Consider the following 72,089-nt stretch of genomic DNA (forward strand, 5'->3'; position numbering starts at 1 on the left):
TTATGCATGTCCTTGTTCTAGATATGGAGATCTTGGGGTTGCGCAATTTGCGCACATGTGGTATCAGAGCCTCCATAACCCTAGAACTCGAACGCATAGTATTTTGCCCTAATTTTGTGATTTCCGAGATTTTTAAGTACAGTAAAAATAAAATTAAATCACAAATTCGGACTGGGCTTGACGAGGTGAGCAAAACTGTGGGAGGCACGTCACCGGGCATCGAAGACGCGTGCCCACGCGTGTCCATGCGCCATCACGCGCTCCCACGCACCAGGCTTTGCTCGCGCGTGCGGCACACACGGGCGCTAACGTCACAATGACATTAGCGACCCGGACTCGGATTCGATCCAATTGGACCCGACCTGACCCGTTGACCCGACTCGAATCGGTCACCTGTTGACCGGATCGATCAATCGGTCGGACTGGGCGGTTGGACCGAAAGGTCGGACCGGGAGCTAGTCAGATCGGTTTTGACCGGCCTTTGATGCCCGCGGGTGGGATCCGTGCGCCGCGCATTCAGGCGATGCGTGCGGGAGCGTGGAGGCTCCGATTCGCGCGTGGCCGGTAGTGATGGACTCGTATGATTATCCCCTACATCATGATATATTTATTTTACGTTTTTGATGATCTTATGGATGTAAAAATACATACGGAATCCTAAATACGTGCTTTTTAGTGTATTTTTAGTGTATTTTTTCTTGTATTTTTCTGTGATTTTGAAAATACAGGTGCCGGGATACAGGTATGTTATCACATGAACTTTAGGAGTGTTATTCATTAATAATATATGATAAATTTTATTTTTATTAATGAATAAAGCAATGTAATTAGCATGCTATGTGATTTTAATGATTCACTGCCCCTATCACTAAAGTTAAAATCACATATGTATGGTTTATGTGAGAAGTAAATTTTATATCTTTGGTATGAGAGAGTTTCAATAATTCAATTGAGTTGTGACTGCTAAAGTGGCATACTTAATTAGGTTTGAGAAATTTCGGTCTCGTATATTGATTGTGATGTCTCTTGGTCTAATGCATAGTCATACTCCTAAAGGAGGTGATTATGTATTAGTTCATGGAGTGATACATGATAATTTGGTGGAAGAGTGACCGACCATAATGGTTCATATGCCCAAAGGTGATGAATTCACGAAGATTTGAACATATTCACATAATCGTTATCATGTGGGGAGTGTACAATTGCATATCATGTATTCTGCCCAAAGGTGATTATGTGATTTTGCATATAACTCTCTAAATGTGTACTTGTACGTCAAGTTACACAATGCTCACATGATGCTAATTATATCCATTACTTGTTTTTTCAGTCACCTTTTATGTAAATGGTAACTCTGTCACCATTGAGGTTCTTGCTGGTTCGAATTTTAAGAGATGGAGAGAGGATTTTCTGTTTGCTATGGAGATGGCAGATGTTTATATGGCTCTTACTACTGATCGGCCAGCAGATTTGACTGCCGAGAGTACAGAGGCTCAAAAAGCAAATTTTGCTGCATAGGAAAAGAGCAATAGAATTTGCTTGCTGTCCATGAAGCGTTCCATTCAGGAACTCTTGAAAAGTGGTTTGCTTGCAGACTGCAATGCTAGGCAAATGATGGAAGCTTTGATGGCTAGAAACCGTGTGTCGCCTAATGCTGAGATAGGGACACATCTACAAACACATTTTACTATGAAGTATGATGGTTCTGATGGAGTTAGAGATTATGTTATGAGGATGGTTGATTTGCAGACAAAGCTTCAGGCTCTCAATGTTGAAATTCCTATTGCTTGCATTATCCATCAAGCTCTAAATACTCTTCCTCCTGATTTTGGGATTATCAAGACCAATTATAGTTTCCAAGATGAAACCTGGTCTGTTAATGACCTGATTGCAAGGTTGGTGGCAGAGGAAAAGAAATTGAAGAAAGATAAAGGACATATTGCTCTTTATACTTCTAGTTCTGCTACTGACAAGGGTAAGAAGTTGAAGAACTATACCCACAAAGGTAATTCAGAAGCTGCTAGTCCTTCCAAAACAAAGGAAATTCTGAAGGTGCAGGTCCTTCTAATACACTGGGTCCTAAGAAAGTATTCACCAAGAAGGATGATGTCCTTTGCTACTTTTGTGGGGAGAGAGGACACGTGAAGAAACGTTGCAGCAAGTTTAAGGCTTGGTTGTCTAAGAGACCCAAGAGTGAGCCTAAATGTAATGATTCTTTGGCATTTGTTTATGAATCCAATCTATCTGAAGTCATGACCAATTCCTGGTGGCTAGATAGTGGTGCAACTAATCATGTTGCATTTACCATTCAATGGTTCATAAACCGAAGGACGCCAAATCAGGATGAATCAAAGCTCACTGTTGGAAACAACGTTGGAGTTGACGTTGAGTTCGTGGGAGATGTTATTTTGATTTTAGATTCTAGTTTTTGGATGGTGTTAAGAAACACTTTTTACATACCTTCTTTTAGGCAGAATTTAGTTTTTATGTCTTGTTTGGACATGTGTGGATACTCTTTTGAAATAAAGAGTAATACTATTTCCATGTTTTATGATTCAAATAAGATTGGGTGTTGCAATTTATCTGATGAATTATATCGATTGACTTTATCTCCCAACAACATGTACGTTGCTTATTCAGCTGAAAAAGTTGTTTCCAAGAGGCCTCTACCTAAGGAAGAGTCTTATGTATTGTGGCATAAACGTCTTGGTCACATCTCTAAAGAAAGAGTTGAAAGGCTTATAAAGGCTGATATATTGCCTACTCTTAAACGTGATTAAGAGACTTGCGTAGACTGTTGCAGAGGTAAAATGACTAAGATAAAGAAGAAATCCACCGTATGAAGTTCAGACTTGTTGGAGGTTATTTACACTGATATTAGTAAACCATACACAGCTACTTTGTGCATAAATTTTTATTTCATCACATGTATTGACGACTATTCCCGATATGGATACTTATACTTGATTAAAGAAAAGTCCGAGTCTCTTGACAAATTCAACATTTTTCGGACCGAAGTGGAGAAACAATTAGGAAAAGTTATTAAGATTGTCAAATCTGATTGTGGTGGTGAGTATTTTGGTAGGCACGGAGATGCTGGACAACTTAAAGGGTCGTTTGCTAAATACTTAGAGGATTTTGGGATTATAGATTAGTTTACTATGCCCGGAAGTCCTGAACAAAATGGTGTAGCTGAAAGGCACAATGGTACTCTTAGGGACATGATGAGAAGTATGATTAGTAGAACCAATTTACCTAATTTTATATGGGGTGAAGCTTTGAAAACAACTCTTTATGTTCTAAATCGCGTTCCTACTAAAGCGGTTCCATTGACTCCTTTGAGTTGTGGACTGGACATAAACCTAACTTAAATCATCTTAAAGTTTGGGGATGTCCAGTAGAAGTGAAGTTATATAATTCAACATTGAGTAAGTTGGATTCCAAAACTACTCGGTGTTATTTCGTGTCTTACCCAGATCACTCAAAGGGGTATCGGTTTTATAACCCTAATGGAGGTACAAGAATTGTGGAATCTCAGGCTGCAAAATTTCTAGAATTTGATGTAGCCGAAAAGGGTAGCTACTCATAACTCGAAGGTAATAGTATGGTGGGAATTACTGGATCACTGTCTCATTCTGTGCAAACAATTATGGAGCCTCCTATGCCACAAATTGAGCCTATTGTGGCCCAGGATCCTATTGTTGAGATAATTCCTGAAGAAATTCCACAAGCTCATCAGATTCAAAATGAGGATGAAGTAGCTCCACTCAGAAGATTAACTAGGGAAAGACGTTCGGCTATACCACCGGACTATCTAGTTTACCTGGGAGAGCATGATTATGATATAGGCTGTGTTGTTGATCCCGTGACTTATACTGATACCATCTTAGTCCTCAATCAGATTTGTGGTTAGATGCGATGAAAGATGAGATGCAATCTATGAAACACAATGGTTTTTGGGAGCTTGTTGAATTGCCTGAAGGTTGTAAACCTATTGGCTGCAAATGGGTATTCAAGACTAAAAGGGATTCCAAAGGAAAGATTGAAAAGTTTAAAGCCAGATTGGTAGCTAAGGATTTCACTCAAAGAGAAGGAATAGATTATGAAGCAACATTTTCTCCAATTTCATCTGAAGATTCATTTAGAGTGATCTTGGCATTGGTAGCTCATTTCGATATGGAGTTACACCAGATGGATGTTAAGACTGCTTTTCTAAATGGAGACCTTGATGAGGAGGTTTATATGGTGCAGCCTGAAGGTTTTGTAGCAGATGACTCAAGTAAGCTTGTTTGTAAATTGAAAAATTCTATTTATGGCCTTAAACAAGCTTTTAGACAGTGGTATTTGAAGTTTCATAGCATTGTTACTTCATTCGGATTTATTGAGAACAAAGTAGATCAGTGTATATACACCAAGGTCAGTGGGAGGAAATATATTTTTCTCATACTTTATGTAGATGATATCTTGCTTGCTAGTAGTGACATTGGTTTACTATATGAGACGAAGCGGATGTTATCGAAAATTTTTGACATGAAAGACCTTGGTGATGCGTCTTTTGTTCTTGGCATTGAGATCCATAGGGATCGCTCATGCCATTCATTGGGTTTGTCTTAGAGGGCATATATTGATCGCATTTTAGAAAGATTCAGTATGTAAGATTGCAAACCAAGAATTGCTCCCGTTGTTAAGGGTGATAAATTGAGTCTTTCACAATGCCCCAATTCAGATTTTGAGAAAGCTCAAACGAAGAATGTACCTTATGCTAGTGCGCTTGAAAGTATCATGTATGCTCAAGTTTGCACTAGGCAAGATATTGCTTTCGCAACAGGGCTTCTAGGCAGATATCAGTCTAATCTAGGACGCGATCACTGGGTTGTTGCCAAGAAGGTTTTAAGGTACTTAAAGAGAACAAAAGATTATATGCTGATTTATAGACATGTTCCAGACTTGCAACTAGCAGGGTATTCAGATGCAGATTTTGCTGGTTGTCAAGATGATAAGAAATCAACGACTGGATACATATTTATGTTGGCAAGAGGTGCAGTATCATGGAAGAGCGAGAAATAGAAATCCATATCTTCTTCAACCATGCAAGCGGAGTTTGTAGCATGTTTTTCAGCTACTACTCAAGTTATTTAGCTCCGAAACCTCATTAGAGAGTTATCAGTTTATGATTTTGTGAATAGGCCCATACAGCTGCATTGTGACAATAACTCTGTAGTGTTGTTTATTAATAACAACAGAAGTCTCAAAGGGTCTAAACACATGGAGGTCAAGTTTTTTACTATAAAGGAATCAGTGCAGAATGGTGACGTTGCAATAGATTATGTTCCTACAGATGATATGGTTGTAGATCCACTAACTAAAGGCCTACGGCCAGGTGTTTTTTATTGACATGTTATTAGCATGGGCCTAGGAACATTTTGGGATTCTGTTATTTAGTGGGAGCTGTGTTTTATTTTTCTTTGAATAAAGTTTACATCTGTTTTATTACAATTTAGTAACACTTTGATATATATGTCAACTTTTGCATTCAATAAAATATTTTTGAATGGATTGTTATTATGTTGATATATATTGTTAAAAGTCTCAGGGTATTGCTTAAACCTTGAGTGAAGGCTAGGGGCATCCGGACATCCGGTTATTAGTCTTGTGCATATGTCTTGTGATACATCAAGAAAGATTAACCGTAAGGACAAGACATATGTGGGTTCATTGGAATCATAAAGCATTTTCTAGTGGCACAAGTTTTTTGTGCTGCCTAAGGTAAGATAATGGTGACTAACAAATGAGATCTCTCTATGAGAGATGTTATCCATTTGCCACACTACCATATTGAATCCATATCAATAAAGTCGAGAGCACTCGTGACCATGGAAGGCTCTGTGTGTATACATACAGTTATCGCCATGATTCGGTGTTTGAGACTTTATGAGATAGGATTGACTATTAAGAATTATCTCTGGACCAATGTGTGCACATAAGGTACGATTTCATTAATATAGTCCAAGTGGGAGAATGTAAGAGTTTTCTTAATGTGAACTACATTAATTGATATTGTAATTTACTGTTTTTACGACTAACATAAAACAAGGTTGGTCTAAGGTGAGATAGAATGTTTCTTAATTAGTCTAATATGGGGCTGGCTAGTGTGGGCCGAGTTGAGCCTGGCCCGTAATGAGGAGGCTTGGCTGAAAACTTTATAAATAGTGCTCAAGTCTCTCCTCTAACCCTAATTTCTCACATTATCCTCACTTAAGGGGCGTTTACCTAACGCTACACGTGAGGGGGCCACCTCATTGAGCCAGTGATACGGAGGGCTATAGAGGAGAAGGATTTGCACATAGAACATTGTGTTTCCACTTCCGCTTCAAGAACGATGGATCCCAAAATAGGTGTGTTAATCTTTCTACTCAATTATGCATGTCCTTGTTCTAGATATGGAGATCTTGGGGTCGCGCAATTTGCGCACAACAATAGGACCTTAGTTTTAAACCTTGAACTCACGTCTTTTATTTTCGTTAGATTTAGATGATTAAGATGAATTAGGTAAGGGTTAACAATTGCTCAGGGGTGGTCAGAATTGATGGTGGGTATTGCAGGCAATTAGAACAAAACTCAATGTTAACAAAATTGCAAGTCAATGTTCACATCCATAACTATAATTCTTTGACATTAAACAATGATTATTTTTATTTTTTGCGATACAAATAATTAATTAATTCTGTCATATATTTTTTCCCATTACATTCTACCTTTTTCATTAATTACGTCCACAGAGGAATTATAGTAAGAACCAAGCGTAACCCAAATTTTATATGAATTAATGTTGAACCTTGAACTCACGTCTTTTATTTTCGTCAAATATAGGCGATAAAGATGATTGAGGTAAAGGTTAGCAAATCACTTGGGGTGGTTAGAATTGAAAGTGTGTATTGCATGCAGTTAGAACAAACAAAACTCCATTCAGCATTGCAAGTTAATGTTCACATCCATAGACATCATTGAACTACAACTATTTTAAATTCTTGTCATATGGATAATTGATTAATTTCGTCATATATTTTTTTCCCATTATATTCTACCTTTTTCCATTAATTATGTCCACAGAGGAATTAAAGCAAGAACCAAGCGTAGCCCAAATTTTATGTGAATTAGTGTTGAACTATGAATTCACGTCTTTTATTTTCTTCAAATTTAGACGATAAAGATGAATGAGGTGTAAAGATTAGCAATCACTTGGCGTGGTTAGAATTGAAAGTGGGTGTTGCAAGCAATTAGAACAAACAAAACCCCAATGTGAACAGCATTGCTAGTCAATGTCCTCATTCATAACTATAATTCTTTGACATCATTGAACGACAGCTATTTTGAATTCTTGTGATAAAGAAAACCAATCAATTGATTAAAGCCAAATCATCCCAACTTCCGCCCCGAATATTCTTAGGAAGGACGCTGGCCTAGATTTGCTGTAAATGCGAGGACTTCGTCGACTCTTCAGCCCAAAAGGAAATTACAACGAAAAGAACTCATTGACTGCAAACCGCATCTCTTATAGTCAGACAACTTTGTTTTTCTAAGTTATTGTATAGACAAAGAACCAACTGATGTGTGGAATTACAAATCCACATTTTATCGCATTTTGCAATGATTGGTATGATACATTGTCTAAGACACAAGGACACTAGAAGTGTCAAAATTTGGCACAAATGGACACTTAAATGGCAAAACTTACAAAAGTGACACTTAAGTGCCAAAATCTAAGCAAAATGGATCAATTAAGTACCGACGGCGAGAAAATCCAGCCAATATGTTGACATGGCAATTTTCCAATAAGCTTAGTGCAAAACGACATCATTTCGCAAGCTGATATGGCTAAACAGTGCCAAAACGAAGTCGTTTTGGTGCTAACGTGGTAAATAGTTAATATAATAATTAATTAAATTAAATTTAAAACAAATTAATTAATTAATTTTTTTTTTAAAAAAGAGGGGGAAGAGGAGGAGGATCTAGGTGAGGGCACGCAGGCCCTCGCTGCCGATTGGCTAGGGTCGTCGGCCCCGGTCAAGGCTCGGCGGCCTCAGCCAACCCTCCCCCACCTTTCTAGCAACGAGAGGGGAGGTGGCGGCAGCGGGGTGAGCCCTCGCCCGCTGGTTGCCTCCCTTCTCCTTGCCCCCTCCTGCTTTCTTTTTAAAAATTAATTAATTTGTTTTAAATTTAATTTAATTAATTTTTATATTAAAATTCGAATTATACCAAAACAATGTCGTTTTTGTGTGTGTTTTGCTGAGTCAGCCTTCCGGTGAGCCACATAAGCAAGAAAATTAATAAAAAATTGCTGCATAGGATTTCCAGTGGGGTTCATTAGATGTGGCATTCAAGTGTTCCATTTTTTTATAAAAAGTAGCACTTAGAGGTCACTTTCATAAATTTTGACACTTAAATGTCCCTTTGTGTCAAGTTTTCGTACTTGGGGTGTTCTTTTGCCTATCGTCTAACGTCATAAATCGGAAAAAAAAAAAAAATGTGTTTTTCAGTATTGCATCCAGTTACATCGTAATGTTGTAAGCAAAGTAAAAGATGTTGAGATTCTATTTTATTTTATCATTTGAAGAGATTTGTTGTAACAAAATGGGAAATAATGTATATATGAATTTTTTTCTTATTTTATAATATTTCATTGTAATTGAATACTATGCATCATAGATTGTAATTTCATTTTATCGTACTATCTTTTTTCTATAACGAAATGTAATACGTCCTAAAAGAAAAACAAAGCTTACTTAGATGATATACTGTTGTACTTTGGAAATATGACATACTTCTTTGATAGATTGAAAGTCCTAATGCATGCATTAAATTTTTTAACAAAATTCACGTACTTTCGAGTTGTCGCTCTCACTAGCTCATCAAGCTTTTTTCTGGGGTAAGTACATTAAAAGTGCCAAAAGTCGTATATGGCATTCATTTTCGTGTCAAAAAATTATTTTGGATCACTTAAATGTCAAAAATTTTGAAAAATGATCATTTCCGTGTTAACACTAATTTGGTTTGTCGGAAATCTGACGTGACAGTTTTTTATTAATTTTGAAGCCAACATGGCTCTTTGGATAATACAATCAGCATGCAAACAACAAAAACGACGATGTTTGGCGTTTTTTTTTCCTTAAGTAAGAATCCTAAATCCTAAAATTGAAAGAGAACTAAAAATTCAAAACCCTGAATTCCCAATTTAAGTGTATACTTTGATTTTCTCTCAAAAGTATCAGCTCATTCTTGCAAATGGAGGGTAGAAGCTTCAGTAGCTACTCACATTCGTGCGAAAAAAGCGAATTAGATGGTGAGTGTTATTGTTATTGTGGGTTACCGAGTTTGAGAAGAATATCTTGGATTACGTTGAATCTCGAGAAAAGATTCCATGGGTATGGCAAATATAGAGAAGGCTCGAAGTGTAAATATTTCAAATAAATTGATGCGAAATTCTTCGAGCGAGCAACAAGGGTGATCTTGGAGCTACTTGAAGGCTAACATCAACCTCCACCTACATTAACGGACGGGTTGGAGGATGTCGACTTAATGCAAGCTCAAATAAATGGTTTAACATCTCTAATCGACCATTTGAATGGGGAGCTTTCAAGGTTGAATATTGAAAGAAACTTTTATCGAGCATTGATTGTGTTATCATTCTCTTGTATAGTCTATTCAAATGTGAAGTGAGTAATGAAAAGAAGTTTGTATGTCTTCCATAGTTGAAGACATGGGATATGTACTTATATTGGTTTATTTAGAAGTAACATGTGTTTTTGTTTTGCTGCAATTTTTGTATGGAGCAAAAGATTTTATTGCAATTTATGGTAGAGATGAAAAGTTAGAGTTTGAATGTTTTAGTTGTGAACACTTAAAATTTTTCTTGCTTAGTTGTGTATTGTTAATGTTTGTTTTGCTTATTTTTTGCTTCAGATGTAATGGTTTGCTGCATTTCTTGTTCAGTAATGGTTTATTAGTTTGCTAGTTTGTTGCAACTATTACTACAAACTATGGCAAAATTAATGAATAATGATAAATTTACGATTGACTATTTCAATGCCATAAGTTGTAAATAGTGATCACTTGAATGTCAAATTTTTATAAAAATAACCATTTAAGTGTCAATCACGATTATAAAGTGATCACTTGTGTTGCATAATTTTTTTAAAGAAGAATATGTTAGTTTCAAACATCACTTGACTTGAACCAGTCTTGGTGCATCTTGTTGTACCAGTTGGGTTGCTAGTGCATTTTGTTCTTGCACCATCTCATACAAGTGTTGATGCAACAAGATGCACCAACACCCAAAATTGTTCATGCAAGAAGATGCAACACCTACAACTGCACCATGGTAGTTGGTGCATTTTGTTCTTGCATTAGCACATATAACCAGAACTCAAAAATTCATTAGCACCTACAACTTCAATCAGCAACAATATATGCACACATCACTTTTAAAAACATTAGCCTCATAAGAACTTTGCACCAGTAGCAAAAAATTTATACAATATAATTGTCTTGCCAGCATTATTAATCGAAACCAACACAAGAGAAAATAACAAAAATAACCATTACCATGGATATTGATTGATTCTTTACAAAAGAGAAACATGTTTGACTTCACTTCCCAATCATTGAAAATTCAGCACCCTCTAAAAAAACAATGGCAATATGCACAATTCTCAAAAAACAATGGTAACAATTGCCATCAATAAAGATACAATATCCAACACCCTCTTAAAAAAAGAAAACATAAAAAGATACAATGTCTAGTACCCTCTCATTAGTCAATATGCACAATACCCCCACCTCATTTTTTCTTTTAAACTTTTAAATCGATTCATAATCACGAGCACTCTTTCGAATTGGATGTGTAAGTTTTTTAACTAGCCCTTTTGTCACCTCCTTTTCCTTGTTCTTGATAGTGGTTTTTTTTTTTTTTTTAGCATGTGTCATATGTTGGTCATAAAATCACTATTGCTCCTATGATCAGTTGGTTGATATGCAATTGGTGTTGGGTTCTTTTTTTAAGGCTATTTTGGAGCTGTACCTGCTATCTTCTTATTTGGAATACTCTTTTTTAGCTATGCCCTTGATTCTTGAGTTGGCCTACCTTGAGAGATAAGTAACTGTGAAGTTCTCCAGGCTACAAAAACATAGTTATATTGTCAACTAAATAAATTAAAGTACAACAAATTAAATACATGGGACCTACAATTCTTACATTCAAAATAGTCATTCTAGTACGTTCATATGTGTAAATATCATAATCATATTGTCTTAATCTTTTTCCAAAAGCCTATCTTATTCGTAGTGGTGCATCATTTTCAGTAGTAATAAATGAGGGAGCAACCTGTGCAATTTGTGCAGTTGTTCGTCTTATCGCCTAAGAAACACATAACAATATTAAATTTCGGACCATAAAAGACAAACACAACGATATATAACTTATGTGATATTTTTTCTTCATTTGCTCAATAGTGGACTTAGTTATTGTTATTGCTATCATGCTTATATCGTCCCTATCCCTACACTTGGGCCTTTCAGTAGGCCTTACAATAACGTACCGTATTAGAATTATGGCCAATTAGAATAAATAATTGGACATCTACTCATTTTCATGGTGGAAACAAATGGAGAAAAATTTTCAAATTAATTACAAGTACGCATGACAGAGGAAAATGACAAGAGAAGCCAGTGCATGGTCAACCATCAAATTCTATTAAATATGAATTGAAAAGTTACTGAGGCAAAGTTGATACTTACCTTAGAGTAGGGTTTTCTATTTGCCCTTCAGTAGGCATATTATAGCAGGGCATTCTGTCCTCCCTTCAGTAGGCTTAACAACAAGCTCTTCAGTCGGTCATGTTCCTAGCCTTAAATCAGCCATTGCATCTTGTTATTGATGTTGCTTTTTCAACTTACAACCTTTCTTATTATGACATTTCTTATGACAATAAGAGCATTTCATCTTTACCCTGGTCCTACTCATTCTCTAACTTAATGTCTCTTCTTGTTGCATTATTTGTCTCCTTTTTGGCTTTCCTATTTGCTTTCTCAATGGCAAAGGTAGAGGGCCTTTACGATTTGTTGGCTCCCAAAATTTGCTATTTTTGATAGGCTGCATCATGAATTGGTATGAAGTAAGATATGAGTTTTTTTTTTTTTTATACCAATCATCTAGGCAATCCTCTAGATTTTGTTGCTTCATCTAAATGGCACAAATGGCATGGGCATAGGAAATTCCATTTAGTTACTAAGCTCAACATAAACACTTTTTTCTATCTAGGTTAATAATGTACTTACCATAATTCTCAATGATCTCATATCTATTATTTCCATTTCAAATTGGATGGCAGAACCTACTAGTAACAACGTTTGCATCCAATCTCTTCAAGATCCTAAGACCATAGTCTTGTAGCCTCATCTCTTTGCCTATGCAGTCTAGTCATGATCATAACTCGAATATTATCAAGCATGTTAATGATTGGTTTGCACCTGGCCTATAAAATTCTGCAATTGAAAGCTTCACTGAAGTTGTTGTGAATAATATCGCATTTGAACTCTTTGCTAAAAAAGGTCCAACACCAGTGCTTAACTTCTACCAGAATTGTTTCTACAATTTATCTCTTTTAAACTTGTTGGACCAGTTTGCATATATATGCCTCGCTCACATTCTATGCTTATTATATGGCATCAATTCAATCAATGCAAGAACAAATCCTTACAAAAGTTCAAACCAATAAATACAAGTCAGGAAAAATATGCAAATAATCAATATTAAAAAGGAATTAATTGACAATGGTATTATATTCTGTTGGTCGCTTATGAATGCTCATCCTTCCCCATCAGTTATCTCAAGGTCAACCATTAAATTTTTGAGGAATCAGGACTAAGTATCATTGTTCTTTATCTTCACCACCACTCAAGCTATCGGAAACATTTGATTGTTGGCATTTCTCTCCATAGCAACTAACAACTCCCCATTGTATAAATGCTTTAAAAAGCATCCATCCAATCCTATAACTTTTCTACAACTAGCCAAAAAACCACGTTTGCATGTATCAAAATAGATATAAAACCTATCAAATTTAGGCACAAAATCAGGGAGTGGCATCTCTACAACATTTACGTATACCCTACTAGATAGGTTTTGAAGCATGCACTCATCAGCATAATCTCATACCTGTGGATATTATTCCTTGTACTAACCCATCAATATCTTCATCACCCTCAGTTTAGCTCTCTTGCATTGATTCCTCGACACATTAACTCATAATTGCTCCTTTATTAACAGCTGAAACTGATGACTCTTGATCTCGTGCATTACTTTAATAGTATTAAAAATGTTTCGATAACCACACATTTGTTACCTTTATATTGTTAAATATAATTGGACAAGTATGCTCCTCTTGGAATGACCCATTCCTACTTAGCGCGCCATAGAGCTTTCATGGAAAATCGGATTGTAAGCAATTAGCTCTCACAAATTTCTTCATACTTCTAATGAATTCAACGCTTTTCTATTCAATAATGGAGTTATTGACAACAGCTTCTTTTAATTATTTGGTATTGTCAAATTTTATGCTCACAGACAAAACATATTTATCAACAGTCGAATCATAGCAAATGTACTCACCTTTTCTTCTACACGTAGGTTCTTTCTCATTATTGTCAAGCTTATTTTTTGAATCAATAGTTTCATCGCCGCAACTTTCTTCATCTTCAATTCTATTACCTTTAGCTGGAGCTCCATCACTATTTATTGGCTCGGGCCTTTCTCCTAAAGTTGCAATTTTTTTTTTTTTGGAAATTCCCTTTACTTTTGTCTTGATTGTGCGAGTTCATCATTATCTTCGTCACTTGGGAAATTTACTTAAGCCAAATATTCATCTTCCAATTTACTGGAACAACTTTGCATTCTAATCCAATGAAGTTTTCATCGCCCACATCTTCGCTCGAGATTTTAAGACATCTCCCTATTTGTTCATTTCTATCAATATGACTTTTCTCCCTCTTCTCTCTCACTTGCCTCTCATTTGCCCTCCGTCTAATCTAAACTTATACCCGACCTGATTACTTGCTTGAGTAGGATCCCTCACTTCTCCTATTTCGATGGTAGTCTGTTCATTCTCATCCGCATCCTTATTCTCACCATCCTTATCATCACTATAATACTTAACATATATTCTAACTTCGTCGCCATGAAGATAATTGTAAATGATATTCTTAATACCATGATCATCATTAAAAAATCTCAAACCATCATTCAATTCATTCTCAAGAACACAATAATGCAGCTTTTGCACTTTGTATTGTAAAAAATACACCAAATCTCTCACAAAATCATGATATGATGGCTTCCGAACATTGATATAGATAGTATCTTCATTTCCATAGGCATATTTCTAGTTCTTGGTGCCAATAACAAACTCTCCTCCATAGCAAACAATGAGGCTTACATAATTCTCGTCCATGTTGATGCTGCACCTAAGGAGGGAAAAAAAAGTCATTAGTTTCTGGGACTACATAGCAAAATTAGCAACTTTACATGTAGGTCCTTGTTGTTTTGTCAAAAGAAAAAAAGCAACCAATTTATTCAATTCGGTCTTTTTACAGAAACAAGGGAAGCCGAATTGAATAAACAACGTGAGGTTCCTATCACTCATTTTTTAATTCAATCAAATTCGGTCTCCTACGAAAGCACTCCAACTAATAAAACAAAGTGATGTCCCACCACTGTTTCCCTCCGAGCCCTCATTTTTTCCTCCTCCGTGCCCTAATTTTCTATTTGGGCCCCACAAAAGAAAGCAGATCATGTTAGTAAACAAAAATGAGATCGCCACCACTTTTCCTCTGAGCCGAGCCCCCAATTTGTCATTCGCACTCTAACTTGCCTATTGGAACCTTAAATTTATTACTCAATTAACCCACGTAAAAAACATAACAAACCTGAGTGAGTGAGAGTTGGAGACATAGCCACCAAATGATAGCGAATGATGGCGCAACTACAACAGTGGTTGAGTGATTGCGGGCGAGCGACAGTGGGCGAGCAAGCTACAATTGGCGTTGGGCAAGAATCATAGTTCGTATGTGTCGTCGATGAACCCTCTTCTACTCCTCCTTCAGCGATGTCATTTTAGCCATAGAGCTATGTGGTGTCGATTTTATAAGGGAGTCCATGTATAATGGAAAAATGACATCGTTTCTTAGAAAGAAAGGAAAATGGCATCGTTTATGGTATTCCATGTGGACAGTCTTCTTAAAATTTTGCCATGTCAATTTAAAAATATATATAAAAGCCACATAACCAAGTTCGCTGGAATCTCTCGTCGATGGCGGCAAAGCTATTGTTTTTTTTTCTTTTTCCGATTTGACTCTTAAGTGATTCGACAGAAATTTTTGCACCAAAGTAAGCGCCATATACAACTTTTAATACTTCTAGTGTACTTATTCCATTTTTTTCAAAGTCAAACTACTTTACCCTCTTCGACTTTTCTTTACAAGTAAAGTAAAAAATCCACATCTTAGTCACCCATCTCCTTGTCAATCTCATGAATCAAGCCAAACATGACATAAATCGAATGATTGACTCAATGACAATGAGAAAAAATCAAATATAAATGTTTTTCTATTGAATAAAGAATATTCTCAAACTAGATCCTTGCATGATGGATAAGCCTTTAAAAAATTATAAAACTCACGGAAACTCTTAATCTATTCCTATGGTCTGTAAAGTTGGTCATTTCATAACATAAAAAAGTTGATGCACATATCATAAATTCAACACTAGCATCCAAACTGGTGGAAGAAATGATTGTATAAGATGACATGTGATTGGAAGGTGGATCTTTTAAGGCGATCATCAATCACCTTAGAGACATTACAATCTTTTGTAAGAGTACTGTTGACCCATTTAGGTTGACTAGTTTTTCTAACTTGAACCATAGCAAAACGTACAATTTTACTTTCCCGACCAAATTTAAAATATTCCTTTTGTTTTCTGAAAATTATTAAAATATATATATATATATATGCAAATTTATGCGTTAATGCATGGGTATTATGGAAATTAAAAAAAAATGAGTTTCAAAAGAAGGCAAAAACACATGAACCACGAGATTTGGTAAAAGCAAAACTAAATATCGATATCAATGGGCAAAAGAATAGTCAAGTGCCAAAACTTGGTATAATGAGACACTTAAATGCCAAAAATTATGAAAATAACATTTAAGTGCCACTTTTAAAAAAAAAAAAAAATGGGACACTTGAGTGCCACCTTCGACGAACCTCGCTTGAAATTTTACGTGACAATTTTTTATTAATTTTGCTAGTTATGTGGCTCGCCGAAAGCTAAGCGAGTAAAAAAAAAAATACAAAAACATCATTTTCGCTCAAATTTGAATTTTAATATAAAAATTAATTAAATGAAATTTAAACCTTTTTCTTTTTTGAAAAAAAGGAATGAATGAAGAAGATGAACGGTTGAAGGCGATTGAGGGCTCAACCCTCATTAGGGGTCGACGACCCCGGCCGACCCTTCCCCATTGTCGTCAGCCCTTCCCGACGACAGCAAGGTCTGAGCTCTCAAGTGCCTCTAACTATTCATCTTCTTCATTCCTTCCTTATTTATTTATTTATTTATTTATTTATTTAATTTTTGCATTAATTATTTATCAACGCCAATAATAAAACAACGTTGTTTTACACTTGTCATGTTGTAAAATAGTTATATCAGTATTTTGGCCAGATTTTCTTACCGTTGACACTTAATTAATTCATTTTACTACAATAAAACACTAAATTGGTAACCCATTAACTAACACATGCCATCCAACTTGATAATTTAACGATAAAATTTAACGAAAATCAATATATGGTAAGTCTGTCATATGTAAATTTATCATAAGTATATTAATTTAAAAAAATTTGCGTATTAACTCTTCACAAAAAGACATGAATTCATCGATTGTAGATGCGTACGTGCTAAGTTCTTACGAACACCGCATTGGAAACCGCGCTTTCTCTCGAAGGGGGAATGAGGAAAACCCCAACCAACTCAACTGCATACAATAATGGCGGCCCGGCGTAGATTTTGTTGGAATCCCGCCACGTGTCGCCATCATCCCTTTGACTTCCCTCTCCCTCCCTCGTCCCTCCCTCCGTGAATCTCGAGGCTCACCGGTTTCTCGCCGGTCGCCCTTCCCCTCCTTCTTCCTCCCCGTCGAGCGCCACCTGCTCAGCTCTGTCCATCTCCGCTTCCTCCATCGCCGCACTCGCAACCCCTCTCTCTCTCTCTCTCTCTCTCTCTCTTTCCGTGTTTGGAAGTGTGGAGGAGGAGCAGCGATTGAGTCTGTATTCAGACCCAACAAGCGCGTTGAAGTCAAACCGCAATCTCTCTCTCTCTGGCTTGCGCCCACCGCTGCCTCGCCGCAACCCACCTCTTTTTCTTTGTTCTTCTCTCTTTGGTTCGCAGTGACGCAAGCGAGAAAGGTAAAAAGAGGGACGCCCAAGAGGCACCGCCACCACCACCACCACTCTGATCTTCCTTTGCCTCCTCTTCTTCCCCTGTTCCCCCTCTCTTCATTATCTCTCTCTGTCTCTCTCTTCCCCATGTTCTCACGCTCTCGCAGTTGGCAAATCTTGATCCTTCTCGAGATGGGTCTCTCCATCACTTAATATCCCCACGACCCTTTTCCTCTGTTACTCTCTCGTACCGTCTCTGCGATTGATCGTACTGGGGTTGCTTTCTTGGGTGCTCTGTTTTTTTCATATGGGTGTCCGGGCTTCCCTGTGGGTGGTCGTTGCCGTCTCTTGGCTATCCATCCAGGCGCAGGTCCTGCGCTCTCAAGGGGTCCCTGAGTGCAATTCGAGCGATTCCCAGGCATTGGTAGTCTTGATGAGCAACTTCGAGTCCCCAGTCCAAGGTTGGGGGCCCAACGCGTCCGCCAATTGCTGCAACTGGGCGGGCGTGTTGTGCGACGGCTCCACCGGTTCGGGCAGAGTGGTGGAGTTGGCCCTTGCGAGCAAGAAGCTCGCGGGCAGCCTCTCGGACTCGCTCGGCCAGTTGGACCAGTTGAGATTCCTCAATCTCTCTCACAACCTCCTCAAGAGCACACTCCCCGAGTCGCTCCTCCGCCTCCCTAAATTGCAGGTCCTCGATCTCAGCTACAATAAATTCTTCGGACCGGTGCCCGCGAGAGCCAATTTGCCCTCTCTCCGCGTTTTCAACATCTCTGAGAACTTTTTCAATGGGACTCTGCCCGTGTGGATTTGCACGAACTCGACTGGCATTGAGGTGCTTAATCTGGCTGTCAATTATTTCTCTGACGTTATCCCGTCGGGACTCGGCAACTGTGGCTCCTTGCAGAACCTTTCTCTGGCCACGAATTATCTCACTGGTGTGATCAGTGAAGATATCTTCACTCTGGGTCAGTTGGTCCAATTGAGCCTTCAAGAAAATTCCTTTTCAGGGCCGCTCAGCAGCGGGATCGGTGATCTCACGGCACTGGTTTGGCTGGACATTTCAACAAACGGATTCTGGGGGCCAATCCCGGATATGTTTCAGAACATGAAGAAGCTGCAGTACTTCATAGCTCAGACCAATGGCTTCACAGGCTCCATCCCACCGTCCTTGTCCAATTCGCCGTCGCTTACGTTTCTCAATTTGAGGAACAACTCACTGACCGGTACGATAGCTCTCAATTGTTCGGCATTGAGCAGTCTGGTGTCTCTGGATTTAGGTTCCAACAATTTCAGTGGTCCCATCCCTGAGGATTTGCCCAATTGCCAGAAGCTGCAGACTGTGAAACTTTCCCGGAACAAGTTCACAACCCCGATTCCTCAAAGCTTCAAGAACTTCTCCAGCCTTTTTTACCTGTCAATCTCGAATTCGAGCCTATCAAACGTCTCATCTGCACTCGGGATCCTTCAGCACTGCGAGAATTTGACAGTTTTGGTTCTCACTCTGAATTACTTTGACGAAGAATTGCCCAGCGATGCGAGTTTGAGTTTTCCGAATCTTAAGGTTCTTATCATGGCGAATAGTCGACTGACGGGTTCCATGCCCGAGTGGGTGCGTGGATGCACCCGTTTGCAGTTGCTGGATTTGTCCCGGAACAGATTGGGTGGAATGATCCCGTCGTGGATTGGCGACTTCCAATCTCTCTTTTATTTGGACTTATCGAACAACTTGTTCGTGGGCGAGATCCCAAACGAGATTACCAGATTGTCTGGCCTCATCGACAGAAATGTGTCAATAGCTTCTCTAGATTTGCAGGTCTTCATGAAGAGGAATGTGAACGCGAGGGCGCTGCAGTACAATCGAGTTACAAGCTTTCCACCAACTGTGAATCTCGGATACAACGCTCTCAACGGATCAATCTGGCCCGAGTTCGGGAATCTAAAAAATGTCCATATCTTGGATCTCAGCCGTAACTTCTTATCAGGTTCGATTCCTGCCAGTTTATCTGGAATGACTAACCTAGAGACCCTCGATTTGTCTTACAACAATCTGTCCGGAAGTATACCTTCTTCGTTAGTGCGTCTCACCTTTCTGTCCACGTTCGGCGTTGCATATAACAATTTGTCCGGGCCGATTCCTAAAGGCGGCCAATTCCCGACTTTCCCCAATTCGAGTTTCGAAGGAACCAAACTGTGGGATGATAATGATCCTCTCCATTCCGGGAGTCAAAGTCATCCTGGATCCGTCGGTCCGAGTCAAAATCATTCTGGATCTGCCGATCATGCCATGAGTGATATAAGCCTTGGGATGACCATAGGAGTTGCATTCGGAATGGCTATTGGAATTGCATTGGGAACAACTAGGATCGGTGATTCATGTTTGTGTGAGATCATCAGATTTTATGCTCGGGTTAAGTCAAGTATGTAATTTACTAGTTTATTAGAAGAGGAAATGACACGAAAGTCCATAAATCCAAGGTGCAATGTCACCATGGAATTTTTAAGGTTCTAATCGGTAATGCTTCTGTTCCAATGAATAATATTTTTTAAGAAATAATATTTTTTTATTTCTATTCTCAGAAATAATTTTTGAGTAAAAAAATGCCTTTGGTTACCACACAAAATTCTATTCTTGGAATGAAAAAAAAAAAAAAAAATAAGAATGTGCTTGGTACAATCTGTATTTTTTTTTTTTTGTAATGTATAATATCTTTTAATTTAAAAAAAAATCTTTTTTTCTTTTTTTTTTTTTTTTTATTCTTCCTCGCCACTGCCATTAGCCGATGGTTGATGGCGGTGGCTGAAAGGTCAGCGGTGGGTGGCGGGCGGCAAGCAACGGTAATAAAGAAGAAAAGAAAAGAAAAACTTATTTCTAGAAATTGTTCTCGGAAACAATAAAATACTTTTTTTTCTACTTCTTATTTTCATTCCAAATCTACTCTATGGTCACTTTACTATTCCGGTAAATAGAAAAATTAATTGACATTCCAAATGAATTTCTATTTTTTTCTTATTTTCGGTAACAAAAGAATAGAAAAATAAAAGAACAAGACCATTATTGAATTAGGCCTAATTCATTCAATGCAGTGTTTGTACTATTCCTAAATATTTAATAAAGTACTTAAATTTTTAATGTGTTCAATATAGCCCCTTAACTTTTCAATGAAGTTAAATCAAGTGTCGAGTACTATCAATGAGTTTTCTAATTACGTTATTAAACTTATTTAAGAACCACTGGGGTTCCGTGTGGCCACCCTTCCATGTGGAAAGGGGAGGTGAGGGGTTCAAATCCCCACATTCTTCAATGGGGGTAGGGACGCGTAAATTTCGAGAGTGGGTTTTCTGCAAGAGGCAGGGCACAAGTCTGCAAGTGAGTGTAGAGTAGGAATAGAGTAGGACTGACAAAAAAAAAAACTTATTTAAGAAAATAATCTCATTTCAGTCATTACTAGATCAATAAAAAAATGTTATCATTTCATTATCTTTTGGAATGATACTACAAAAAAAAAAAAAAGAACTCTAAACTATGCTTATTGTGATACAAAGACCTCAAACTTTATTTTTGTTACCAAAAACTTAAAACTTTCTCATTGTGACACAAAACCTCAACCCTTTTCTTTTTTTCTTTTTTTTTTTTGTCATGAAAAAGTTCAAATTTATACTAGTGTGACAAATATACTATAGATGGAATTGGAATAAATGATATATGGGTCACACACACACACACACATATCTATATATAAGTTTGGATTTTTCCATTACACCAAAAAAGTTAGGAGTATTTGTGTCTCGATGACATAGTTTAGGGTTTTGGTGATGCAAACGTTTAGGGAATTTATGTCACAATGAACATAGTTCGAGGCTTTTGGTGGTATTTACCCTTATCCTTTTACCTTTTGGGTCCTTATAAATATTACATTAGTTCCATTTAAGTAAACTCAACTTATAATAGACGTAGGACATGAGTTAAAGTCATGTGGAATTGATATTCCAACTATTTTATATCTAAGTGATTTCGTAAGTACATCTATGAATGATATTAATTGACCTATAGATATATGAACTTATATTAATCTAAATCTGGTTTTTTTTTTTTTATGAAAACAGCAAACACAAAAAGAATGAAAATTGTCAATCCAACAAATTAGGAACATGTTGGTATCCAAATTTTGCCAATCCATTTAATAGTTTGTTAATTGCATAGAAAATTAGGAATTGATTTTTAACCATTAACAAAAATAATTTTCATTAAATTAAATGGAATTATAAGTATTTTCATTAATAGTAATAAAGCCTTTTAAAAAAAAGAAAAATAAAAATAATCAAAAGAACTGTGATTAGAAAAAAAAAACAATAAGAAGAAAAAGAAACCGAGACTGGGCCGGCTCTAGGCCGGCCCAACCTTCTTTCTTTTCTTCTTCTTCCATTTCTTTGCCTGGGCCCAGCCTCCTCTCTTTTATTTCTTCCTCCGGTCCGACCTCCTCCACTGCTTCTTTCCTTCCTCTTCCCTCACGCTGGTAAATAGAGACGGACAACGGGCCAGAGAAGGACGACGAACGCGGAGCAGAGGCAACAAGACAGAGGGCAGAGCGTCGACTGGGAGTTGGTGGTCGGGGCCTGGTCGGCAGCGGCAGCTGGCACAGCAGGAGGCATGCGCGCCGGAGCTTAAAAGCAAGAGAGGAGCAAGCTGTTGCGAGGGGGGTTTCTTCGGTAAGCAACCAAGACAGAGAGTAGATAGAGAGTGAGAGAGAGCGAGAAGCAGAGAATGAAGAGTGAGGCCGTGAGTGAAGGGCCTCGTCCGGCTGCCGCTGCGCTTGGACCTCGGCCGCCGACCCTTGCCAACGCGTCTCTCCCCACGGTAGGTTCTATGCGTTTCTTTTTTATTTGTTTCGAGTTGCTTTGATTTCTCGAGGATCCCGGTTCGGAGGCGTGCGGGTTGACCGGACGTAGTCCGATCTATCGATCTCGCTCGCCGTTCGCCGCCCCCGAGCAGGGTAGGGACCCTCTGCCGACCCTTTTTGTGCCCGCGTTTGCCCTGTCCCCTCACATCTTTTGCATGAGTTTCTGAGTCGGGGCGTGCGTTTCGAGGTCGATTATGCTGTCCTTTATTGATGTTAAGCATTCCCCTGCCATTCGCGTTGAGCTTTGATCTAGTTTCGAGTCTTATTCTTGTCTCTGGCTGCCTTTCATTTGACGCGCCCCAAATGCATGATATAATGCCTCAGTTGGTGTTGTTCTTAAAACGAGACCCAAGTCTGAATTATTTCTATGGAAGCATATCGTGGACCTGTTTAAAATATTTTCGTCGACTTGAGATGTCCTCTCTGATTGATGTAGGACCAACTCGACACCAAAGTGTGGGTTCATCGACATTCCCATGTCTCTTTTAGTCGAACACGTGAGACTTGCTCGGTGAAATCTTTCTCAGAAGTGTTTAAGAAATGACTTCTGTTTTTTTTTCGGATCCGAAGGTGCGTCTTGATGCGGCTCGTTCGGTCACTAGCTGTTTAACTTGATTTTCATGGATAGTGAAGTCACTGAGTTGCGCTTTGTTTGATATATGCTGTCTCTCTTTCATTGAACATGGTAAGTGGCTTGCGTTATGGTATACGTTGGAAGCGAATCTGGTTTTTCGGTGGCGAGCCAAGGTGGTGGTGAGTGATGGTCCGGTGGTGTTAGATCTGGTCGGAGATGAAGATCTAGTGTCGCCGGAGTTAGGATTCACTCGATATAGAGACTGTTGGTTTCTGAGTTGTCGTGGTAGATAACAGTGAATGCTCGCATGATGTCTTGGTATCTTTGTCCACAAATGAGGTTTTCCTTGGTGTTTTGCAAGCCCTAATGTTGAAATAAAAAGGGAAGAGAGCTCGAGAGTTTGATATGCGGGAATTGATGTTGCAAAGAAGTCGAGGTTCTGGGAACGTGGACTAGAGAAAGAGGAAAATTAGCTCTTCGGGTGGGCTTGGTTAAATTCCTTTCTAATGTAATCGTGTCGGGCTTGGGGCTATATTTGAGCAGGCTTGGGCTTGGTGTGAGTTAGAAGAATCTGGGCTTGGTATGGTTGGTGCCATTTGGATTGATTTGTTCATTTGTTATTTTTTTGTTAAGTTGGGACAGATTGGGCTCAATGTAATGAGCGCACTTCGGGTGAGGGCCTGGGAGGCGCGACCCAGGCCAGCGGACTCGGGTCCCATTTTCGGATCTAAAAAGTATTTTTATTATAAATTAAAAATATAAATATCTTTTTAAAAAAATTCAATATTTTTTTTTTTTTGGTGTTTTCTAAAAAACTAGGGAAAAGCATATAGTTTTTGTGTAATTTTCACTTAAAAAGTAGAAGCCTTTTGCTCTCTAAAATTGTGTTAAAAAATTGAACAAGCCTTTATGACTTTACTTTAGGGTTTTGATTATTCTTAAAGATAATTGTCCTTGGTTGCACAATATTGATACATTGATTTTGGCTTCCCTTTAATCTACTTCCGATTAAAATTTACCTTTTTATTAGCATTAAATGCTCACTTTGCCTTGCAATTTATTTAATGCTTCTTCAGTCGCTAATTATTATTTTAATGGCTGCACATAGGCATGATCACCGCACATACTAGTGGATAAGCTTAATATCAATCCATATTGCTTGACAAAACAAGTATCCGAAGGGCACTAATTAATTAATTAATTAATTAATTAGTGTAATCAAGTCATTGACTCTAGATTCTCTGGTTGTATAAGGAACAAAGTATGCTCTTATGCTTCATTTGGTTTTTACCTTATCCCACTAGGCTAGTGGTCATTCCATATTAGATAATTCTCACAGTGTCAATTTGAATATCCAACGTTGTGAGAAGTATAGACTTAAGAGAGCCGCGTATAAAATTATGGGTCATCGGTCCGTCCTTCAGGTAATACCTCGAAATCTATGTATCCCTCCGTATTGAGGGGTAGGTCGTGACATCACGAGATTGAGATTGTTGAATTTTATCAATCTAATAAAAAGGAACAATATTTAGATTTATATAAGTATGAGCATCTACAAATAAATTGATTGAACAAATTAGGAACAAGATTTAGATCATTGAATATTTTACCAATCTGAAAAATAATTAACCATATTTAGATTAATATTAAATTAATATCATTCTTAAATGTATTCATGATGATACTTAGACATAAAATAGCTCAAATATCAACCAATACAATTCTAAATAATTTATAGGTTACTATCATATAGATCATAAGCTAAAATTTACTTAAGTGGAACAATCAAAATATTTATAAATACCATAAAGGTAAAAATGTAATTAAAAATATTAATTTTTTTTTGTAAGAAAATGATTGAAATGAAAAGATATTACAAAATAAAGGCAACAGTGTAATTATGACAACTTGTAAATAGTACGAAATGATTGATTTGACTTTATCATGAAAGTTGAGGGATTTGATTAAATAAATTGATAATTTAGGGATCATTGAATATATAGAAATTGTTCAAAGACCACATTGATCAAATTAAAAATTTAGAAACGACATTATATATTGGGCCAAAATTTAAAGACTAGTAGGCTCTATTTGTTTCGTGAAAAATATGACAATTTTGGAAAATGTTTTCCAAGTAGCCATTTTTTAGGGAAATGATAATATTTTTCAATATTCGGTTGAAACTTGAAAATGAGTTAAAAAATATTTTTCTTTGATTGGTAGGAAAAATCTCATTTAATTTTCCTTTGTGCACTACTTTTAATAATATGTTTTTTTTTTTATACTTTTCTTTTTTCTTCTTTTTCGGCCAATGGTCGGCCATGATGACAGCCATCGAGCACCTCACTACAAGTGAGCCTTGAGCTTGCCAGAGTTCGGCAAGTCAAGCCGAGCATTAGTGGCCTCGAACGAGGTTCCACCTTGGCTTGTGAGCTCGAGTCTCACTAGATCGGCGAGGTTGAGCTTGCCCAAGGTTAGTGAGCTCGTCTCTCACCTTTGGTCAGTTGCCAGTTGCCGCTACGGCATCAGTCGAGGAAGAAACAAAAAGAAAATAAAGACAAAAAGTAATTAAAGTTTTGATTTTTAGAAGATAGCTAAAATTATTTTTTTTTTAAAACTATATTTTCAAAAAAAATTTATACGAACAAACGTTTCTTAATCAAGGACCCTAGTCCAAGTGCCGACAATTCATGTACGACCTTTGTAGACTTGAGCCTGAGTGTTGGAGACTAGAACTTGAGCGTTAGGGGCCCAAGCTTGACTTTTATGGACAGGGGCTTGGGTGCTGGGGCATAGTGCACGAGCATCAAGGGGTTTAGGCCCAACCTTGATGAACCCACGCTTAGGCCCCTAGGGCTTGGATCTAGGCCCGAGAATTGGGGTCTTGAGCCTAGCCTTAATGGACCTAGGTTCGCTTTCAATGGATTCGTGCTCAAGCATTAGAGATGTAGTCTTGGCCTGGATGGACCCGAGCATGGCTTTAATGGACCCAGCCTGGGTTTTGGAGACTCAGGAACCAACATTTTAGAAAGTTAATTGCGAGTTTTTCAAAGAGGAAATTATTTTCCTAAGTCTAAGCATATTTTTCGATTGACTCATTTTCCTGAGCGAATATAATGCCGGAAATGGAAGAAAATATTTTTCGCGAAATGAACAATCTCTTGGTGTCAATTTCACTTACTATATATTGGTGAAACCCTAATACTTGGTTATTTACAGCTCAATTCTCTTTAAAAGCACTAAATTTTAGTGCGTGCCAATATCCATTCCCATTATCTTTTGATCCGACGATGATGAAGAAGTTCTAATACCCATTCGTGGGTAGCGTAGTTGGTTAAGAGTCTCTCCCTCATCACTAAGGTCGAAAGTTTGAAACCCTGCGTTGTTAGTGATTTGAGTGGGGGGGTCATGGCAGTGAGGTGCTGTGCTAGTCTTCCCCGAGGTATAGGGGCTCGGTCCTCAGGAGCTGTTCGGGCACGTGGGGCATGTGGTGGAGTCTTCGCTTACCAAAAAAAGAAAAGAAAAAAAGTTCTAATGTGTCAACTCCACATATAACCAAAAAATGGAAAAGTTCAAATCCCCACCTCCTGGGGGAAAAAGTTCTAATGTGTCAACTCCACATATTATGACCAAAAAAAAAAAAAAAAAAAAATGACCACAAAAATAAAAACTCTACATATAAATTTTCTCCACTTCACTTGCCGACTTGGATTTGAGGCACCGAAACGCTACCGTCTGGTCAGCGTCGTTTGCCGTGCTTGAACCCCCACTCTCATGGGCGGTTATGTTCTCGAAGAAGGTGCGCTTAGAATGTTCGCCGCCTTCAAGAGCTTCCGCAAGAAACTGCAGACAGCAGCGCCATTCTCCAAGGGAAGAAAACTAATTATCGACTCCAGAAGAAGCCGGTCCTTCGAAGCAAGCCCTTATCGACTCCAGAAGAAGCCGGTCCTTCGAAGCAAGCCCTTCATTGTTAGGGTCGGAATCCAACCTGAACCCGGCTTGCTCCTTCACATTCCTAGCTCTTAATACGTCGGGCAGCCACCGAGACGCGCAAGTCTTCAGGGCATCGCCAACCAAATTGCAGATTCTCTTCGTTGAAAAAAAATTAATTAAAATCACCCTTCTAAATTCTTTAGCAGCTAAAGAAAGAGCATGTGGTGTATACCAAAAGATTATAAGTAGTCCCTTACTGCTTTTGAAATAACAGTTTTTACTTTAGTCGTGATATAAGATAAGACGCAAGAACACCTTGATGATGTTCTAATTTTAGGTAGATTGAAGGTATGGTCACTAAGAGTGCGTTTGTTTGTATTTCTTTTAAAAAATTGTTCCGGAGAACATAAATAAAAAAAAAACTATTTCTATTCCGGGAAACAATTTTTGATCAAAAAAACGCGTTTGGTAAACTTGTTCCGGGAATAAAAAATAAATACAAACACGTTTAGTAAATTTATATTCTTTTTTGTTTTTTTGTTTTTTTTTTTAATATTTTTATTTATTTATTTATTTATTTTTCTTCTTTTGTATGGTCGTCGGCCATGCCGAGGTCAGCGATCGGCCAATGGGGGCCGGCAGCCTCGCCCAGCCATGGCGAGGCTCACCGGATTTGGGCGAGCCCGAGCATCACTGAGGGCCGGCGATGCTCCGGTGAGGTCGCCGGCCCTCGACGGCCGGTCGCTGGCCATGGCCGAGGCTAGTGACTCGGCCAAAGAAAAATAAGAAGGAAAGAAGAAGAAAAAAAGAGAAGAAAAGAAAGGAGAGAAAATTTATTATTCAAAAGTGTTTCCGGAACAAAAAAACAACTTTTTTTTGTTTCTTATTTCCGTTTCAATTTTGTTCCGGAAACAAAAATACAGATTTTGAACAAAAAATGCAAACGCGTTTCTGTTCTTTTTTTGTTCGAGAATAAAAAAATAAAATTTTTGTTCATAAACAGGAAAAAAGAACACAACCATGCACGCCCTAAGTGATTAATTTCTGATGTGCTTTGAATATTTCATTTTCAAATTCAACAGTGTAATTTCGATATCCTCCTTTCATATTGAGATAATTGTCTAAAAAGCCATAAACTTATTGTATGGAGACCACTTTATTGCTAAATCTTTTGATGATTTGTTAATTTAGTCATAAACATTTTAATTATATTAATTTAGTCCTAATTTTTTTGAAAATTTGCCAATATAGCCATAAACTTATTATTTAGATATTTGGTTGGAAAGACTATATTAACAAATTATCAAAAGGTTTAAGACTAGATTGATAAATTATCGAAAAATTTAAGATTAAATTGACAAATTGCCGAAAGGTTTCTGACTAAATTTGTACAACTAAAAGGTTTATAACTGAATCGATATCCATACAATTGGTTTGAGACTTTTTAGATAATTTTTTTTTAATATTTCCTTCAATAAGCTTAAGAATTTTTTTATATTGTGAGGTTTCCATGTGCTGCCCCTAAATTTTCTCATTTTCTTTTTCCATCATTCACGGTTCGCTAATTCAAATTGATTGCAGTAGCCTTAAAGTATAGCTAGTAAGGACTTTCCTCCGTTTAAATTGTAAATACCAACTGTAACTCATTGGATTATATGTTTAGAAGTTCATTCGCAAAATGGACAACAATATTATGTAAACTGCTCCGCCCGAAGTGTGTAAATGACTATTACTAGTATAACACTTTGATATGTTGCATCTCTATTGTACTATAATTGAAATACAAATACCCTAATATATAACTCACAGCCTAGCTAATATCTTCAATACCTACCAATGAATATGAAAAGTCGAGTTTCTTCCATCACTCGTGAATGGAAGGTAGAAATAGTGCACCTCTGTTCACCGAGGGAAGGGTTCCCTCAACAAATATCTTTCATCGAAGGGACAAAGCTTCAGCTTTAATGTTTGAAATGGGTTTTGTGTCATTTCGGAAAGGAAGCGACTTGTCTAAACTACAGACAAATGAAAATACAAGAAAATAAGAGAAAAAGTAAATGTGCGATTGAATGTAAAAGTGCGATAAAAGAAAAAGATAACTAGTGAAATGTGTTTTATTATCGATTTTGACAAAAGGTCCTTTACACGAACACCTCTTTGGCTATTTATAGCTATATTCTATGAGTAACTACTCTTTGGCAGTTACCACTTCCATTTCAAATAATTTTGGAACTTCGGTTCCCTGTTGATAATCACTTTGCCTTGTTTACATCCTCATTGGTACCGATTCCCTGTAATTACTTTTGTTCTTGTCTCATTCTTCCCGATAGATTTTTTGATGCCACGCCTTTCAATATCTTTGTTGTTGGTGGCTGTCCTTTTGGCCCATTGCCCATGGATTCTCGCATGTTGGGCTTGCTTTACTCTAACGCCTCTTCCCCTATAAACATGCAACTCCTAACATTTAGCTTTATTGCTTTTGACTTCATTGAAGCTTGTTTTCAAGACTTGACTTTTATCCTTTTCCTTTGTCATTTTCACTGGCAAAAGATCTCTTCAAGTGCCATAAGTTGGCACAAAGTGACAGTTAAGTGTCATAACTTACGAAAGGTACACTTAAGTACCACATTTTAAGAAAGGTGGAACACTTGAGTGCCACCTTCGGCGAAGCCAGCTAGAAATCCTACGTGACAATTAAATATTAATATTTCTCACCGAGGTGACTTGTCGAAGAGCTGACTCAGCTTTAATTCACTCAATACGATGTTGTTTTGGCATAATTTGAATTTTAATATAATATAAAAATTAATTAAATTAAATTTACAACAAAATAATAATATAATTTATATTTATTTTATAAAAAAAAAACGAAGGAGAAGGAGGAAGGCAGCCGGCGGTGAGGGCTGGCAGCCCTAGTCGATTGGTGGCGAGGCTGCAACCCTCGCCCAAATGCAGGGCGAGGGCATGCGGGCCCTCGGCAAGGGCTTGGCGGCCCCAGCCCTCACCGCCAACTGCCTCCCTCCTCCTCCTCCCCCTTTTTCCTCCTCCTTAGTCGCTGGCTGCCTCCCCTTCTCCTCCTTCCCCCCTGCCGGATGCGGGGCGAGGGCCACAAGGCCTTGCAGATTTGGGCGAAGGTCAATCCCTAGCGAGCGGTGGGTCCTTAGCTCGGCCGAGGTGAGGGCCGCCGACCCTCGCCCTAGATCGGGCGAGGGCTTGCGGGCCCTTGTTGTCGGTCGGCCGGGGTTGCCAACTCTGGCTAGGGCCGGGTGACCCCAACTAACTCTCCCCCTCCGTCGCCAGCCCTTTCTTTGCGGCGGCGGCAAGGAGGCGATGGCGGTTGAGGGCTCGGCCCTCGGCCGCATCCATTTTTAATTTTTTTTAATATTTTATATATATATTTTTATAAATGTATTAGATAAATTTAATTTTAAATTTAATTTAATTAATTTTTACCACGTCGGCATCAAAACGATGTCGTTTTGCACTTACTTCGCCGGAAAATTGACACGTCAGCGTTTTGGCTGGATTTTGACCGGATTGGCAGTCAACTAATTCATTTTACTCCAATTTTGGCACTTAAATATACATTTCGTAAGTTATGGTTACTTGAGTATTCCTTCCTACCAAGTTATGGCACTCCAAGGGTCCGCGTCTCCATTTTCACCCTTTTTCAGTCCCCTTTTAGTCCTTCTATGTCTTAATTATACGATCTTGACACTTTCCTTGCTTGTCTTAAGTAAGCCAAGTCACCAGAGTATGTGGACATTGTCTAACTGTCACTTCAGAATTCTCCAGAAGAGGCAGCTAACTAGATAGTCCTCGGTCTTTGTCTGTGAACACCGGTACCTCTTCCCTTCCAATTTGAATGTTTCCCTCGGCATGTAGAAGAACAACTTTCATTTCAAATGGATCACTTTTTGGAGCATGTCTTGAGCCTTTTTTTCTCAAAAACTTAGGGCTTTCTATCCTTTTGAACGTGCCTTCTTTGAATGTTATTTTAGACTGAAGACTGTTAAACATGAGGGTGGCGTAAAGCTCGAATTGGCAAGGCCTTAGAGTTCTACATCTTCGATTGGAAGCTCAATAATAAGCTTTTAAGGAGCCTGGCAAGTTTCTAGTAGCCGTCAGTCAACTGTGCTTTCTTAGGTTTGGCCTTGTGTCGATAACCCTCCAAGATGTGTATGCTATCACTGAGTTGAGTCCATATGGTGATGAACCCAGTGTTGTTGATCTTGCGACTTGCCCCTTTTTTCCCGCAAAGTGCTGATCTTTCATATACCCATTTTCAAACCACCTATGCTCGCTGAATAGGTGATGTCAAAGATGAAGAACATGTAGCTTTCTTGCTTTACTGGTTGTCTAAGTTTGTTTTTTTCCATCCTTCTCTTTAAGTGGGTTGAGAGTTGAGGGGTTTGGCTTTTTACCTCTCGCAAGGCAAGCATATAGCTATGGGTCATCTTGCTCTAGCCACTTCCTATTGGGGTCTTGGTTTCACTTCTATTGCTATGGGTGTATCCATTGCTGGGGTCTTCCAAGGCCCCTTTTAGATTCTCCAACCGTGGATTAGATTGTACTTTTTATCCTTGTTTTTTTTTATGCCAAGATCCCTTTTTCGTTAGGGTACAAATATAAGACAATTTATCTCAAGAGCAAAGGGGCATAGCTGCTGAGCTTTCGTCTCTGTCCTACTCCTAAGGGATCTTCGTTTTTTTCAGCATTTGCTTCATTGGTTCTACCATGCCTCCTTGAGCACTGATGATTTCTGTCCGCTTTCTAGTCCGGATTTTGTTTTTGTTTTCAGCTTCTACCAATCCAAGGAAAGCTAGAAATTCTAGCGTTCTATCTAGGTTGTATCAGATTTGACCTTAAGGCTATCTCTTAAGAGAAAGTTGAAGGCTGGCATAGAGATTTACTCTCCTTAGTATTGCGCTCGGTAGTTGAGCTTGTCTCAAGGCAGTCCGATCGTCACTCCTTACTCTATGGACTTCCCTTTTGATGAGAAGTATCACTATGCAGTAATCAAGGCATCTGATCCCTTCGTTTGCAGTTGCATGATCACCCACAAGATATTTCGTGATTTTTAATCAAACTATTCGGTCCAGCTCCGGGCATCCTTAAGAGTTTTAATACTTGGTAGAGGACTTACCAGGACTCTCTTTTCATTGAAGATTTTGACATTATTCTCAATAAGGTATTCTATAAGAACTTTTCTGCTGATTTTGTCGAACCTTCGCTTGGGCTACATTCTTCTCCATCTCATCGAGCACCAAAAAGAGCATTAGATCCTGGTACTTCCCTTTTCTTGTCTTTACGATTGTAACCTCTATCATTTTCTAATTTCTAATGTCTTTAATGCTTTGTTTCCAATGGCTTATGAGCAAGTGTCTATCTTTCAGACTAGGATGTGTTTGTCTAGATTCATTCCTAAGATTCCGGTTACATAGTCTATATCACCAGTTTATTTGACTTATGGTTCTTCTGCTCCTGATATCGTTAATGCAGCACTCTCATAAGTTCAAGGTCGCTCTCCTACTGATAGTTTTACGTCTTCAATTCCTCTCATTGCTAAGCTTCGGCATTACCTCTTATTGATATTGTTAACTCTTCAAGCCTTACATCCTTTCCTGCTACGGAGATTGCTTTTAATGGATTCTTTTGGCACTAGAGGAGTCTTTGTTGGAATCGATCCTTCCTTAGGAGCCTGTTGATTCTTCATTTTCTCCTACTACTAATGGGCATAAACCTGACACGTCCAAGGGCAGACACTCTCATCACTAGCTCAGGAAGATTTAGAAGTGAGCTCTCCTCCTATCGCAAGCTTGACATCTTTCTCTCCAGAAATGATGAGTGATCATATTTCAGCATCTGTCTCATCTATTCCCGTATCTGATCTCCAGCTTGAGACTTTGTGCTGACGATGAATGGGATCTCATGTTATCTCCAGCTCAAGATGTTTTCTCATCATCAGCCTTAGAAATTTTAGAGGTTATTTTCTCTCCTGTTGTTACCTTGACAGCGTGTTTCTCATCCTCCATTGAAATCTTGCTACCCAGTAGACTGGACAGTGCTGCTCCTACTGATGTAAGCTTGCATACTTTTGGCGGCATCAACACTGGAGGACTAATCAAGTATTTTTTTATCCTCTCGAAAGCACGCTAGTGCTCCTCTTGCCAAATGAATTCATCTTGGTTTTTCAATATCAACAAAGGATAAAACACGTCCATGTTGTCAGATAGATTAGCAACAAATCTTTGAAGAAAAATTATTTTCCCAATTATCATTTGTAATTGTTTCTTGCTAGTTGGAGGAGGCAATTCTAATATAGGCTTAGCCTTATTTTTATCAACCTCTATACCTGTATTATTAGCCGGATATCCCACAAAATTCTTTACTCATATGCCGAATGCATACTTAAAGGATTCATTTTAATTGATATTTCTCCATTCTAACAAAAGAGTGGTCAAGATAATCAAGATAACTTACCTCTTCTGACTTGATTAGGATGTCGTTGATGTACACTTCTATAAACTCCTCGATCATGTCGTGGTAAATAATGTTCATTTCTCATTAATAGGTGGCTCCAACATTCTTCAAACCAAATGGCATCACTTTTCACACAAATGTTTCTATGGTTCCAGGGCATCTAAAGGTACATCCTATTCGGCAATTAATGTTCGATTGTATCCTGAATGGCCATCCATCAGGGCCACCATTTCGTTTCTAGCTGCAAAATCCACCAATATGTCGATAACTGGCATTTGATATTCATCTTTTGGAGCCGTAGCGTTCAGATTCTTAATCTTTATGCAAACTCACAACTTCCCATTCTTCTTGACTGGGACAATGTTGAAGAGCTATTCAACATATCAAACAATCTCAATAAAACCAACTTTCAACAACCTTTCTATTTCTTCTTTTATTTTTGCATTTACTTTAGAAGCAAATCTTCTTGGAGGCTGTTTATGGGGCCTCCAATATGGTTTTATTACGAGATGATGTTTAATCATGCCTCTACTTAATCCTGACATTTCATGGTAGTCCCAAGCAAAATAAAGGAGTCCCACCAAATCATTTCGAAATTTTATCACCTAGCAATGCGCTTACAAAGACGGGACGTTTTACTTCATCATCACTAATGTCAACTTTTATAAGTAGGTCTTTGGATTCTATCGTTTTTATGTCTTCTTTGAGTGGGGACTCCTCAAAATCCCCTATGCAATATGCAAATCCAAAAAAAAAAAAAAAAAAAATCAGTTTCCTCTGCAAGGTAGTAGTAATATCGCTCATCTAGATCTTCCAACAAGTTGTTTCTTTCCATATAAAACGTCGAATGTCCCTTTGGCTAGCTCACTCTCTTTTAGTATCCACTCAAACCCCGTTTTTGTGAAGCAACCATAGGCAAGCCCAATGGTGTCCGTGCAAGGTGGCTTAATTATGAACCCTACGTCATCTTCGAGAGCATCCATCCACACTACACCGGCCCATGTGATGCTCGACTCATGATTTGCTCTTATGTACTCCATCTTATCCTCATTTTGAAAAGCTAAAGTTTGATGGAAAGAAGAAGATATACATTGATTGTTGTGTATCCAATCCATGCTGAGTAACAAGTTGTATGATACATCGGCATCTATTATGAAGAATGTAGTTTTGGTAGTCCGTGATCCAATTGTGAGGTCAACCATGACTGCTCCTCTTGCATCTCGTATATCTCCCATGAAATCCGAGAGTGTCACGTTAGTGGAGATTATCTCTTCCTCATCCTTTCAAAGCTTTTGAAAATATATATAAGGCATAAGATTCAAAGTAGCTCCCACATCAATAAGTATTATATTCATAAGGTGTCCCTCGATCTTTCTCACCACCATGAGGGCTTTCAAATGCTTCGTTTTGTGAACTGGGAGTTTTTAGAATTCCATTACTTCCTCATCGGTGAATTGGAACTTTGCTTTCACAGTTTCCACCACTTCGAAAGTTTCTTTCTCTGTGAGAGCAACTCTTATAGCAGAAGTTTTGAACTCAGGATGGAGCCTTACTTGCATCATATTCGAACTAGCTGAAGAACCATAATCGGATCTTCCACTGTTGAACTCACTCCGTGTTTTGCCGATTTTCTCTTTGATCCCTTCTTCCTTTTGCTTCCGAGGAGCACTCCTCCATGTCATAGTCTCTTCTTCTTGGCAACTAATATAGTCTCCTTCAATCTTGGAAGAATCTTCCTTATCTCTTACCCATACTAGACTCTTTGGCTCGACACAATGTGTGCCTTTTGATCCTCTCGGGATGCTAGCTTGCTTATGCAATTCTTGCAGTTAATTTTATTCGCTATATCCTCATTCTCTGGTTTCTTGACATTGATTTCTATCCAGAGATTTGAACCAATTGCGGGCTAGTTGAGATTTCTCTTCCCACAAACCATTGCTCTTTCTAGGGTTATGTAGCACCTTCATTGTCCAAGGAGGCTTCTAACGCTGACTCATCAAAGGTGGGAACTCGTCCTCATATTTGAACTCCGATCCCCATCTTGATGGGATTACCTCAAACCTTTTGCTTGGGTTTAGGAGTTCTTGTGCACCGGACATAATAATCGAATTTGCCACTCGGTTCTCCCAACATTCCGATTTCAGAATGTCCTTCCTCATAAAATCACTTGAACAAGGCTTTATTTGCTTGCTTCTTTCTCGGTATCACAACACTCTTGGGAGTTTGCTCCCAAAAGCTATGTTCATAAAAATATGGCCTTCTAAATCTTGAGCCCTCTTGACGCTAACCCGTCCATTGAACGTAATTATAATAGTCGCAGGAAAACCCAATGTGTTGAGGGTGTCGCCTATATTGGTGATCATAATTTGTGCTACAGGACCTTGCCGAAGTCCTTCTAGGGTCTCGTTGGTACCTCAGTATACAATAGGATAGTCATCGCCGTTTGATAAATATTGATGAATGATTTCTCTTTGACACCTTTAACACAAAGTTCTTTAGTTGGTGTGTCCTCTAATAGCTGTTGACACCATCTCGTTCATATAAGGGAAAGGATCCGATTCGATTTCCATTCTTCTATCTCCCTTTTTAGCGAACTTGATTTTTCCCTGGTGGATTGCTTCCTGTACTGCCTTCCTAAAGACATTGTAATAATTTTACTGCGGCTCCAAGAGTGATGCTATTTACAATATCTCTTATTGCTTATTTTTTCTTTACTTGGGATGGTTTGACCCTCCATTAGCCTTATAACCCAGTCACACAACAAGAGATCAAAGATTTCATCTAACTTCATAACATCAAACGAATACCTCTGCGTATCCTTAGCCTTGAGCGTAACCAACTCCTTTACTTTAGCGGGCTTTAGGACTTGGTAGACATATGGCTTGTCTAGGGTTATCTTTGCTACCACGATCTTGGTGGCATCGTCCTGAGTGTCTTCATTCTCAAAATCTTCTTCAGGATCATACATGACCACATTCTGCTTGTAATCCTGATAAGCTTTCTTGTCTTTCTCCTTCTAAAGGTTCTCATATTGAGTCGCCGCAATAGTTAACAAAAATAAATCCATAAATTTCTAACTGGCCAAACGCTCCATCAATGCAAATTTTAGACCGTTCTTGGCCATTTCGGCAACCTCCTTTTCTAGGAGAAAGAACAAGAACCAATTTCTCATTTTCTTAAATTGGGCGACATATTGATCCACCATCTCATTGTTAAACTGTTTAATGATGGCTAGAACTGATAACGTCAGCTTAGGAATTAGGCAATAAAACTGGGTATGGAACTTATTCTCCATTTCTTCATAATTCTGTACCAAATTTGCGGGAATGCTTACATACCAAGTAAAAGCAGTCTTCAATAAGAATAGAGGAAATAAATGCAACTTCATCCTCTTGCAATTATAACATAATCACATTGAGCGGTGAATAAGCTAATATGCTTTATCGTTGACTGATCATCCTCGCCGGTAAAGAGAGTAAACTCAAGGATCTTGTAACCCCTAGGATATGGGATGTTATCAACTCAATATGGGTATGGCTTGTGATAAATAGGTCTTGAAATGCCTCCATCCAAGCCCATCCTCTGCATGACCAAGCAAATAGCTTGTTCGATCACTCGCTGATCCCTCAGGGGATCTACCGCTTGATTCCCTGATTAAAACTGCACCCTGGGCGGTAAAGAAGGCCAAATAGCGAAATCTCTAAGCCTTTCTTGTGGTCGATAAGGCTAGTACCCTACAATTGGTACGAGAATCGATCCAATATTCACTACCCATATAGGTGACATCGCATTATTGCCCCCTGGCCAATTGATGTCTGTAGGCAATTGTTGTGAGACACCTGCTTGCACTTCATTTCTCAAGTTTGAGGTATCACCGATCACTCTCCTTGAATTTATGCCATTGGAAATCTTTGGTACCAATTCAGGCGGGAGTATAGCTCCAAGTGCTGCAATCCGATAACCCTGCCAACCTTGAGTCTGGTCATCCATAGTGTTGACCCTCTACAAAATCCTAACCAGTGATATGGGATTTGAACCGCTTACAATGACAGGTTAGGCTGGAATTCGTATGGGTGGTGGAATCGCATTAGTTTGACCGCCATGGGCCATGTTCACTTGATTCGACAATCCCATCCTTGAAGTCAAATCAATGACTAAATTATTAAGCAAGGGAGTGAAGACACTAGCAAATGATTAGTCATATGATTGGCCAAATCGTTTTGCTATTCCTTGAACATTCTTCTCATGATGGTCATTACCGCTGAATTTGGGGCCATCTCCCTTCTCTGATCTTCAGACAATTCCCGAAGAATGTCCCAAGAATTGCCACCTGTGTTGACACCATCAATAGGGTCTGTATTCTGGCCAGAAATCTCAGAACGAATAGTTCTCTCTCCAACATGCTATAAGGACGAGTTATCCTCATTGGCATAGGAGCGACTCTCATGATTCCTTGTTTTTGCCATTGACACCTCCTAAGAATGGAACACAGGGTCCAATTAAGCGTGCCAAAAAGATGTTCGCTAGGGAAAAGGTTCTCTTGACAAATATTTTTTACCGAAGGGGCAAAACTTCAATTTTATTGTTTGAAATGGATTCTGCGTTGTTCCGGAAAGAAAGTGACTCATCTAAACTATTGGCAAACGAAAATGCAGAACAACGGGAGACAAAGTAAATGTGTGATTGAACGTAAAAGTGCAATAAAAGAAAAAGATAACTAGTGAAATATGTGTTCGATTATCGATTTTGGTAAAAGGTCATTTACACGAATGCCTCTTTGGCTATTTATAGCTATATTCTACGAGCAACCGCTCTTTGGCAGTTTCCACTTTGATGTCAAATTATTTTGGAAGTTTTGGCTCTCTGCCGATGACTGCTTCTTCTTGTCTGCGTCCTCGCTAGTGCTGATTCCCTAAAACTGCTTCTGTTCTTGTCTCATCATTCTCGATAGGTTTTCTGATGCTGCGCCTTTTAGCCCATTGCCCATGGACTCTTGTATGCTGGGCTTACTTTACTCTTGTTTATTTCTAAAGCCCAATAGGCTAATTTTGGCGCCAACAACCTTTAATGGAATTTCATGTGCAGAATTTAAATAAGCGAATATTGGAGACAATTGTGGCCAGCAATATAAATTATACTAGAAAGTAAAAGACGATAGAAAATGAAGAACATTAGGTGTTCCGCAATTGATTGAATGAACCTTTACAAAAAGCACATTGCGACTAGCTATTGACAGGTACATATAAATAGTCATTGAGGAGTTACATGTGTCGTTCGTGGCTCCTATTATTTTAACAATACTTATCTATAAGAACTTACAATTTCAAAAATAATCGGCACCATCACTTGGCAATTACGTGTGTTGACAAACTTTCATTTCTTCTTTGCATGCGTCGATCATCTGCTTCTACAATTAGCCACCGTTTGTTGGTGCTTGTTGTCAACAACTCTGCCGAGGGTTTCATCGACCGACCTTAACCCCTGAGGATTGGAACTCTTGTCAACTCAAATTAGTTGATCATTTTTTAGTTTCAACAAATATGCGATGATGCTCCAACGAATCTCACTGTGGGAAGCACATTTTCCTAGTTTGACCAAGTAAAATCCCATCATTTTTTGTTGTCGGTGAATTTTTACCCTTTTCATTAATTTGTAAAATTAAAAATCCATATTTTTTTACGCCTTGGGGTTACTAGTACGGGATGTCGCTTAATATCGACTAAAGTCGTTAATTTAAAAAAAAAAAAAAAAGTACGTCTTGAGGTCTCACATTTGGTTACGCTATACCATTGTAACTAAGTACAAATTACTGTGATTTTTATTTTATTTTATTTTATGATGTTAGAGACAATTTTTGTAATTGAATGGGCAAAAACATAAATGTGAATTTTGAATTATGGGCGTTGCAATGTGACTTGCCCTGTGGGACGTGTGTGGTGGCTAGCACGTGTCGCCCCCAGGATTTACCCCACCGCGAAGCGGCGTACGGGGTTCCCTGGGTTATCAAAAAAAAAAAACATAAATGTGAATTTTTATTTTATTTTATGATCCATTGTTGTTTTTGGAAAGTAAACGGCAGAAAATTCAGTTTATTTTTCTTTTACTTTCTTTATGTATAATCAAATGCAATACATTCTTAAAAGAAGAAGAAGAAAAAAACTGATTAGATGATACCCGGTTGTTCTCGAGAAAATATGATATGGTTAAGGGTCCGTTCGTTTTACGGAAAATATCATGTTTTCGGAAAACATTTTCCTGGAAAATGACTCTATTTTCCGATGTTCGGTCAAAACCTAAACTTTGAGTGGAATATATTTCCACCATTCGTTAGCTAATTTAATTATTTGAGAAAAATTATCAAAAATTGAATTTTAATATTTTTAATTAACCAAAAAATTACTTTTATTTTTTATATTTTTTTAAATGAATTTTTAATTATTTGTATTTTTTAAAAATCGAAAATTTTATTATTTATTATTTTTTCTTTCTTTTTCTTTTTCTTTTCCTTCCTCCTTCCTCCTTCTTCCTCCTCCTTCCGCTGCCGCCTCCTTCCCGCCTAACGATGGTCGGCTTCGGCAGCCAACCAAGATCGGGTGGCTAAATCCGGCGAGCTCGAGGCTCGGTCGATCTCACTGAGCTAGCTGCGAGCTTCCCCGGGCTCGGCGAGCCATGAACTCGGCGAACCTCTAGTGAGCTCGGGCAAAGCCCGAGCCCCGCCTAGCTCGTCGGATCGGCGAGCCACGAGCTCCACCCCAGGCGACGAGAGCTCCACCTCGCCCGATTTGGCGAGGCCCAATCTTGGCTTCGCTAGATCGGGCTAGGCGGAGCTTCGCTGGCCTAGGGCAAGGCTCAAGCTAGCTTGCGGCCGGTTGCCGACCGCTGCCAAAGAAGAAGATGAAAAGGAAAGAAAGAAAAGAAAAAAAAGAAAAGGAAAAATAATTAAAAACTCGATTTAAAAAAGAAAAAAGAAAAAGAAAGCATAAAAATAAAATGAAAATGTATTGGTAAAAAGAAGCAAGATGGAAGAAGTTATGGAAAACGTTTTCCACTTCTCAAAAGTGGAAAACGTGTTCCTCACTTTTAAAGGTGTTTTTTCCAATAATGAAAAATATTTTTCTTGACTAGTTCATTTTCCATGAAACGAACGTTAAAAAATCCGGAAAAATTTTTCCTATAAGTCATTTTCCGCGAAACGAATGGACCCTAATAAAAAGATTGAAAGTCCCAATGTGGACACGGGAATCTCCCCCGAAGTCCGTGTACTTACTGGCATTCTCTATCAAGCTATTCCAGAGTCTAACTTTTTTACTTTGACTTTTCTCGTCAAGAAATTTTGTCCATTATAAAATATCTCCCCATCAATTTCATTATCCAAGTAAAATACCAGAAAGAAATCGGCGGTCGATTCAATGACGGGGAGAGAAATCAAATAAATGTTTTTCTATGAGTGCCCTGTTACCGAAGAAAGAATATTCCAAGACTTGATTCTTACATTATAGTCGAGGATGAAAAAGATATGTAACAACCAAAATTGTTAACATATATCTACGGTCTGTAAGTTGGTTATTTCATAACATGAAAAGACGATGCACATATAATAAACCGTACAACAACATCCAAGTTGGCGCAGGGACAGTTATATAAAGACAATGTTAGGCAGTTTTAGGCAATGCTCTGGAATTTAGAACCCTAAACCTATTTGACGTTGGCTACTTCGCGAAATGTGAAATTGTGAAAAGCAAACAGATGACAACTTTTTTTAAGAGTAATATAGAAAATAATGAATGAATTAAAACGTGCATACCAATTTTCCAAAGAGTTGAGTAAAACCTGTTAGGAATGACGTATGATTGCCACGGAGCCTATGCATAATCTTTTTAGCATCTTCTGGATGTGATCACTATTACATGTTCACTAGTGTCACTTGCGCAGCATTTTGATTTATGAATTCTACCTACATGTTTGCTTCTGACCTTGTAACTATCGATGGTTGCCTCAAAAAATCTTATTCAAGTTCGAGGCACATCCTTTGAATTTTTAGGTCAACCGTTCGTTTAAATTTAACTAAAAGCAAAACATACTTTTTACTTTCCCAACAAAATATTATTCAAATTTCATAAAATTATGAATATATATATATATATATATATATATATGTGTGTGTGTGTGTGTGTGTGTGTGTGTGTGTGTGTGTGTGTGTGTGAATCTACGTGTTTATATATGAGTGTCGTGCAAATTTGAAGAGCGAGATTTGGTTTAAGCAAAATAGTTAAACTAAAAAATTAACCCAGACATATCACTGGTTACGGACTAGCTTGGCCATGGTATGATCTGAAAACTAGACATATGGTCCTAAACCTGAGGCCTGCAAATTTACGTTAGACTTTGTTATTTGTAGATCGCAGACGCATGGAGAAGAAAGAGCCTCTTCGCTCTTTGGGCTCAGTCCTTGCAATTTCCCTACACTTCTTCACAAAATATTAGAAGTAATCCCTACTGATATTGAATTTAGTGTTTTAATTTAGTCGTCGGTATAAGATAAGAAGTAAGAACATATTTATGGCGTTCTAACTTAGGTATAATTAGCAGGTCTGGTTATTGAATGATTAATTTCTGATTATGCTTTTAACATTTCATTTTTTGAATCCTCGATGTAATTTATATATCCTCCATTTCTACATAGTAGTAAATGCGCATTTTTTTTTTGCATATTCATGACAAATACATGTACATATATATGTTATTCCTTTATACAATCATGAATATACTTTGGATAGAATGACCCGTCATATTCTGTAAACCTTCTAAATCATTTGAGATGATTTAGAGAGTTTAAGCTTGGGTTTCTTTTATGAAAGGTCTTGCATTGTTTCTTTGCTGTTACTTCTTGTTAACCCAAGGTAAAGGGATCTCGGAATAATGGTTAACTAAGCTAAAAAATCATTTGTAAATTCCTTTCCTACCATGTAATGTTATCGTTTTTTTCTATTATACATGGTCCCTTAACTCAAATTATGTTTTTGAATATTTAAATAATAAACTACACATTTATTTAACAACTTAAGCTTTTAGAATAATTGTCAGTGGTCTTTCAAAATCTCATATGATAGCAGAGCTAAAAGTCCTAAGTTCAAATCTTTTCAAGCCTCATACACCTTCCCAATTGAATTTTCATGTTTAGTGCTAGTCAAAACAAACTAGACTTTTCACCAAAAAAAAAAAAAAAAAAAAACAGACTAGACTAAGCGTGGGAGTGTTAGAATGTTTAAATAATAAACCACACTTTCATATAACATCTTAAGTTCTTATAATAGTTGACAATAGTCTAACAAATCTCACAATTACAATAGCTTTAAAATATAGCTAAGGCAACAAAGAACTTTTCTCTATATGAATTATAAATACCAATAGGGCTCATGGAATTACAAGGTAGAAGTTCATTCACAAAATTGACAACAAATTATTATGTCAAATGCTTTGCGCAAAGCGCGGGGAAAGGATCGACACTATTAGAACACATGGTCATGTTGCATTCCTAATACACTACAAGAAGTACATATATGTACCCTAATATATAACTCTTAGTGTTTTGACATCTATCAATGAATAAGATAACTTGAGTTTCTTACATTGTTGGTGATAATGAGAAAAAGAAAAACAGAAAAGTCATTTTCCACTAGCATCTCAAATAGAATCTCAATATGCATGAATAATCTAAAAATAAGTAAAAGGTGGACCAAGTTAAAATCCCATCATATTTCAAGTTGATTATAATGACCAAAGAAGCAAACAAAAGAGAGTTATTACTTTTGAACCTTCAACTTACCGGAAAAAAAGAAAAAAGAAAAACCATAACTTGAGTTTCTTCCATCATAGGTGATAAGAGAAAAAGAAAAAAAAAAGGAGAAGTTGTTTTCTACGAGCATCTCAAATAGAATCTTGATATGCATGAATAATCTAAAACTAAGTAAAAGGTAGACAGAGTTAAAATTCCATCATATTTCAAGTTGATTATAATGACAAAGAAGCAAACAAAAGAGAGTTATTACTTTTGAGCCTTGAACTTACTGACAAAAAGAAAGAAATAAAGAAAGAAAAACTCAAGTTTCTTCCATTGTTTTTTTATTTTGGTGACCAAGTTTCTTCCATTGTTGATGATAAGAGAAAAAAAAAAAAAGAGACATCGTTTTCCATAAGCATCTAACTAGAATCTAAATGTGCATACATAATCTAAAACTAAGCAAAAGATGGACCAAGTATAACCAAAGAAGCAAGCAAAAGAGAGTTATAACTTTTGAACCTTCAATTTACTGACCAAAAAAGAAAAAAAAAAACCATAACTCGAGTTTCTTTCATTGTTGGTGATAACGAGAAAAAGAAAAAAAAGGAGAAATTGTTTTCCATGAGCATCTTAAGTAGAATCTCAATGTGCATGAATAATCTAAAACTAAGTAAAACATGGACCGAGTTAAAATCCCATCATATTTCAAGTTGATTATAATGAGCAAAGAAGCAAACAAAAGAGAGCTATTACTTTTGAACCTTGAACTTACTAACAAAAAAAAAAAAAAAATTCATAACTCGAGTTTCTTCCATGGTTGGTGATAAGAGAAAAAGACAAAAAGATAAGTCGTTTTTTACAAGCATCTCAAATAGAATCTTAATATGCATGAATAATTTTAAAATATATAAAAGTGGACCAAGTTAAAATCCCATCATATTTCCAGTTGATTATAATAACCAAAGAAGCAAACAAAAGAGAGTTGTCACGTTTCAACCTTGAACTTACTGGGAAAAAATGGGTCTACTCCCTTGAACTCTCGTTTGCTTTTGGTCAGATTTGGACGGCAGATTCCCGGAAAAATGGGTCTAGTCCCTATCATCAGGCCGCTCTTTTCTCGCCGTACGACAAGGAGTTGCAATCCCATTTTGGTTTCGATTTTGGAGCGTGGTTTCACTTTCATATTTTAATTTTAGATTTCGTATGTACCATTATTTTACAAAAATGATTATATTTTTATGATTGATTAAATTTTAAAAATAAATTATATTTTTCATTGTTCGGTATGAAAAATTTGATTGAACTTTTCTTCATGCACTCCATTTTAATTATATTTTATTTTAAAAAATCGAATTTTTAATTTTATTTTTCTTTTTAATATTTCCCTTTATATTATCTTTTCTTCTGTCTTCATCTTCTGTCGGTCACCAACCATGGCAATAGCTGGTGACTGGAGCTCGAGCTTGGGGCAAGGCTCATGCTTGCCAATCTTGGGCTCACTAGATTTTTATTATCAAGTATGATATTACTCTTTAAGTTATAATATGCAATAAATCCCTTTTTTTTATGGGATTCTTTTACAGAAAAACTCAACCTTATAAAGAGAAATTTTGGGCAGATAAAATATCGTACTATTCTCGTGAACCAAATAAACTAAAGACAAAGCGTGAGTAGATAGTTCAAACTTGATGATGTCGCAAATCAGAATATATTGTATTGCACGCTTAATCTGCAAATATTTGCATTCGTTTCTTTGCTAACATATAAACCTGAAATCCTCCCGTAAGAAGCTAAACTAAGGGGTTATTGAAATGTTAGAATTCAAACGTTGAAGTAAATCTCAAAAGTATCGTCATGTATTCGGGCAACAATTTAGGCAATTTCCCCATTGCCCTACTAAGTCCCATGACTCTAATGGGAAAAGCCACAAATCAAGTGGGGTTGGTAAGATGTCCGATTAATAACAAAACCCTAGTGTGATGCAAGAGGAGAAAATATTCAATGATTAATAACCCCCACATCATCGGCCAACGTGGCATGCGTGAACCTAAGTGGCTTCACTCAAACATCGACACGTGTTTTCTGATTTGGGCTGGCTAGAAAAAGAAAAGATTAAAATCGAAGGCTTTCTTTTTCTATTTTCTAGCCATTCCAAGTAGGCTGATGACTTGGGGTTTACTAACTATTGGATATTTTCTCCAAAGGATTAGTCGAGAAGTTTGGTGTGGAAAATTACAAGAAAACTAAAACTCCAATATCTCCACCTACCACATTTGACCAGAATGAGAAAGATAAGTCAGTCAATCCTAAACTTTATGAAGCATGAATGATCTCTATTATGTTTAATTGCATCGTGTCTAAACATATTATTTAGTGTCTGCATGTGCAATAGAGTCCAATTAGATCAACAAATCTCATTTAACCGTTGTTAAGAGGATTATCGAGTAAGTTGGCATATTTCCTAAATTAGGATTATGGTAGCCTAAGAATTCGGATTTTATTCTTCTTGGATATTGTGACTGTTGACTTTGCAAGATGAAAGATTAATAAAAAGAGCACTTCAAGTACAGGTCAGTTAGTGGGTTGCATGTTGATATCTTGGTTTTCTAAAAAGCAAAAAACTTTGTTGCTTTATTAACTGCCGAAGCTGAGTGCATAGCTCATGAAAGTTGCCATGCTCAACTCTTGTGGATGAAACAACAATTTAAGTGATTTTGGTGAAGAAGATTCCATCATGCCCATTACATGTGATAATACAAGTACAATCAATTTGACTAAAAATCCCATGATGTATTCACGAGCAAAGCATCTTGAAATCACACATTATATAATCTGAAATCATATAGATAATGATGATGTGGCATTTACTTTGCTGATTCAAAGCATTGATTAGTTGACATTTTCACTAAGCCTCTTGATAAGAGTTCTTTCAAACACATCAAAGGAGACTTGGGAATCTGCAAACTATAGGATTAAAGATTTTCTCTTAAGTAAATGTCGAGCGTTGATATAAACCAAGACTTAAATATAAGCAGTTTTGGCAGGAAATTGTTTTTAACTTGCTTGAATATGAGTCCTAGATCCGTGAATGCCTTCTTGGGTGAATGAGGGAGCATAGGGTGTAGAATCACCACAGGGCCAAACAGAGGAGCTGGAGGAGCGTGCGGCATAAGGGGCCGACTTTGACAGCAAACTGAACCGATTATAGGAGGACTGCAAGTCCAATTGATCACACGAGAACTGTCCATCATGTTCTCGACCAAGTTCCAACCTTTAGAATGATGTCCACCACAAAACCTTGAGAATGAGGGAGCAGGTGAAGTAGCATGGCCGATCAAAGCATGATGAATACTGGATGAAGATGTGGCCCATTCGATTATCGGAAAATGGCTCTTCTTGGATGAAAAGTCCGGACAAGAGATGATGGCATTATTTACTATATAAATATTCTACTTTTATTTAATATTTTTCCTCATGTGTAAATTTAATTATAGACTAAACGAGGAAACATATAACGGAGGAGACAAATAAGGGCTATGAAATTATTTAATAATATGAGTTACAGAATACAAAGAAATATAAGTAGAAGGGCGCGTTGAATTGGAGTCAAATCGCAGCTCTTCCTTTCCTCTGGCCCACTTCCGTCACCTGAACCCCTAGTTTCCATGTTCTCCTTTTTTGTTTCCCGCTGAACAAGAAAGAATCCATGCACGCGTTCTCTCGCAATACATAAATCTCGATCCTTCTCAAGATGGGTCTCTCTGTCAATCCGTCCACGACCCTTTTCCTCGGTTACTTTCCTACACCCTTTCTGTGATCAATCGCATTGAATTTTCTTTTTGGGTGCGCTGTTTCTTCATATGGGCGTTCGAGATTTGCCGTGGGCGGCCCTCGCCGCGGCTTGGCTATTCCTCCAAGTGCAGGTCCTGCACTCTCAAGAGGACCTTGTATGCAATTCGAGCGATTCCAAAGCAGTGCTAGACTTGATGAGCAACTTTGAGTCCCCAATCGGAGGTTGGGAACTTAACGCCAACGTTAATTGCTGCGACTGGCTGGGCGTGGTATGCGACTCTTCGTCTTCTCTCGGCCTAAGCGATGGTCCCTCCAGTTCGGGCAGGGTGGTGGAGTTGGTCCTGGCGAGCAAGATGCTTGCGGGCAACCTCTCGGACTCGATTGGCAAGTTAGACCAGCTGAGATTCCTCAATCTCTCTCACAAACTCCTCGAGAGCACACTCCCGGAATCGCTCCTCCACCTCCCTAATCTGCAGGTTCTCGATCTCAGCTACAATAAATTCTCGGGACCGGTCCCCAAGAGCGCCAATCTGCCCTCCCTCCGCGTTTTCAACATTTCTAAGAATTCTTTCAGTGGGTCTCTGCCCGTTTGGCTTTGCGCGAACTCGACCCTCATTCAGGTGCTTAATCTGGCCGCCAATTATTTCTCTGACGTAATCCCGCCGGGACTTGGCAATTGTGGCTCCTTGCAGAACCTTTCTCTGGCCAAGAATAATCTCACAGGTGGGATCAGTGAAGATATCTTCACTCTGGGTCAGTTGGTCCAATTGAACGTTCAGGAAAACTCATTTTCAGGGCCGCTTGGCAGCGGGATCGGTAATCTGACAGAACTAATTCGGCTGGACATTTCAGCAAACGAATTCTCGGGATCAATCCCAGATGCGTTTCAGAACATGAAGAAGCTGCAGTTCTTCATAGCTCAGACCAATGGCTTCGCAGGCTCCATCCCATCTTCCTTGTCCAATTTGCCATCACTTAAGTTTCTCAATTTGAATAACAACTCGCTGACCGGGACGATAGTTCTTAATTGTTCGGCAATGAGCAGTCTGGTGTCTCTGGATTTAGGTTCCAACAATTTCAGGGGTCCTTTCCCCAAGGATTTGCCCAATTGCCAGAAGCTGCAGAGTGTGAACCTTGCACGGAACAAGTTCACAACCCCGATACCTCAAAGTTCCAGGAACTTCTCCAGCCTTGCTTACCTGTCGATATCGAATTCGAGCCTATCGAACGTCTCATCTGCACTCGGGATCCTTCAGCACTGCAGCAATTTGACAGTTTTGGTTCTCACTCTCAATTACTTTGATGAAGAATTGCCTGCCGATGCGAGTTTGAGTTTTCCAAAGCTTAAGGTTCTTATCATGGCGAATAGTCGGCTGAGGGGTTCCATGCCCCAGTGGCTGCGTGGATGCACCCGTTTGCAGTTGCTGGATTTGTCCTGGAACAGATTGGGTGGAACGATTCCGTCGTGGATCGGTGACTTCCAATCTCTCTTTTATCTGGACTTACAAATGAACTCGTTCGTGGGCGAGATCCCAAAAGAGATAACCGGATTGCCTGCCCTCATCCACAGGAATATGTCAGTCATGGAACCTTCTCCTGATTTTCCGTTCTTCTGGAAGAAGAATAAGACCTCGGGGGTGCTGCGGTACCCCCAATTTACAAGCTTTCCACCGACTGTGGATCTCGGAGGCAACTCTCTCAACGGATCAATCTGGCCGGAGTTCGGGAATTTAAAAGATGTTCATATCTTTGTTCTCAGCAATAACTTCTTAACAGGTTCAATTCCAGACAATTTATCCGAAATGTCTGACCTAGAGACTCTCAATCTGTCTTACAACAATCTGTCGGGGAGTATACCTTCCTCGTTAGCGCGTCTCAACTTTCTGTCTAGGTTTACCGTTGCATATAACAATTTGTCTGGGCCGGTTCCTCGCGGGGGCCAATTCTCTACCTTTCCCAATTCGAGTTTTGAAGGAAACAACCTGTGTCGTGATCATGCTCCCCCCTGCCCAACAAGCCAAAGTCAACCCGGCCTTACAAATCATGGTGATGATAATTCTGGATCTGTCGATCATGCCATGAGCGATATAAACCTTGGAATGACCATTGGACTTGCATTCGGAATGGCCATTGGAATTGCATTGGGAACAACTAGGACCGGTGATTCGTGTTTACATGTGATAATCAGATTTTGTGATCGTGTTAAATTGTGTCGTTAAAAAATTTGAGAAAAAAAATGATTATTTACTCATTTATTGGAATTTTTTTTTGATAAATTCCTAAATATTGCTGGTAATTTGCGGTCCAGTTCTCTTCAAAATAACCAAATTTAGATTAGTTTTCAATTTTGGTCAAAACGGCTTTTTATCTTATAAAAATCAACTTTCGGTCCCGCCCATATAAGTTCCCATTGATTTTTCGTCCAATGAGAAAGGTCTAACGTGTCAACTTTTCATGTACATACCTCGACGTCACTCGCTGACGGCGAATTTGAGGCAGTGAAACGCCACCGTTCCGGTGTGCGCTTCGCTGTGCTCGGCCGAAGCCCCACTCTCTTGGCCAGTTCCGTCCACGAAGAAGATGCATTTAGAATGTTCGCCGCCTTCAAGAGCAACAGCAGACACTGCACAAAACAGCGCCTTTCTCCACAGGAAGCAAAGCTAATTATCGACTCCAGAAGAAGCCGGTCCTTCCATGTCAGCTCTTCATTGTCAGAGTCCGAATCCAAGTCGGACACGGCTTGCGTCTTCACATTTCTAGCCTCCATATGTTCGGCAGCCACCGAGAGGCATAAAGCTTCAGGGCACCGCCGACCAGGTTCTTTTTGTGAACACTGTTATAGTCAAGTCGTTGATATAAGATAAGATGCTAGATCACCTTTATGGTGTTCTAATTTAGGCAGAGTAAAGGGTTGGTCGCTGAATGATTAATTTTTTATGCTGCTGTGAACTTTTCATATTTATATCGTCCATAAAATTTAGATTTCTTTCTTTCATATTACGTTCTACCTTTTTCATTGATTACGTTTAGAGAGGAATTGTAGCAAGAATCAGCATAGCCCTAATTTCATATTGATTAGCCTTGAACCTTGAACTCACATCTTTTATTTTCGTCAGTTTAGACAATAGGATGAATGAGGCATGGGTCAGCAATCACTCAGGGTCTAGATAGAATTGAAAGTGTCTATTGCAAGCAATTAAAATAAACAAAACTCCAATGTGAATAGCATTGCATTTCAATGTTCACATCCATAACTACAATTCTTTGGCATCATTGAACGACAACTATTTTTAATTCTTGTGACATGGGCAATTAATTAATTACGCAGTATATTTTTTTTCCCACAACGTTCTACCTTTTTCATTAATTATGTTTAGGGAAGAATTATAGCAAGAATCAATCATAGCCCAAATTTCGTGTCGATTAGGACCTATTTGATAACTATTTTGTTCTCGGAAATAACTTTTGCTCAATAATAATTTTTTTATTATATTTTCTAGATGAGCTTTTGCGCATTTTAATATGTTTGGTGATTGTACAAAAATTATATTCTAATAATAATAATAATAAGAGCATAAATGTGTTTGGTATAACCCTTAAGTTTTTTTTGTAACGCAAAATTACTTTTAATTTTTTTTTATAATTTTATGATATTTTTCTTTTTCTTTTCTTCTTCTTCCTCATTCAGCCGGTTGCTGACCTCAGCGATGGTCGGTGACTAGCCAAACAAGATTCCGCGACCTTGCCAAACTCATTGGGTGACCAGCTAGGTGAGGAAGCAAAAGAAAAGAAAAGAAAAGAGAAAAAAAATTGACTTGATTTTAGAATTATTCTCGGAAATAAAGAAATAATTTTTTTCTAATTTTTATTATGTTCCAAATCTATTCTCATAAACAAATTAGTTAATGTTACGAAAAGGGTTTTGTTGCTTTTTTTTTTTTTTTTTTTTTGTCCAAGGAATAAAAAAAAATAGAAATAGACAAGAGTTACCTAGGCTGCGTTTGGTTGTGTTTATTTTTTTTGTTTTTAAACACTTTTTCTGTTTTTTTGTTCCTGGGAAGAAAAAAGGAACAGAAACGCGTTTGGACGCGTTTTGTTCCTTTTGTTCTTTTGTTCCCAGGAACAAAAAAAAAAAACAAGAAACACAAATTTTGTGTTTCTTGTTTTGGAACACAAATGAGAAACACTTTTTTTTTTTCTTTTTCTTTTTTCTCTTATTTTCTTGTTCTTCTTTCTTTTGGCCGGTCGCCGGCCTCGGCCATGGCCGGCGACCGGCCGACGAGGGCCGGCGGCCTCGCCCGGCCACGGCGAGGCTCGCGGCCCCGGCGAGGCCGACGGTTGGGCCGACGGGCGAGGGTCGGCTCGCCGTCCCGGCGAGCCCGGCCGTCGCCCGGCGGCCGGCGAGCCTTGGCCTCGCCGAGCCACCGCCGGCGACGCCGACCTGGCGGTGGCTCGGCGAGGCCGAGGCTCGCCGGCCGCCGGGCGACGTCGGCTCGCCGATCTGGGCGAGCTCGAGCTCGCCCAGATCATGGCGAGGCCGACCTCGCGCTGGCTCCGGGTGAGCTTGATCTCGCCCAGATCCGGAGAGGCCGCGCCGCCCGCCGCGGCTGGCGAGCTCGGCCTCGCCGGATCAAGGCGAGGCCGACCTCGCGCCGGCTCGGGTGAGCTCGATCTCGCCCGGATCCGGCCTCGAGCTCGCCCCGGCGAGGCCGAGCTCGCCCAACGGCCGGCGAGCCTCGACCTCGCCTCGGCGGTGGCCCGGCGAGGCGCCGCGCCCGCCCCCGCCGGGCGAGCTCGGCCCTCGCCGGCCGGTCGCCGGCCAAGGCCTTGGCCGGCGACCGGCCAAAAGAAGAAAAAAAAATGAAAAAGAAAAAAAAAAAAAAAGGAAAAATAAAAAAAAATAGAAAAATAAAAGAAATAAAAAAATTATCCAAATTTACCAAACATGTTTCTGTTTATTTTTTATTCCCGGAACAAGTTTACCAAACACGTATTTTTGTTCAAAAATTGTTCCCCGGAACAGAAACACTTTTTTCTATTTCTGTTCCCTGGAACAATTTTTAAACAGAAACACAATCAAACGCGCCCCTAGTTACCAAACATGCCCTTAGTGTTGAACCTTGAACTCACATATTTTATTTTCGTTAGATTTAGATGATTAAGATGAACGAGGTAAGGGATAGCAATTGCTCGGGGGTGGTTAGAATTGACAGTAGGTATTGTAGACAATTAGAACAAACAAAACTCCAATGTTAACAAAATTGCAAGTCAATGTTCACATCCATAAATATAATTAAAGAAGTAACTATTCCTATTTTTTGCAATACAAATAATTAATTAATTCCGTCAAATATTTTTTTTCCTGTTGCATAACCCAAATGTTATACGAATTAGTGTTGAACTTTGAACTCACGTTTTTTATTTTCGTCAAATATAGGCAATAAAGATGATTGAGATAAAGGTTAGCACTCACTCCGAGGGTGGTTAGAATTGAAAGTGTGTATTGCAAGCAATTAGAGCGAACAAAACTCCAATGTGAACAGCATTGCAAGTTAATGTTCACGTCCATAAATGTTATTGAACTACAACTATTTTAAATTCTTGTGATATGGATAATTTATTAATTTCGTCATATATTTTTTTCCTCTTACATTCTACCTTTTTCATTACTTACGTCCACAGAGGAATTATAGCAAGAACCAAGCGTAGCCGAAATTTTAAGTGAATTAGTGTTGAATTGTGAACTGAGTCTTTTATTTTATTCAGATTTGGACGATAAAGATGAATGAGCTGTAAAGGTTAACAATCACTCGGGGTGGTTAAAATTGAAAGTGTGTATTGCAAGCAATTAGAACAAACAAAACTCCAATGTTTTTTACCAAAAAAAAAAAAAACTCCAATGTGAACAGCATTGCTAGTCAATGTTCCCATCCATAACTATAATTCTTTGACATCATTGAACGACAACTATTTTGAATTTTTTGTGATAAAGAAAACCAATCAATTGATTGAACACGCCAAATCATCCCAGCCACCTACCGAATATTCTTAGGAAGGACGATGGCCAAGACTTGCTGTGAATGCAAGGACTTCGTTGACTCTTCAGCCCGAGAGGAAATAACAAGGAAAATACCTCGTTGACTGCTAACCGCACATCATATGGTCACGCAGCTTTGTTTTTCTGAATTATTGTATAGACAAAGAACCAACTAATGCGTAGAACCACTAATCAGTATTTTATCGCATTTCGCAATGATCGGGAAAAAAAAAAGTTGTGTTTTTCAGTCTTGCATCCAGTCATGTCGTAATGTTGTAAGCAAAGTTAAAGATGTTAAGATTTTGTTTTATTTATGATGTCGAAGAGATTTGTGGTAACAAAATGGGAAATAACGTATATGTGAATTTTTCTCTTATTTTATAATATTTCATTGTAATTGAATATTATGCGTCATAGATTGTAATTTCACTTTCTCGTACTATCTTTTTTTGTAACCAAAAGTAATACATCCTAAAAGAAAAACAAAGCTTACTAAGATGATATACTGTGGTACTTGGGAAATATGACATATTTCTTTGATAGATTGAAAGTCCTAATGCGTGCATGATAATTCACGGCAAAGCTCATGTCCTTTCAAGCAGTCGCTCTCATTAGTTCATCACGCTTTTTTCATAATCATACTTTATCCTCTCTGACTTTTCTCTACAAGAAGAGTCGTAAATCCGCATCTTAGTCACACATCTCCTCGTTAATCTCACGAATCAAGCAAAACATGACATAAATCATGTTGGAATATAATACACGGAAATTGCAGAATCTTATAATTTATGTTAACACGAAATCGCTAGAGAAATAAACGAAAAATAATAAGGATACCATAAATTTACGTGATTGGTCCGAATATCGACACCTATATCCACGAATAAAGCCAGTAGCAAATAATCCACTATAATCGGAGAATCGGAGTTTATAATCACTCATATGCTCAAGTATTTCCCACACCTAAATTTAATCCCAAACCCAAAGTATTTATAAATAAACAACTCACTTGGACACAAAATCACGGCACAAAATCACCGCTTGTTCAAGCTCAAAAAAAAAAAATGCTCTATGTACGCTAAAATCAAGAACTCCAATGTTCGTCTTTGGTCTTCTCGTTCTCAATCAAGGTTTCAAGCGGCTTTGCGTACACTTACGTGCGGCTCCTTTTTCTTTAACTCTCGTAGGGCTTTTAGCCGCTCCGCGCATGCCCAAAGAGGGAATTCGTTTCTATTACTATACATGTGCCCAAAGGTCAAATATTTGACTTGAGCCCACCGGCTTTTCTGCTCCCCGTGCAGAGACTCCACCCTTTAATTTCAACGTGGATTGGGTTTCCTCCTGCAGAACCCTTCTTTTCCTTTTATATTATATATATAAAGTGTGCCTAAAGTCAAAACTTTGACTTTGGGCCCCTATGTATATGACCTAATTCGTCTCCTTGAAGAAACTTTGGTCTTTTTTTAAAAAAAAAAAAAAAAAAACTTTCATGGAGTCCCACAAACTTCCTTATCTAAACGAATCATGTTTTGCAAACGCTCAAACTCGAAACTTAATTTAACAAATCATATAATTGACTCAATGACAGTGAGAAAAAATCAAATATGCATGTTTTTTTTTTTTTACTGAATAAAGAATATTCTCAAACTAGATCCTTGCATGATGAATAAGCCTTCAAAAATTGTACAACACAAAGAAATTCTTAATCTATCCCACGGTCTGTAAAGTTGGTCATTTCATAACATAAAAAGTTGATGTGCATATCATAAATTCAACAACAGTATAAGAAATAGTTGTATAAGATGACATGCTACTAGCAAGTGGATTTTTTAAAGTGATCATCAACCACCCTAGAGACATTACAATTTTTTTAAGAGGACTGTTGACCCATTGGGTGGATTACAAAATCAAAACGTACAATTTTACTTTCCTGACCAAATTTAAAATATTCTTTGATTTTCTAAAAATTATGAAAAAAATATATATATATATATATATATATATATATATATATATATATATATATATATGAATTTACATGTTAACGCATGGGTGTTATGGAAATTTCAAAAATTTAGAGTTTCAAAAGAAGGCAAAAATACATGAACCACGAGATTTGGTTAAAGCAAAAACTAAATATCGTTATTAATGGTTTGGGACCAGCTTGGCTATGGTCCGAACTAGAAACAGTAGTCCTAACTCCTTAAGCCTGCCGTTTACCAGATTGTCTGGCCTCATTGACAGACACTTGCCATAGTGGAACCTTTTTTCTGTTTTTCAGCTTTTCATCAAGAGGAATGGCAGCATGAGGGGGCTGAGGTACATTGAAGGCACAAGCTTTCCACACACTTTGGAACATGGATGCAATTCTCACCTCGCATCAATTTGGCCCGAGATCGGGAATTTGAAAAACGTTCACATCATAGATCTTAGGACTAACTTCTTTTGTTTTTTTTTTTTTTTTTTTGGTAAAAGGTAATAATTATATTGAGCAATGACCAACTACACAAAAGATTATGACACCAAAACTTACACTTAAGATGAAAAGATCATTATGAGTGGAAGGATGCTGAAATGTAAAAGCCACCAAATGCGGTAACCAAACTACAATAGAAGCAAAAAGAACAAGAGACTAGCACAGCATGGACAACCGGCACCCAGATACAAAAACACCCTCGGCTAAGGAGGAGAAAAGATCCAGAGCTACCATAGCAAGCAGCAACAACCTTGGATTGAGCAACATACACGCATCAGCTGAAATTAAGGAGGCGATTAAGGGTCCCTAGAGAAGATAATCGAGTCAATGCCCAGCTCCACTGCAGTCTTCTAATCCTGAAGTTATCTCTAACCACTTTAAAAAGATGGTTCTTCATAGCTAGGATGGCAAGTGGCTGTGCTCTAAATATAATATTGATCCTATTTTTCCAAATAATATAACATAACGCACTAAAGGAAAAGTGGGCAATGAACTTATAGAAATCCTTGCCCAACAGCAAGGTGGTGGCCCAACGGAGATTCTCCCCCCAAGACCTATTATGCCAAGGCAAATTGCATCTGGTCGCCCAAAAGAAAGCAACACTGGCCGTGACACGACAACAAAAAAATAGATGGTCAATATAATCAGGCATATCATTGCAAAAAGCACAGGATCCACTTTCTATTCTACCATAAGACAATAAAAGAGCTTGGGTGGGAAGCCTGCGCTTGGCTATAAGCCAAAGGTTTACTTGATATTGTGTCGTGATTGCATTGTTCCATACGAACACATGCCAATGGACCCGAGTCGTCTTCCGCCTGATGGTCTCCCAAGTCGTAGCAACAGTGAACCGGCTTGATGAATTCTCCCTCTAGTAAAAGCAGTTTGAGATTTGAGAAAAGCTCGAGAGGGGGTGCTCCCATGACTCAAGCACCATCTTGAGAGGTTGCCCAGCATTAAAGAAAAAATATGCCACTGTTGCCTGCCTAGAAAGCCTGGAACTATAGATGATCGAGTCCGAAAAGATTAAGTTCAAAAGACTCCTAGGGTGCCAATTATCAAACCAAAGTGAGATTGAGAGGCCATCCCCAATTCTCCAATAGAAGGCATTCCGAAACTCCTTCCTAAGAGATAAGATTTTCTTCCAAGCCCAAGAACAATAAGTTGATTTTTTAGCAACCCAAAAATTCATTGTCTTTAAAAAGGTGGAATGAATCCACTTGCACCACAACGCTTCATTGTCTGAAAATAGGAGCCAAATATGTTTCAGCATGACGACCTTGTTGCAATCTCAAAGCCTCCAGATACCAAGCCCTCCCTCCTCTTTTGGAAGGCACACATCATCCCAGGCTACCTTAGTACCCCCTCTACCCAATTGCGGGCCTTTCCACAGGTATTGTATGAGGATTTTCTCAATCTAGTCCAACATAGCTAAAGGTAAAATAAATACACTCACCCAGTAAGCTTGGATAGCATGAATGACTGACCTAATAAGCTGAAGTCGGTCAGCAAAAGAGAGAAAGCGATGTGTCCAAGCTTGAACCCTTGCTATAATGCGGTTGACGAGAACGCAACAATCCACTTTGCTGAGCCTCGAAGTAATAATAGGAACCCCCAGAGAGTGCACCGGTAAGTTGCCTTCCTAGAAATCGAGATAGAGGAGAATCTAATTCTTTAAAGAAGACGAACCTCTAGCCAGGAAGATCTCGCTCTTGCTAGGATTTAGAAGCAAACCACTTCAAGCCGAGAAGGTTTGGAGGCCTTCTTTGAGGAGAGTCATAGTAGGCAAATCAACCTCACAAAACAGGAAGACTTGATTCGGAAAGAAAAGATGCTAAAGATTCATTGCCTTGCATCTCCAGAAGAATTTAAACTTCGACTTCGAAGAGCACCTAATTAGGATCCCGGACAGCACCTCCATAACCAAAGTAAATAAGTATTGAGAAATGGGATCACCTTGACATAGGCCACGCCCACTCGCAAAGAACCCATGAAGCTCCCCATTCAAGGCAATGGAAAACTTGGGAGTGCGCACACAAGTCATGATAAGTCGAGTCACAAACTCAAAGCCAAAAGCAAAGAGAACTCTCTCAAGAAAAACCCAATCAACTGTGTTGTAGGCTTTTTGAAAGTCCACCTTAACCGCACACTTAGGTAAGTAGGGCTCAAGGTGGAAATTGGAGAAGAGTTCCTAGGCTAACAAGATATTGTCCCTAATCCGCCTGCCCTTCACAAAGCGCTTTGAAACGCGCTTACGACACTTTTTAGAACTGCTGCAACCCGATTAGCCATCACCTTTGTAATACACTTATAGATAGTATTGCAATAGGCGATGGGTTTGTAATCATCAATAGAAGTAGCGGCACTTTTGGCATCAGCATCAGAATGGTGTTATTTATCTCCTTTAAGAGCTTCCCCGTGGTGAAGAAGTCCATCACTGCTGTTGTGACCAAATGTCTAACCGTCTCCCAATTTTCCTTATAGAATTTGACCGTAAAGCCATCCGGCCTAGAGGCCTTACCCCTACTTCTTTTTTGTTTTTGTTTGGAGGAAAACTGAAAATTTCATTCATTCAAGTAGTCGGTTCCAAAGAACAAGGATAACAAGATTTAAGACAAAGAAGGTCTCAAAGTGACTAGGAAGGATTAGAAAGCCAATCATGAGGGAAAGTCTCATTTCCATAGGCTTTTGCAATTCAAGTTGTAACTTGATTAGCTTCGAAGGGCGTAGTGGGCTAAAGAAACTCCTCTTCAAAGGTCCAGCAAACATTTGCCGTCCTCAAATAAACTCCGGAGAGCCCATGGGCCGCGAGAAGGGTATAATATACCCATGAGAAGAGTGATAACGCTATCAATGAAGACTTCTACGGTCTGATCAATTGAAGACTTCCGGTCGAAACATCAGTTCTCTATGTGCCATGGTTTCACGGCTTAGAGCAGGAGAAGCATTGATCTTCACCACAAACTCGTCAATTAGCACCCCTCGATGGTCCCTTCTCATCTAGTTCAATTCCGGACAACTTATCCGGAATGACTAGCTTAGGGGCTGTCAATTTGTCTTATAACAATTTGTCTGGAAGAATACCTTCTTTGCTAGAGTGTCTCACCTTTCTTTCCAAGTTCAGCTTTGCACACAACAATTTGTCCGGGCCTATTCTTGACTTTTCATGATTTGATTTTTGAAGGGATCAAACGGTGGTGGGATGATCATGGTTCCCCCTTCCTAGTGAGTCAAAACTATCCTGAATCTGCCAATCATGCCACCCCCTCCCTAGTGAGTCAACATTATCCTAGATCTGCCTTATGCCACAACATAAAGAAACATCAAGTGGCCATTGGAATTGCTTTTGGAACAATTAGGTTAGGTAATTCTTGTCCCCATTTGATCATTAGATTTTACAGTTGTGTCAAATCATGCTGTTAAAAGACTCTATATTTTTGTTAACCATGTTAGAAGACTGAATATGATTAGACGACTTGGGCCAAGCGACTGCTAAGTGTGGATCGTTGGGGTCATGAGAGCTTTGACATCACCTCATAGGGATCATGCTAGCCTAGGTTATATCTGCCCTACTTAAGCTATTTGGACTAGATTTGGCCCTAGCCAGAAGGGCGCTAATATGACCATGAGTCACATGGGGTCGCCCAACCCCAAGCTAGATTTGGTCTAAGTTAGTGTAGCGCAATCTTGACCACACATCACTTGCGATTGCAAAACCTCGGCCAGGCATTGCTTGAGATCGACTCCTACAATGTCCGTTAAGGGCTTGGCAGCCCTTGCAAGAGTGTGGACAGTGCCGCCATTGCCATGACCATTCCTTTTTCTTCTTTTTTTTTTTTTTTTTCATTTTCTCTCTCTTAGGGTTTGTTTCTACAATATTTTAATGTTTTATCCAGTTGTAAAATTTCGAAGCAGCTTCTAATTTTCTAAATTATTAGGATGTAAGAAAATTTCTTATAGTGTCCATTGTTTACAGACCACGTTTTTAAAATTTGACAAAAGGCTGATAACTATTTATTGGAATGTCGGTAGATTCTCTCGCAGCCAAAGAAAGACCATGCTGTAGATACCAAAACACTAGAATTAGTCCCTATTGATTTTGAAGTAATTAGTCATTGATAAGATGAGATGCAAAAACAGCTTTATGGTGTTCTAATTTATGTAGGGTTCGCCCAGTGAATGACTAGTTTCTGATGATGCTATGAATACTTCATATTTAAGTACTATAATGTAATTTATTAATCTCTCTTTCATAATTAGTTAAATGAGCTTAAAATCATTTAAATCCCATGAGGTGTTCCTTTCCCACCCCTAAATATTCTCATTCTTTTTTCTTTTTCTTTTCATTGTACATGGTCCATTAACTCAAATTAATCGCAATATCTTTAAAATATAGCTAGTGCAACAAAGAACTCTGTGTGTGTGTGTGTGTGTGTGTGTGTGTGTGTGTGTGTGTGTGTGTGTGTGTGTGTGAGATTATAAATACAAACAGAGTTCATGGGGTTATACTATAGAAGTTCATTCGCTAAATGGACAAAAAGTTATCCTCTAGGATGCTCCGTGCAAAGCGTTGGTGCTTCCATTATCCATGGTCATGTAGCATCTATAATACACTACGATTGCAGTACATATATTTATGTATAACTCACAATCTGGCTAATATCTTCAACACTTATCAATGAATATGATGACTCAAGTCTCGTCGATCGTTCATCAAAGCTAAAAAGAAAAGGAAATATTGTTTTTTGCACAAGCATCTCTAATCGAATCTCACGTGCATGAATCTAAAACTAATTCACAAGATAGACATAAGTTTACCAAGTGTAGATGCATCCCCGATAATGTTTTCCCGACCCATGTCAGAAAATACAATGTCTAGTCGACGGTGGACCAAGTAAATTCTCGTCATATTTCTTCTTTCCCAGTGAAGTTTTACCTTTGTCAACCAAGGGCCAAAGGGACTCCCAGCTTCGGACAGATGATTTGGCTCCTTCCTAGACATTTCGGGGCAGTATGGAAAATTATGAGTTTATCCACTTCAAAGACACACTTGTTTTTGCCGGAATTTGACCAACTAACAAAATAATTTCACCGAAATTCGCAAATCTTATTAATGGAGCACAATGAACAGATATGCTTTAATAGAATTTAATCAACGATGAAGTGTGATGACATAAAAAGCTTTGTCGAAATTTAATTGCTGAAAACCACTCCGAAATTTGATCGAAGACGAATATTTATAAGCTATGACTGAGGTACATGCAGAAATATCTAGAGGTCTCCAGTTTATAAACACTAGTATTTGTGGCATTTACAACATAACTATCCAGCTCCACATCTTCATGTTGCCACGCCATCTTATCTACGGGCAGGTGGTTACTCCTCCAACATCGCACCTCGATCGCGCCTGCAAACAATCACGACCATCATGCTTTGTCTTCTTGTCTACCTTATCCGCAAGCAGTTAAAAGCTCGACTGCCACTGCACTCAAACTTCATGCCCATCAAAATGGTTACATTCCTTGAACATCATCTTGCTTAATCGATATATTCCAATCGATGTCTCCACTTCTTCCAATACTTTGTAAAACTTGTTGTGATTATCGTCGACCAATTGTTAACAGCTATAGTCATGGTCATTGATAAGTATGGCTATTTGCAAAAAAATTGCATAGTCAGTAGCTCATTGTTAATTATATCATACTTGATCTCGAGTTATTGGCTTACTTGAATCCGCGTCATATTCATAATAAAGACTCGGCTTTTGTTTTTTGTTTTTTGTTTTTTTTTGTGTGTGTGTAAGCAAACACCACTAGCAATTGAATGAGGATGATGTCGGAATTTGACACCTATCCTAAATCCATATTGCCTTCCTACTGGTCAAGCAATTAATTTAAACAAGTATGGGTATGGCTCATAAGTTGAGAGTACCAAAAAATTGAGAAGATGGGAAAAATCTAAGTATACCTTCAATTGAAGCAATCAAGGAAGTAAATGTTTGCCTAGATCATAGCATGGGTGAATATGAAATTGGAAGGATGGAAAGAGAAACTAAAGTCTAAAGCTAGTGAGGAGCTTTTGATTAAAACAACCGTGTAGGTTTTGCCTCAATATGCAGTGTCCATATTCAAAATCTCAGTCTTGATTTGTAAAGATATTGAGCGAATAATCTTCTCCTTTTGGTGGAAACAAAGTGAATCTACATAAGTTATGCACTAGAAGAAATAGGGTACTAAAGCCTAGAAAAGATAATGGTGGACTCACCTTTAGTGACCTCATCTCTTTTAACAAGACTATGTCAGGCGAACAAGCATTAAAACTATCCAAGTTCCCCTCAACTTTGTGGAATGAATTTTAATAAGGAATTCATTTTCCTTCAAGTGACTTCCGCAAATTATGATTCTGAGCAAAAAATGCTATCTCCCAAGAAGTTAGATGGCCTGTGGGCAGTGAAAATACCATTAATATCTATGTAAATAAAGATACAAATGATAACAATTCTATTTCTATACACAATTTTTTACTAGAAATAGATTTTTCAATTTCTATTCCCTAGACAAGTTTTTAAGCAAAAATAGGTGTTTGATAATGATACACAATTTCTATTCCTGGAACAAAAGATTTATTTGATAACGACACAAAATTTCTTCCTTTTAGGTGGGCGGTGATGGGAGGCGGCGAGCAATAGGGAGGATGATGGCCAGCAGCTAGTAAGTAGCTAGTAGTAGCAAGGATGAATGATAATAAAAGTTTTTATTTATCATTTTTGTTTAAGAAATAAAAAATTAAAAAAATAAATTTTACTTCTCATTTTGTTCCAAATTTATTTCTAAACTAAAACTTTATTCCAAAAATAGAAAAAGGAAATTGCATCACCAAATGAATTTTTGTTTCAAAGTTGTTCCTGCAAATAGAAAAATAGATCCGGCTAGAAATAAAATGGTTATCATATGCGGCCTAAGTAATTGAAAGATAATGGAGGACTAGTGAACTATGGAGATCCCTAGAGAGTAGCAGAGTTAATCAATTGGGAGGATGAATCGAACACAAGTAAATTGCTTATTCGAAGAGCATATTGTGGATGAAATATCATTTATCCCATTTAGTACAAGATAATGGCGGGGACAGTTAGAGTACGTTTGGTAACATTTTTGCTCATGGAAATAACTTTTGTTCAGAAATAATTTTTTTCATTTCTCTTCCCAAGAACAGAAATGCATTTAATACGACCCCAAATATTTTTGTAACTTAAAATTTCTTTTAATTTATTAATATTTTTTCTTTTCTTCTTCTTTCTCTAGTCAATTGTTGGCCTTTGCCATGGTCGGCCGATGACCAGCCAGACAAGGGCCGACAAGATCGTCAGCATTGGGGGAGCCTCACTAGCCATTGGTAAGCTTGGCCTCACCCACCCAAGTGACACCACCCTCATAGTGGTTGGGTGAGGTTGAGCCACTGCAAGGCTCAAGGGGGCCTCATCGGTGGCCGAAGAGGCTCTAGTGAGGTTGTCGGGCCTCGTTTGGCCAATTGCCAACCAACGTCGAGGCCAATGACCAGCTAAGGGGAAGAAGAGAGAAAGAGAAAAAGGAGAAAAGGAAAAAGAAAAAGAAAAGAGAAAGCTTATTTCTTGAGTTATTCCTGAGAACAAGAAGCAATTTTTTTTCTGTTTCTTATTTCTGTTCTCAAGAACAATAAAATTATTAAATGTGTTTCTGTTATATTTCTATATCAAGGAAAAAAAATAGAAATATATGTTCTCAGGAGTGTTATCAATTGCACCCTTAATATGGACCGGAAATTAATAAAAAACAATTGGGAATGAATCAAGAACATACTCTGTGTGAGGCTTGTATAACGAAATGTGACCCACAAACAACCGATAGAACGTAAATCAAGCATCCTCCTCCGATTAGACTCCGAGGACTCTATGGCTGAAGATTTGGAAAGTGAACCGCTCTCCGAAAATACGCCACTTTATGCAGAGCGTGTGTCGATAAATTTGCACTGCCCACATGAGATACTTTGTTTAAGAGAAATGTCTTACCTGAACCATTATGTTCTACCTGTCAACAATATCCTGAAACCACGTGGCATCTCTTCCTCCTATGCCGCTGGACAAAGGAGTAGGGCCACACGCAAGACTAAATGTAAACATCTTGCACCAAGAAATCACGAGAATGGACAAGTGGTCGTCGCAATTAGTTGATGCAAAGGTAGGCTGTCAAAATAGGTTATAAGCTCATTTATTAACCTATATATGATGAGCTGAGTTATTATATGAATCAATTATGTTGAGTAAATGGGTTACTAATGGGTTTAAGCATAATATGAGTGTTAAGTGGGTCAATGGATTATAAATAGATTTACAACTTACTTGAACCCAACTCATATTCTGACTCTCTTTTCATTCTCTCTTACTATCACTCAATTTTGTGCTTACTCACTCCACATTCTCACTTCAGTTTAGGTATAAGCTTCTACATTGAGTAAATATGGAAGTATTTTAACAATATATGTCGAGTTAAATATGGGTTGGGTCGGATTTGGGTCAATCATTTTTGTGTTACAAATAAATAGATCACACACTGGATAATGAGTTGATTTGGTCTAACCTGAATCTAACTCACTCATTTGACAGGTCTACGCAAAGTGAGAAATTCATTCATCTTCCACCTCCAGGTACCAGATCCGAGCTTAATTCTCAATGCCGCCTTCCATGAACAAGAACTTCATGAGACAGAACCCGGGAGTTGTTAGTCCAGGGAGAAAGCGAGTGAACCAATGGACTCCCCCCGAACGGGACTCTCTCAGGTTTAATATCAATGCCTTGAAGTATGTCGCGACCTCCCCGAAGCGGGTCCGGCCACCTAAGGGTTCGGCTAATGGATTGCTAAGCCTAGACTTAGCTCGAGCTCTCCAAAGCCCTTACCAATTCGCGACTTAGGTTCAAGTTCTTAATATGCAAATGATTTTTATCATGGAGTCGCTACTAATCTATTTTTAGTAGGTCGATTAGAAACCCAAGTAAAGTAATGGGAGAATTACTTTACTCCTACGAACCAGAGATCAAATGAGTTCGGGGACTTGATTACGCTAAATTTCTCTAATGCCCTTTCGGTACTTTTTCTCTTTTATTTCAGAAATATGTTTTGCAGGCAGCTTGAGTTGATTTTACCTAAAACACTAAAGTGATCATACGGGTGCACAAACATTAAAGATAACATTCAAAAAAAGAGAAAAAAAAAATTGAGGAATTAAACACAATAAGGCAAGCAACTATATATATTGGGTTTTTTCTTTTTTGTTTTAAAATGAAAACTTACTTATATAATATGTACATGATGTTTTTTTTTTTTTGAAATTCAAAATAATTACTGAAAATTGACTACCAAACTTGACAAGTTATCCTACTCAAGTTAGGAAATAATTTAGATTAAATCCCATTTTAATTCGGAAACTCATCTTAATTAAGTAGCCGTAATATGCAATCTATTAAAAAATCTAACTAGATAAATTCTAAACATGTGACCTATCCTATTTAAGAATTTTTTTAAATGAGATTATTAAAATATGCAAACATAATGTAAAACCCTATTTAAAAAAAACTATTTAGATCCTCTCCTAATCTATTCCAAAATTATCTAAACATGCAATCATATTCAAACAAAATAATACTATCATGAAGCCTTATATATATCATGACGTGCAAAATGCAATCCTAATTTATGAAGCTATCATATTCCGATGCAAGATTTGATTGATTTTTTTTTTTTTAGTGTTTTCCAAAACAAACAATTACCAAATAAAAGTTGTACCCAACTCACTCAGGATATTCATCAAATGAAGGGTTAAACTAATCGGAAAAATGATCCGTCGTCTCACGGATTAAATTAACGATTATGTTAACCCTTAATATCATAACAGTCAAGAAAAATCAAAATAATTAGAAAATTGATCCGAAGTCTCTCGGATTAACTTAATAATTATAATGATTTCAAAGAAAAAATATCTTCAAAATCAACATAATTAAAAATATGGTCCGAAATCTTACGGACCAAATTAGTAATTATAGTGATTTTTACCAATAATATCCTATTAGGTAATGCCTAAAATATTAAAAATTGAACATTAACACCACATGCTCTAATCTACACAGTAACAACAAAAACTTGATAAAATAAAATAAATAAAAACTACCTAAAGGGGGACTCCACGAGGATTTGCAGCACGACGGGAGAAGGCGTGGCAATGGGTGAACAGGTCGCAGGAGGGGGCACAGCGTTGCTGGCTGCTGGGTTGTCGGGGACAAACGCGGTGGCAGAGCTCCGGTGAGGGCGGACTGGCGGAGGTGTGGCGTCCGACGCTGCTGCTGCGTAGCGGAGCGGGAGCAGCGACGGTTAGCACGAAGGGCAGCTGGCGGAGGCGCGACGAGGAGGACGCTCAGGCGGCGATGGTGATGGCGCGGGCTGCGGCAGAACGGAGGTGCGGCGTCGGCTGGTCGTCGAGGGCAGAGGCGGAGGCTGGCTGTGGGCGTCGGGCACCAGGCGCAACAGCAGTGATTGCGTGGTGCAGAGGCGGGGGGACCAGCAGAGGTGGTCTGGTCTTCAGCTCCGGGCAACGTCGGCGTGGACTCCGAACGCTGGGTCGCGGGTGGAGGTGCTGCGGTGTGGTGACGGGCCGCTGCGGAGGTGCTGCTCGTCTTGGACCGGCGCGGTGGCGCGGCGAGGAGGCTCGCGGCTTCTTTTCAGACGGGGCAGAGGCGTTGCCGGTGGCTCGGCTGCTGGTGCACCGGCGAGCGCACGGCACGGACGCAGGCGGAGTAGCAGAAACCGGTGGAAATCCAGCCGCGAAGAACCCCTGGAGAAGATGAACAGTAGGGGTCTTGTCTTTGCTTTTTGCTTTTCTCTTTTTTTTCTTTTTCCCCCTCTCTCTTTCCTGTCTTCAGTCTCTACCGTCTCTCTCTCTCTCTTTTTCTTTTTTTAATCTCCTCCCCCTGACTTCATATTTTATTTTTTGGTTTTTCTCTGACACACTCCCTTCCCTTCACTCGTTTTAACGAAAGAGAAGCCTCTCACAATGAAAATTTTTCTTTTTCGCTTCCCTCACAAACCTCTCGAATGAATTTTTCCTCTCCCCCTCACTTCATTTTTCTTTGGTTCTCTCGACGAGCATCTCTTCTTTTTTTTTAATCTTTTCCTTTCTCTCCCCTCGGTCTCTCTCTCTCTACAGGCTCTCTCTTTTTTAAAAGCTCTCACACAACCTCTTTAGTGAATTTCCCCTCTCACAGACCTCTCGAATGAATTTTTCCTCCTCCCTTCTCTCTCGAGGATCCTTGCTTATTTATAGGCAACATCTGACTTAAGTGTGAACAGGTGAACAGGAGGTAGCCGCAACTTTGCCTTGCTTGTTCAAGTGTGGTTCTTCTTTTTCAAATATGGTGGCCACCGCCTGACAATCCACATATTTTATAATATTTTATGAGTTCATCTTGCTTCGTTGAGGCTCCTTACGTCTGCCGAATTGTGTGCCTGCATGTGCATGCATTAATGAGCAAGAGACAATGGACGTGCAGGAGCTTCTTTCTTCTTCAGCCGATTCGCTCTCCAGGGAAGAGACCTGCAACAACTCACTTTAAAATATTATAAAATTGTGAGCCCATCTCCTTGCAGACTTTGTAGAATTTTCACGTCCCCATTCCATGCGTGCATGCGAATGCATTAATGAGTGGGGAGAAAATGCACGTTCATGGATTCTTCTTTCTTCTGCATGCTTGGGGCTTCTTATACGGCTACTTGTCCCTCTCTTCTATAGGATAGCCACAATTTTTGACTTTTCTTGCTTGTTATTTGCTTCCTCCTTCAGCAAATTTCTCGTTGCTTCTCCTGACAACCCACACTTGAGAGAGAGAGCATATTATTTAATATTATTTCATGGGCTCATTTTGCTTATCTAAGGGTTCCTCTAGAGTCCGCACGTCCGCCGAATTTTATCCACGCATGTGCATGCATTAATGAGGAAGAGACAATGGACGTGAAGAACTCTTCTTTCTTCTTTCTTTCATTGTGTATTTTCAAATCAGCAAGAGAGAGACCACCTTTTGTGCATGTAATCGACCGCGAGCCGCTACGTTTGGTTGTGTTTTGGTACCGATGCAAATGCAACTACATGAAATGTAATTTTACTTACTTTTTTTTTCTTTTTTTTTATATGCAACTAATTACTAAATGATTAGGCAAAAATTTAGGTGTCAACAGCTGCCCCTCTTTGAAGGTGAGCTCGCAGAGGTTGCATTCAAAGACAATATGATACCTAAATTTTGACCATGAACATGCACTGAATGACTTTTTTTTTTTTTTTTTTTTTTGAAAATGTATTCCATTTTGAAATGCAATTTATATGATGTATGAAAATGCTAATGCAAATGATAAAGGAACTTACCTGGAATAACTTACCTTCGGGGAGGGTAGAGTAGCTCGAGATAGTTTGTGTTACATGTCCAGGACCCGTACCATTCTACGGTCGCCTAGAATAGTAACATGACTTTACAAAGAGACTGCTTTCCGAGGACCCGTACCATTCTACGGTCGCCTAAACGGGGAAAAATTTTGAGACATCCAGATCCAATCTGAGATGTCAAGAATTTGGGAACTTAACCAATAGACATTCAATGTTAGGTGAGATGAATATTGGATTAAGAGGGTTCGAAATACCTAGATCCAGACTAAGGTATAACGAGAAAGATCAGAAAGCATTCATATCCATAATGAAATGCTTAATGAACAATTTCGAGACATCCAGATCCAGACTGAGATGTCAAAAAATTTAGGACTTAACCAATAAACACTCAATGTTAGGTGAGATGAATATTGGATTAAGAGGATTCGAAACACCTAAATCCAAACTAAGGTATAACGAAAAAGATCGAAAAACATTCACATCCAAAATGAAATGTTTAACGAAGAGTTTTGAGACATTTATCAAGAATTTGGGAATACCTAGGACAAACCTGAGATATTCGTGAAGGTCACCTACCTTTTGGTAGAAAGAAGTTTTGGAACATCGAGGATGTACTTCGAATATTCATGGAGGTTTCTCACCTCGAGGCTTCTGAAAGGCGACATAAATGTCAGGAGCTCTTGGGTCTTCAAGGAAACATTACCCTTCAGACATTATTAGAGCAAAAATACATGCATTCGCCAAAGTAGTAAGCAATTCAGCACACTCCAAAATCCACTGAAGCTTTTATCCATTCCATCAAGATTTATGCATGATGGTCTTGCCATATTTGCACCACCAAATTTCCACTGGGGAGAATCATCGTTTAGGACAATTTTCACTCATGACATGGATTTTCAAGAATACCAAATGAGAGACTTTCAGTCAGAAAGGACTTTCACTCACTCTCATTAAGAAGGCTATTTTGTCCCGACCATTAATGTGGGATCACAGGAATTACTCAATCTTACTTTCATCATGTCAATAAGGGTTCGAGTATTCTCGCAAACGGTACGACCTTGTCAATCGAGAGGTCTTTATCGACCGTAATGGAGGCTCGGTCAATGGCTCAACAAAGAGGGACTCTTCGAGTCAAGGCTAATGAAAGAACAATACTTCGCAATCACCTTCGGGTTTACAAGTCAAGGAACCCGCGGAATGAGATAGAAATGGTCATGCTCGCACTTCTTCGAGCAATGCTTTTAAGCATATGAATTCCCACGTTAATTTTGATGCCCTAATCTGAAGAGACTTTGTAAGGGACATAACGTAGATTGAGTTCATGGGTTGAGAAGTGAATGAATCATTAGGCTCAACATGTGTATAGGGGGATGAGAATTGGTGATCATCTTGGCATTGTCACTGGTCTTCTTCTTCACCATTGGGATTTTCCTCATAGGTACTACAAAAATTTTGCATCTAAGTTCTTTGAGTACCACTCTATTGGGAATATACCCTTTTACAATTGATAATCATTTGTCTTGACTCTTCCTTTCATTTTCTATGGGCATTGGCCTTGCTTTTACCAGGTACACTGCTCTTTTTTTTTTTTCATGCTCCTTTTGTTGTTTTTTTTTTAATAACCACGTAATGCTTTAACATTTGGGTTCTTGAGGAGTTTTCATTTTTTGTCGGCACTCGGCTGCTTGAACATTTGCCTTTTGCCTTGCTCCAGTGTGGGGGATGATCACCAGTTGGGTTTAAATGAAATGAATTTACAGGCTCAAGGGGCTACGCAATGGATAAAGTGTGTAGGATAGAGAAAGAACTGCTCTTCATCATCCTAAGGCACTTGAATTATCGTATGAATTCAATGTAATAGCAATACCTGAAGATTGATGCAAGTGAGAGCAAAATATTCCTATCAAATTCCTCACCTCATGATGTCGTCTTACCTCCCCGACTTGCCCCAATGTGGGGTGGTTCTTGACAAGGGTAATTTAAAAATTATTCACGTGTGTGGGCTCAAAAGGGTTTAAACAATGGATGATTACGTAGTGTTTGGGATAGAGAATGAACCGCCTCTCATCATTTCGATCATCGTACCTTTCGCGAGATAACTCTTTACCTTAGAAACATGGAATTTCCTACACTCATCTCACCAGTACATGAACAAGGGACTGTGTATAGGATAAGGCCTGCCTTTCATCATCCTGACATGTCTCATTTAGCATGTTCAATTCATTCCACATCATTCATTAACTTGATCGATGGTGACAATCCTCAATGGAATTGGTAATTAAACAGGTAAAACTATCATGCAAAATTCTCCTTTGAAAGGTCACAAGTACTTCATGAACTCATCGGCTTTGAACACAAAGAGTTTACAGCTCAAAAAGAAAGAAAAGGATTGGTAAAAAAAAATTGTTTTGTTTTTGTTTTTGTTTTTTTGTTTTGTTTTTTTTTTTTTTTTTTTTTTTTTTTGCGGCAAACTTGTTGCCATTTCCAGGGATCGAACCCTGGTCGCTCTCGGACCTTTTCATTCTCGTGCCACTGTGCCAAGGCGCGGTGGTGTCCTCGAGGCATTTCCTTTTTATTTAATTGAACCGACACTAGGTCAACACGTCTGATATACCGAATCAAATGAATTCAATATGTGTATGGAACAGGGCCTACTTCTCATCTCATTCAATCCATTCCCACACAATTCAATGAAGAAATGAGTACCTTCAATTCACAACAAATTCTTTCAAGGGTAATACTTCTTCACAAAGATCGAGTTAACAGGATTAGAAAACTCACGACCATCCATTTCTGTAAGGATTAAGGCACCTCCAGGGAGTACCCTCTTCACCATATACGGTCCGTTATAATTTGGAGCAAATTTGCCTCCAGGATCAGGAAAAATCGGCAACACCTTTCTTAGAACTAGATCATTCACTTTGAAGTGTCTCGGCCGTACCTTCTGATTGAAAGACTTGGCTACTCTTTGTTGATACGCCTGACCATGGCAAAGAGCTTTTAACCTTTTCTCATCAATCAAGTTCAACTACTCGAACCTTTGTTGTGTCCATTCTGCCTCGGACAATTCCACTTGGGATAAGACTCTCAAAGAGGGGATTTCTACTTCCACAAGCAAGACTGCCTCCATGCCATAAACTAAGGAGAAAGGGGTTGCCCCGGTAGATGTTCGGATCGATGTCCGATACGCCATTAGAGCAAAGGGTAACCTGTCATGCCAATCTCGATAATTCTCGGCTGTCTTAGCCAGGATCTTCTTGATGTTCTTATTAGCTGCCTCAACAGCTCCATTCATTTGTGGGCGGTAAGGGGATGAATTCAAATGCCTGATTTTGAACTCACCTGAACAACTCATCAACGAACTTGTTATTCAGGTTTGTCCCATTGTCAGTGACAATTGCTTCAGGGACACCATAACGGGTGATTATGTCACGCCTAATAAATTTCACCACGTTTCGAGCTGTGACATTAACATATGATGCGGCTTCAATCCACTTTGAAAAATAATCTATTGCCACCAATATGAATCGGTGCCCATTTGAAGCTTTGGGATTTATTGGGCCAATTACATCAATCCCCCACATTGAGAAAGGCCATGGCTCGATAGCTGGTGCAACTCCGTTGGAGGAACATTTATTTTATCTCCATGAATTTGGCAACGATGGCAACTTCTGACATGCTGTATGCAGTCACTTTCCAATGCAAGCCAATAGTAACTTAGTCTCATGATCTTCTTGGCTAACATGTGCCCATTCATGTGTGGGCCGCAAACTCCTTCATGCACTTCTTGCATGATTTGGGTAGCTTCTGCTTCATCTACGCATCTCAATAAAACTGAATCATAAGATCTCTTGTATAAGTTCTTACCACTGACGAAGAACTTTGAGGCCATCTTCATTATGTACTTTCTATCGGCTGTAGTGCTCCCTTCAGGAAATTCCTGCTTTTGGATATAGTTCATGATGTCACAATACCATGGCTTCTTATCAGGCTCTTCATTCACGGCCATGCAATAAGAAGGTTTGGCTAGAACCTCAATTTTCAAAGGTTCAACTTCCAAACCATCAGTAACTTGCAACATAGATGACAACGTTGCCAAGGCATCGGCGAACTGATTATGAGATCTAGCCAAGTAGTCAAATGAGATTTCATCGAACTCCTTCACC

General features: G+C 38.6%; 2 protein-coding genes across 2 annotated transcripts; both read left to right on the forward strand.

Moving 5' to 3' along the window:
• The first annotated feature begins 17,729 nt into the window (after nucleotides 1-17,729).
• LOC104422295 (phytosulfokine receptor 1) lies at nucleotides 17,730-19,918 on the forward strand. The gene has a single exon (XM_039312819.1). The coding sequence runs from the start codon at nucleotides 17,801-17,803 to the stop codon at nucleotides 19,916-19,918; it is 2,118 nt and encodes a 705-aa protein (XP_039168753.1). The 5' UTR covers nucleotides 17,730-17,800.
• Nucleotides 19,919-47,022: 27,104 nt separating this feature from the next.
• On the forward strand, nucleotides 47,023-50,002 carry LOC104423795 (phytosulfokine receptor 1-like). Its single transcript, XM_039312820.1, has one exon. It carries the CDS (start codon nucleotides 47,023-47,025, stop codon nucleotides 49,171-49,173), a length of 2,151 nt encoding a protein of 716 aa, XP_039168754.1. The 3' UTR covers nucleotides 49,174-50,002.
• Nucleotides 50,003-72,089: the final 22,087 nt, after the last annotated feature.

Source organism: Eucalyptus grandis, chromosome 5 (genome assembly GCF_016545825.1).
Source record: "Eucalyptus grandis isolate ANBG69807.140 chromosome 5, ASM1654582v1, whole genome shotgun sequence".
In the NCBI taxonomy this organism is placed as follows: Eukaryota; Viridiplantae; Streptophyta; class Magnoliopsida; order Myrtales; family Myrtaceae; genus Eucalyptus; species Eucalyptus grandis.

Coding starts and splice junctions, on each gene's coding strand:
- LOC104422295 (XM_039312819.1), top strand. CDS start 17,801: ATGGGTGTCCGGGCTTCCCTGTGGGTGGTCGTTGCCGTCTCTTGGCTA.
- LOC104423795 (XM_039312820.1), top strand. CDS start 47,023: ATGGGCGTTCGAGATTTGCCGTGGGCGGCCCTCGCCGCGGCTTGGCTA.